This window comes from Pinus tabuliformis, chromosome 2_1, assembly GCF_031772625.1.
Source record: "Pinus tabuliformis cultivar Carrire ecotype Pingquan chromosome 2_1, CPIR1, whole genome shotgun sequence".
Classification (NCBI taxonomy): Eukaryota; Viridiplantae; Streptophyta; class Pinopsida; order Pinales; family Pinaceae; genus Pinus; species Pinus tabuliformis.
Genome location: NC_142299.1, coordinates 67591623 through 67663711, shown reverse-complemented (window position 1 = coordinate 67663711; position 72089 = coordinate 67591623). Strand labels below are relative to the sequence as shown.

Below are 72089 nucleotides of genomic sequence, written 5' to 3'. Positions count from 1 at the left end.
AAAAGGAAATAGTTATGCTTGTATTCTCAAACATATTATCATAATTTGTAATCTTACAGGTGTGTTACATGTGTGTTATTTATTGTGATCGTGAGTTATAATTGTGAGTTTCTATATTACTATCTTTAGCTAATCAAATCCACTTTCTTAGAGCATGAATAGGCCTAATGGTTAAGAGCATGTGTTTCCTCCTAACAGATCACAGGTTCAAAAACCAGAAGGGGTTAGAGTAGGTATGCCTTCGTAGACATAATAATCAAATCGTTGCGTGGAGGTGGGTCTCTTGTCCCACAAACAAGGGGGTCTCATACACCAATTTGGTGTTTGGCTTGGCTATGACTTTAAAATTGGATAATAATAATAATTAGGATATAGATTGTTAGAAATCCATAGTCTATAAGGGTGAAAGCATGAAGCTAGGTTACACTTTTTGGCAAGAGATGCCACGTTTGGGTGGAAAAAATGATTGCTTCATTGAGCCCTTTTTAAGCGCTCAATCGAGATGTTTGAGCACTTAAACAATGTAACCCAATTTTATTTAGGAGCTTGATTTAGCTATGTCTTTGCGGCAGTCAAATGAAGGATATTGGGTTTTGGATTTATTTTTTGGCTCAGGTAAGTTTTATTATATGGAATTGAATTTCAATATGTTATTTATTAATTTAAATGTCATTGTACTAATTTACTTCGTTATTTATTTTGTGCTTGATAATTAGGTACAATTCTAGCATGTTGCTTTTAAAAAGGAAGGAATTGCATTGCCATTGAAAAAGATCCAATATAATGCAATTTTATTTAGCAAAGAATTAATGCTCTTCAATCTCTTCCAGATGCAATGAAAGAAATTGGGTTGAAGAAAGGGGACTTTAGTGAATCACGTGTGGCAAAAAAAGCAAAGGAACCCCAACCACCATTACACGGAATGATTGGAAATGCATACATTGGGAGATTTGCAGACATCAAAGATCCATTAGAGGAGGAAAATGAGCAAAATGAAGCAGAAAATATTGTGGAAGAAGACAATGACGAAATTCCAGAGGACGAAGAATTTGGATTACTTGACATTGTTGATTAAATTTAAGTTATGCTTGGAAATCAAGCTTATTTTTGGAAGCTATTAATTAGTTATACTTGTAATGTTTTGACTTTGACATTTTATGAGAAGACTAAACACTCAATTAAGGTTGTTATGTCTTCAATATTTGTATTATGTGATTTTCGCATTCATTTTTATGTTAATCATTATTTTTTGGAAAAAAACAGTGATTATTATTATTTTTTGACATGAAATTCATAAAAACAAAAAAAACAAAAACAAAAAACAAAAACAAAACAAAACAAAAAACAATTATTTAACCATTTTTAGTTAAAATTTTCCTATAAAAATTGTGATATTGACATGTCATCTCTAGCAAAAAATTATCAAAACGTATAGTTTTTTAGTTATATTTATGTTAAAAATGGTTTTTTTTGTCAATTGTTAAAAATTATTGTTTTTTAGAGACAATTATTTCATTTGGATTGAAATATTAATTAACGATGTATAAATATGTAGAATATCGAAAATTCAAAATATCGACCTTCTTCTTTAAATATGCAAAACAATAAAAACCTCACTACAAAAAAAAATGAAGAAGAAGACCACTTCAAAAATTATTAAATTTAGAAAATAATTATTTACATTTCATACATTAGAAAATTTAAAGTCAAAAAATAGGTCTTTTAAAAAAATGGCATGATGCAGAATTACCACTTTTTTAAATCAGCATGAAAATCACTACCATTCTAAAACGTAATGTACATAAAAAAATTTAAAGTGCCAAAAACTATGCTCTAAAAAAGACGTGTGTTCTGCATCACCCCTTTTCAAAATCGGGTCACTTTTTTGCTATCTCTACAAAACGGGTAACAGTATCAGTTCCCGTTTCAAAGTTTACATTGTTTTTGGTCTTTGGTATCTCAAAATCACAACTCTTACAATGACAACTTACACCAATGTTGATTGGGCTGGAAGGGTGGATGATCGAAAAAGTACCAGCGAAAATGCATTCTTCATGGGAGATTGTCTAGTTTCTTGGCTCAGTAAGGAGCAATCATTTATATCACTTTCCACAGTTGAAGCTGAATATATAGCCGTTGTAGATTGTTGTACACAAATACTATGGATGAAAGAAGCTTTGAATGATGTCAACAAATAAACTAAACAACCTATCACCATCTATTGTGACAACACTAGTGCCATCAATCTCTCAAAGAATCAAGTAATGCACTCAAAGACCAAACATATTCTAATCAAATATCGCTTCCTCCGTGAACAGGTTGCTGAACAAAAGATAAAGTTGGAATACATCAATACAAAAAAGCAAATTGCATATATCTTCACAAAACCCCTTCCACGAGAAGCATTTGAACATCTTCGCCAAAAGATGGGGATTAATGCTCTTGCATCACATAAAGTAATCACCTTCACAAGAGTATGAGCAACATGATAGGGGCAGCAACATGACAAAGGGGGAAGATTGATAGGGGGAGTATTTGGGCACCCCATTTTCCATTGATGTCAAAGGGGGAGAGAATGTTGAAATATTTCCATCAATGACAAAGGGGGATATTGTTGGTCAATAATTGTCATTGATGAAATATATTCTCTCTTGATGAGCTCTCCTAATGGAAATTTGATGATCACTATTACATGATAACATGGATGCTACACTAGAAAGATGACATGGATGACATTGGAGACACACTATGATGAAGAACTTGGAGTCATAACAATGACCTCTTGTTGTCCCAAACATCTTCTGCACCAAAAATTTAAGGACAGACACAAAGAAAATTATTTTGGATACCTTGGAGGCAACCTATCACAATGAATCCTATACCACCTTAAAGAAGACTTCTTCCTCTTTATAACGAGCCCTTACTCGCCTCCAAACTCCTGGTGGTTAGTGATAAGTTGGAAGATATATATTTACTTAATCTATCTGACCTGCACTTCATACTCATGTTAGCCTATTCTCCAAGACGTGTCTCTTCGTTTCTCCTAACAAAATCACTATATATGTATATATATACATGTTCTGACTTCATTCTCAATCATCTTTCTCAATCCTTATCACAGGAAATAGAGCCATTGTTCACAACTCGTGAACATTAAAGAAGGAAGCTTAAAGGAGGCATATCAGAATTATTTTCAAACTTGAATTTATTTAATAACACCTTAGACATCATATCTTTTTAACAACTCTGTGGTGGATAATTCTGTAGCACGGATTGTCCCTTAATCTTATAGCTCTGAATATTGGAACATTGCCTCGGACTATGGTAACTCGGACATTGCAGAAGATCCTTACTTGTATTCTCTCAGACTATTGACTGTAATCTTATAGCTCAGACTGTCGGAACAATGCCTCGGACTATGGTAACTCAGACATTGCAGAAGATCATTACTTGTATTCTCTCGGATTGTTGACTGTAATCTTATAGCTCGGACAATGATACATCTTGAAAAGCTCGATCTCCTTAAAGTCTCGATTGTGGAAGATTGCAGACTTCAAGAGCCTTATCTTAAATGTGGATATCTTGTTTGTTGTGAATCAAATACCTTGACTATGCTATCATCACCCCTGGTTTGGTAAATACAAATTGTTGAAGTGTTGGAGTTGTATAATAGTGGTGGATTCTCTATGGTGTAGTGAAGCACAATGACCAATTTTTATAGTGGCTTGGAGCTTGTAATGTAGTTGGGTTATGGTATCATTAACCAAGTTTGCAACAACAGTGAGGTGCAGTGGAGGACAAGGTAGAGTGAAGAGTAAGTGAAGTCAATTTCAAGTATTTAAGGAATAGTGAAGAATTTTGTCAAAGACATGCAAGTAAGTACATCACACATTCTCTATTAAAAGAAGAAATTAGGATTGGTGTCCTAGGGGTTGGTGCCCCTAAACACAAGGTTGGAACGTTGAGAAGAATAGGGTCGAAGCCCTAGAGGTCGGAGCCTCATTAAAAAGTCCAAGTTGGTGCTTGGCTACAGGTTGGTGCCCTCAACTATTATTGTACTCAATTATTTGGAAAGAGGATTTAAGTCCTCTCTTAGTAAAGTTATTGTTATTATTGATTTCATTTTGATTATAATTGTGAAGAATTTAACTGGTAAAATGAACAATTGAAAAGAAATATTGATTCACCCCCCTCTCAGTATTTCCAAAAGATTTTATGGAATGCATCGTCATAAGTATATGGCTGGTTACATGATTATATACAACTTTATTACACCCTTGTATGTTAGGTTGCATTCTTTGTATGTTTGATTACATGTATCAATCTTGTAGGTTAGTTACAAGAATTGATTGCTTATGGTTGACTACATGCATTCATGCGTATGTGTAGTTGATTAGGCATTGCTTATGCATGTTTATGGTTGCATGTGGCAATATGTACAATGGAGTAATGGTTGTTGTCATGGTTTGTGAAGTTGATATGGTCATGCATTGATGATTGGACTCTAGCTAGAATGATTTGAATATGGTTTAGTACTCATGTGTTATATGTTTATATGCAGTTGTCATGCATGTATGTTCTTGGATATAGTTATGCATGAATAGTAGGTCAAGCATGCCTTGTGAAGTCATGGTATGCAATTTAGGTCAGCATGGTGCTATTGGTATGTTATGATGCTAAGGTGTTAAATGAGGTAAAGCAGGAGATTCATATCATCAAAGTGAAGTTGCAACATTGGACCTCGAGGCAAGAAGCATGTCGTCATACAAGTTTGTATGTTGGGCATGTAGGTAAATAGGTTAAGGATTGTTATATGAATTAGGTTTATGTACATTTCTTTTGATGTTATGGTTACATTTATGATGGATGTTAGTTGATTAATGTAGTTATATGCATAGGTATCGAATAGTCAAGAATGATAGTAACATGTAGTTGTCTGCATTGTTATCGTTGTTTTATGTTAGACAAAACGATGATTATGTTATATGTTATTGATGAGGTATCTTATAGGTTAACTTGTTGTTGTTAAATGATAGTTAGCTTGATGATTAGGGTTATTACATTAAGATCTTGATGCTATATGTATCACACTAAGTTGGATTGGCCTATGCAGATGGTTATGGTTACAATATTCAGGTATGAGCTGACATATTTGTGATATGGTGTTGTAATAATCTATATTGACTTTGCATACGTGTGAATGATAATGGTGTATGAGTTATGGATCATGTAAACATGTTATCTAGTGACTATTTTGAATATCATGATCTTATTTATGTTTGGGTTAATATATTGTGAAGATATATCATGCTAATATGGATTGATTGTGCATACAAGATCGCCTCCTCTGAGATACAGTAAGGTAGGAGTTTGCTTATGTCATATATTTGGTGCTTGACTGGTTGATTATGTCATTTAGTGGATTTATTTAACATGGTATGTTTGTAAGTTGGTTGAATGTTTGATGGCTTGCATAACATGAGTATGTGTTCCAATGATCTTGTTTTAAGATGATTGTACTAATGCACGTGTGTTGAGACAATTGATATGTACTTGCGTGTAAGTATGTGATAGTTGTAGCATTATGTCTAATGACTATGAGTTGACTATGGATTATGACATGATTGTTCGTCTTGCTAAATGTTGATTTCAAATTGATAGATATGATTGTCTTGATATTTGGAACATGTTGTTGACATGTGTGAGCAGCGACAGGAAGCATGCTAGTATTAGCTTGACAAGGTAATAGTTGATGTGTTTATGTCACTAATAGTTGGGTGATATGACAGTGCATAGTAACACTCAATTGTAGCAAGGAAAAGGTAAAAGAAAGGAATTGGGCAAGAATTCCTTTAGCTATATTTGGAAACCCTAATTCCAAGCGAATGAGTGTTTTACATACATGAAGTCTTCTTAACCTTAATCTTGTCTGAAATTATGTGGATACATGCTATAATCATGAACATGTATTTGACATGTATATTATCTAGTCTTTAGTTACAGGTGGATCTGTCAAAGGATTGGAGTCCCTTGAGATGGCGTGGATGTGTTCAGTTGCAAGCAACATGCTTGGCACAACAAGATGAGGTAATTGGTGTATTGTTATGTTTATTTATGCACTAACAATTATGTGTTAATGACAACATGATGCAGGGAGTTGCATGGCAAGAGAGGTTGCCATGAAATCTCGAAGAAGGCTCAAGTCGAGCTTTCCTTGGGAACCATGGGGATTGAGTCATGGTGTCTGTTATTAGTCTTGTGCTTTTGGTCTTTTATGATTGTTGCGCTTGATTTGCGATTTTGATTGTGTTTGGTGCATAGCTATGCCACTTTGTTGCGGTGTCATATTGCTTTTGGTTTTCATGGTCTTCTTGTTGTTGTTTCCATTCTTTCCTTTTATTATTTTGAGTCTTGGGAATTGGTTGGGAAAGAGGAAAGTTAATGGAGCTCGGGGAGAGTTGTGTGGTACCCAATAGGTAATGTAAGACACAGATGAAGCTTGGTGCATGAGTAAGCGCAGCGGAAGGTAAGACTATGACAGTCGGTTGGACTGGCTGGGTCCATTGTGGTAAATGGACGGTGGCAGTAAAGTCATGAGAAAGGTAACCAAAAAGGTAAAGTAAATGGATCTGAGGTGTCAAATGCCTTGGCTATGTTGGGAATGACTATTCTTAATGTTGCACATGTGTTGCATGAATAAAGGAAGTTCTCTTAAACCTTGACCTTGATATCTGGTAATTATGTTATGATCATGATTATGTTGATGTTTATATATGTATACATGTAGGTGTGTATGTATGTCATGTTTGATAGGGTCGTCATGGATCATGATTATTAACGCTAACATTTATGTGTATATATATGTATGTATGCATATCGTTGTCTGATAGGATCATGATTTTTTATGCTAATGTTTACGTATATGTATGTATGTATCCATGTATCTATGTCATTGTCTGACAGATCATCAAGAATCGTTCTTGTGGCGGAATGATTGCTTATGTAGGTGAATGGCATGAAGAAGTTCCTGATTATGAGGAATCAAGTGGGAAAAGTAGTCATGACAAATATATGAGGTCAGTATCACGTGAATATGAATTTATATTGTATGCTTGTATTATGCCTATGCTTATGTTATGGATAGGTTAGACCGAGGGATACATCAACAAAGTGAATGCAGTGTGGTCTGCGACATGCTAGGATAAGCATGGATAAGACACTAGAAGCAAGGTTTCTTGGAAATGACAGTGTGGTTTTGGATGTGTGGTAGTATTGTTGTGCATATGTTGTACATGTTTTACATGTTTAATCTATGATGTTTGCACATGTGGTGTTGTGTATATATAGTGTGTGTACATGCTGTTTGTGAAATGTTATGTATAGGAAGGTACATACAGTGTTATGTGAATATTGCATATGGTGTTGTGCACATGATTGGATATGCAATTTTGTGTACAAATGATGCTATGTACATGTTGGATATGCAGTGTTATGTACAAGTTGTGTTGCGTGCATGTTGTACATGTGGTGCTATGTACATATGGTGTTGTGTGCATGATTGTACAAGTGGTGTTGTGTACATTTTGTACAAGTGGCGTTGTGTGCAAGTGGTGTTGTGTATAGGTGGTGTCGTTTACATGTGATGATGTTCACACATTGTGAAAGTGGTGTCGTTTACATGTGATGTTGTGCACATGTTGTGCAGGTGGTGCTTTGTACATACGGTACTGGTGTACGTGTGGTATTGTGTGAATGTCATACATGCTATGTTGAAGGCACACGATACTAGGTGCATGTATTGCATGGTGTTGTATGTCGTGTGTGGTTGTATGTGTGTGAAGCACACTATGTGTATGTGCACATGGATGAGGAGAAGGCACTGGGTGTTTGTCGAGTGTGGCAACCGATCCAGAGTGCGCACAGAATAAAGACAAAAGTAGAAGCTAAGGATTGATGAAAGGATAAGTATCAACATTTTATTTTAGTTTTATTATGCATGTGATTTATGACTATGGTATATGATGATTGTATATGATCTATGATTCTGAATTATGATTTTGATTTATGATGGTTGTGTCTTGAGCTAACCTGATGTGATATGTTTATACATGATGATTTGGTCAAAGATGTTAGTTTGATTTGTTGTGACAGGAATTAAACCATATTGTAAGTGTACCTTTGTGACGAACTACCAATGAGGTACGATTTGAGGTTATTTCAATTTATTTCAATCTAATAGAAATTATGTGCTTGGAACATGAATTCATGAACATGCCTAGTTAGGTGGTTGAAATCGACTACAAGAATTGGAACCAACAACAAAAGGAATTGGAACATGTAGCAGTATGTTGGTAGAGCACTTCAGGAGACGGGCCATTGTAGGACACTGGTACCCAACAGTGTCCATTGATTTCCATGAGCATGCTATGACCGGTATGATGGTTTTGAGGCAGGTATATGCCATGGTTTTTATATCTTTCGGTGTGAGGAAGCATTTCCAAGGGATGGATCACCCGGGATAGAGGATTCAGGGGAACTTGGAAGGTGAGTGACTACACGGAAGGGGGTGACCGGATTTGCCGAGGGACTGTGTAGCAGAGAAGGGAAGGTCGCAAATATATTTGTTTTGGTCATGGGCATTACCAAATGGAATCAGATGCACATTGGGAGTGCGCCTGGGAACAATGAGCCGATTGTTGTAGCATTTTTTGATTTTGATAAGATAGAATAAATTAGTCAAAAAATTTTTTTTGAAAAAATGTTAAGTTAGTATATGGACATAACAATATTGAATAAAATGTTTTTGAAAATATCTTGATGATGATGTCCATATCAAAGAAAATGTTAGGTTAGATGCCTTCAAAAAATCAAGACAAAAAGAAAATGCTAGATTAGAAAGAAAAGAAAACAAATAAACTCTGAAAGTGAGCAAGTCTAAATGCCACTACTATTTTTTCTGCAAAATAATGGTTGTGTGCAGCTTGTCATAAATGCCACAACCCATGACAGTCAAATAGTTTAAGCTTGACTGCTTCATGCTTTAAATTTTATGTTATAATTAGAGAATAAAGATCTGGACCAACTGTTTAATCTTGGTAGATCAGTAGTTAGGTAGAGAATAATAAGGTGCTCATCAATTTAATCTGAGCCCTTGGATGTTATAAGGTTAGAATTAGATAGTTTGCTTTTTTAAAATAAAAAGAAAGGAAAAGGATTTGCTAGCTTAAATGCACCCATTAAGTGAAGAAAAAATGATAGGATAAGCAAATGGTAAGTAGAAGAAAGGTTGCAGAAGCATGACGATTGATTAGACAAAATGTACATTTATCATGTTTTACCATATGTTTCTATGTCCATGAGGCAATTACACAAAGCAAATGAAGGTCTACCAGATCAATTAATTAACTTCCCTCATACCCATTCATCCCTATATTTACTAATTTCCACTTCCCACCTTCATACAACTCATATTCATTCATTTTCCATAAAAACCTCATTTTCCTAAGGTTAAAATCCTTTTTTCCTAGGAAAAGTGAAAACCCCATGTTAAATCCCCTTTTTGCCCAAAAAACCCACAAAAATATGTTTAGCCTAAGTATTGATGTATATATGTGAAAAACAAATAACTCATGAAAAGGCATTATACTTAGTGTATTTCCCCTTTCCGCTCATGTTTCATATTAACGCTAACTTAGAGTATTAAACCCCTAAAAGTCCCTTTCCCGTATGTTATTAACTCCCTTTACTAAATATCCCGAAACCATAAGTTGTATTATAAAACTATGTATTCCATAACACATCGCATATTGGCAGACCACAAACTTTTCAACGTGCATGCACTCTCCTCTGCATTACGATACAGGACCCGACGCAAATATATGTCATAATTCATTGACCATTTCACATCCACCCCTCATTGCAAGTCCCGGCTGAAACATACACCCTCCGCCATTGCGATCTCCGATATGCGATGGGAACCCGAACCCGATCGCAGTATTATCCATGATTTATTTTCCACATCGTGTCCGGCCCCTATCACATTCCTTTGCGATGGGCCTTCCTTCACTAAACTGCGATTGCGATATGCGATGAACCCAAACCCGACGTCATTTATCTGCCCGAATTCATACTATTTCAAGTCCGCCATACCTTGTTTTGCAAAGGATTTCTTTGTTAAAATGTTTTTATGATTTAAATGAAGAACCAACCTAAACCTCTATTTAACCATAAAACACCGCTAATCTCAGTTTTTAACCCATAATAAAGCCCACACCGCCATAATTAATCGTTGGGCCCCTCTGTTGCTCTTTCCTCTTACCTCCGTACAGCTCTTTCGCTCCACCACCGTCTGATCAAATGCATTCAAATCCAACGACCCTCAGCGATTTCGGGTTGGCTCTCTGTCCGAGCATTACCTGCCCAAAAAAGCAGTATTCCACCGACCTCCCCTTGCTACGTGTCAGGCTCTAGACTATATTGGGTGACCCCTTCCAAAAATAGCCCCTGCCTCATAAGCAGTGCGATGAAAACCAAAACCACCTCCCGCATAACGACAAAATGGCCACTGTCCACTTTGCGCCATAGTTCAAAAAGTAAATTATAATTTTTTTTTTTATTATTTTTTTATTATTTTTTTTTTTCGTTTAAACGTATAAATCACCATTTTGCTTTGTTTCGCCCGTTTACACAATGAAACCTCCATAAACCTCTACGACCAATAAAACCATTGTTTTACCTTCCGATACGCTCTGGACTCCTTCCAATATCCTTTCGAGCTCAATAAAGCCATTGATGACCTTCTCTGTCACCTATGTTTTTCTTAACAATTTTTGTGTTTTGCAGGTAAAAACTCTTGTTCCAGGCTTACAAAGGAAAAAGCTTGCATACAGTTAGAAGACAAATACGAAGATCATATCAAATCACTTTACCCTGTAACATAAAATCTAAAACAATTTACTGTTGAAAAACATAGTAAAAACCTAAAATGCACAGTAAAGGTAAAAAGAACACAGTAAAGGCTACTCAGCAGGGTCAAAGGATATTTACAGAGTTTAAAGAGTATCAGATGAAAGATCAAATGAAGGAATCAACTAGCGTAAAGGATACAATCAATCAAGCAGTTTAAATGGAAAAATATCAAACAACAAAGCCAGCACAACCTGAATAAAAGGGACAACAAGAAGCAGTTTAATAGCTGCCCCTATATTCTTGCATGAAGATCTTTCCTTTCCTAGAATAAATCTTAATCAGTTTTAGGATATTTTCTTAGTTTCATTATTGTATAAATAACTCTCTTCTCGAGTTGTTAAGGGTTCAAGTTTCATTGCTCATTGTTTTTTAAGTCGTGACTGTTCATTCTACTTTCAACCCGGTTGCACCTTTGAAGGAAGCTTTTCTAGACACTTGATGTACTCAGTCTTTCTGGAACCTTAATACAAATCAGAGGATTCTGAATTTGGTTTTACACAGTTTGTGTTATCCTGTAAGTTTTTCCAGTTATCAATCATTAAGTTTTTCTTCATATGCTTATGACTTATAGAGATATCTAGGTAGGAATAATTGTGTCTCAATTTATTCCTATAAACTCCTGAAGTGATCATATATTAAGAGAATGGATTAATGAACTGTCTGTTTAGCTAATCCCCTCTTATCAATAAATCATTAGTATCTTTTGTAAGCTTAAGTATACTACCTTGAATCTTTGGAATGTAGTTTAGAAGGTTTTCATACTTATGATTGTTTTGTTTTACAGTCTCGAAACTGTGATAATCATATTATTTTTTGTCTTCTTCTCACCACTATTTGATCTATATTACTATGTAAATCTTTATAGCATCCTTTTGCTGAGATATTAATATTATCCAAAGGATTAAGTATTTCAATTATACATATGTCTTCATTCATCGGTCTTCCAAAACTAAAACCAAAAAACCCAAAACAATTATTTTAGATGCTCTAGCATTGGTAGCTGACCTACTACTATCTCAGAGGTACAACATTAGACTGACGTCGTTGCCAGGGATTCGAATTTCTTTTAAGTTTCCCTTGGGACAAAGATATTCATTCATTCTTTTCCTTTAAGGTGATTAAATGGTTTAGAAACGTTAAAATCATTCACCTAGGTGACTCCACACTCCCAAGTTGGCACCTTTTAAACATACCAGATCTCATTCAAAAGCTGACATAGTTAGTCCTTTGCCAGATCCTGAAAGGACTCTGAGAAAATCCAGTTCTAAAAGGGGACACCAACCATCTTCTTCTTCCTCTTCAGTCCTACAATCTGAAGAATTAGAATCATTTGACCCCTATAGTAATATCCCATCTGATCCTAATTACTCCCATTTCTCACCTAGGGTTGCTGAACTTCTAGATAGAGGAGTTGATTTTAAGTCAGCCTACCTTATTCATTTATTAAAATCTCATCCAATACCCACACTACCACCAGGATAACCTAAAATTGAATATGATTTGGGTGTTGATCTACCAGAATATAAACCCACAGATTTCATATCCCCTACCACCTATCCATTTCCTTCCATTTTTGACCGACCTGAAGCTTCTTCTTTTGAACAACCTGAGGAGACCTTCTCTATATATTCCAATCCTCTCTTTGAAACAAAAGAAGGTATTCCTTTACAGGTCCCAAAGTTAGTTCTTAAGACTCCTTTGAAGTCTTTCAGGAGATCTCCTCCTCCTTCACCTCCAACTAGTTCATCAACCCCTGAATCACCATCTTCTTCCTCTACTTCTTCTTCATCCTCTACATCCACACAAACACCTCATACTCCACCTGGACAACCTCATACACCTCAAGCACCTCATACACCACTTGCTGTCATACCTTTCCGACCTATTGTACAGGGTAGATATGTTTCCTTAGTCTTACCTAATAACCTTGATGCATTCCGAGCTGGATACTTAAAGTACCTTCACAAGTACAATGGAGAAACTCGTTCCTCAGTTGAGGACCATGTTCAAGCTTTCCTAGACTTTTTAGACAACATGAATATTGAACAAGAAAATGTTTATATGAGATTGTTTGTATAGTCACTTGAAGGAAATGTGAGGATTTGGTTTAGGCAGTTACCAGAAGCTTCCATTAGAAATTGGGAAGAGCTTACAATCATATTTCAAAATCAATGGGGTGTGAAAAAGAATCCTCTTTAATTCCTCACGGAATTTGAAGAGCTTAAAAGGAACTTCAGTGAACCAGTATCAGATTTTATCAAAAGATTCAATAAAATCTATCACAAAATGCCTGTTGATTATAAGCCCCCTGTAGCAACAGCTAAGTCTAGATTTTCTAAAGCTTTTGATGATGACTTTGTTGTTATGCTATGAGAGAGAACTTCAAGAACTCTTGAAGATATGCAAACAAACGTTATAGAAGTAGAAGCAAATAGGGTAGCCTAAACTTCTTTAAAACTTAAGGAAGAAAAGGCCCAAAGAAAACTCAAATATGTTCAAGAAGCCTATAGTTCCTCTAAGACTAAATCAGAAGACTTAAAAATAGATGAAATGACATCTCTTCTTAGAAACCTATCAAATAGGATTTCAAAGATTGAGACCCAACCTAGGACAATACAACAAATAATTACTAGACCCCAAAACAAAAATCAAGGTCAGTATAAAAGAAATCCACCACTACAAATTCTTCAGAGACCTAACAATGATCAACAGGTTCCTTTTTATGAAACCAGCTCAAGAAAAGATAGAAAAGATAGATCAACGCCTTAGAATTCAGCCTCTTCGAGGTGGAAACCTCCTTTACATTACATAAATGAACAAATCTTGGATGATACAAATGAAAAGACCTCCTTTCTATATATAGGAGTCTAAGGGGTCATAACATAATCAGAGCCGACATAACAATAATAATGTAAGGGCACAATAATAACAATAGTGGGTTTCTATGGGGCACAATAGTAACAATATGGGCACTACATGGGTACATCAATATAATAAGTGGATTTTACTAATAACAATAAGGGGTTACACTAGTAGTATAGGGGCCTAACATGCCCCTCTCCTTCAAAAAGTGTTGTCCTCAACGCTTGAGTAGTTCTTGATGCTTCTGTATAAAATTCTTGTCCTCCCATGTGGAATCTTCAGCGGGTAAGTTCTTCCACTTGATGAGATACTCTGAAATTGATCAATTTCGTAGCTGTCGGGTTCTTGTTTCTGTGACTGCTCGAGGTTCCAATATGATTTTTCCTTCCTCTTCAATTTCTGGCAATATTATTTCAATTGGGATCTTTTGCAACTTTTGAATAAGTTGCCATACTTCTTCATCCTTCTGCCATTCATCCCTTGCTTCGTTTATCCAATCTGGTTGGATAATATAAATAGCACAAAACAATGTTTCCACATCCTCATCCTTGAAGAGTCTTCCCATTCGGTAAGGTCGCCATTTTTTAAGTGCATGTAGTATTGCCAACATTTCCTTTTCATAAATAGCTTGCTTGAGATGTAGCAGTAAAATACCCAATCACCTACATCAAAACCTTTTTCACTACGATGTTGATCTACCTGTTGTTTCGTTTGATTTTGCACTGAAGTGGCGTTATCCTTTAAAAGTTGGAGAACATGTTGTTGATGCTTGATGTGATCTTTCACTGCTTGCACCTTTTTCTTCTTGATATGTCCTTCTATCTCTAGAGTTTGAGGAGTGGAAATTTCTTCCAATCCTTTACAAGATATGGTCGGATTCATTTCTTGATGCTCGATGTGATCTTTCACTTCTTGAACATTTTTCTTCTTGATATGTCCTTCTATCTTGATAGTTTGAGGAGTGGTAATTTCGACCAATGAATTACAAGATATGGTTGGATCCATTTCTTCTTTCTCGATGTGATATTTCACTTCTTGCACCTTTTTCTTCTTGATATGTCCTTCTATCTTGAGAGTTTGAGGAGTGGTAATTCTTGCCAATGCTTTACAAGATATGGTCTGATTCATTTCTTCTTTCTCTGGGGTGGGGTTTTCGCATATATCCTCTTCTTTTGATGTTTCTTGATCCTTTTCTTCCTCCTCTTCATATTCTATGTAAAATCATTTCTTCTCAGCACACTTATGACCTTTAGTGCATTTGCTATCACAATTGTAACAAAGGCCTTTTTCTCTTTTTTCTTCCAATTGTTGTGGTGTAACCCTTGTAGGTTGTGGAAGGCTAGGAGAAACAACACTTCCATCTTTATAGTTGTGAGGGGTATGCTTGCTGGTTTCCATAATTTGTCTTTCCAGTATGTCACAAAGCCCTTTTACTCTTTCCAATTGTTGTGGTGTTACTCTAAAGAAGGTGTTGCTCTTTGTATCCTCATAATGTGCTATCATTTCCTCCGTGAAAATTGACCATATAACAAGTTGTTTACGAGAACAAAGCCCTTCATACCATAAAAATTGATCCGGTTCTAAATATGAAGATGCAATACATACCTTTTGTAACAGTGGTACACCATGTAGATCAAAATATTGCTCCATCTGAAGTATCCAATTTACGGATCCTTGCCATCAAACTTCCTCATCTTGCTTTTTCTTGATTTTAGGAGCTCGATATTGAAAAAATTGTAACTCTGTACTTTTTGATCCTTAAGTTCTGAAATTGCGACCTGTAGTAGCCCTATGTGTCCTCTTTCCAATGCCACCAGTCTGATCCAAATTGGATTCTCCAAGGAAGAGTTATGCCAAATCTCCCATAGTGACTTGATTATAGACTAGTTCAGTAGAGCAAACTTGTACGACATGCCACGTGTCACTATTTCAACCTTTGGCTCTAAAAAAATACACACAAGCAACTACAGTCTGTCCTCTTTCTGTACCTTCTTACAAAATTTCAATCTGATGCTCAGAGAGAAAGTTATGACGATTTTCCCCAGGTCACATGTTTTGAATGTAATTAAGGGTTCTGCAAAAGGATAAGCTTCCTCATATCATATCTCCAAAAATATAGCGCGAAAAGCTCTAAAATTCGGACCCGAGGTTTAGCGCGATTTCTTCTCAAATGGGTTTTTTTTCAACTTCTGAAAAAAAAATAAAAATAAATAAATAAATAAATTATAGCGAAAATGCCACGATGACCTGTTTGGAGCAGCGAAACCTAGAATCCAAAGCTTTGATACCAAATGTTATGAAACCAACTCAAGAAAAGATAGAAAAGATAGATCAACGCCTTAGAATTCAGCCTCTTCGAGGGGGCAACCTCCTTTCCATTACATAAATGAACAATTCTTGGATGATACAAATGAAAAGACCTCCTTTCTATATAGGAGTCTAAGGGGTCATAACATAATCAGAGCCGACATAACAATAATAATGTAAAGGCACAATAATAACAATAGTGGGTTTCTATGGGGCACAATAGTAACAAAATGGGCACTACATGGGTACATCAATATAATAAGTGGGTTGTACTAATAACAATAAGGGTTTACACTAGTAGTATAGGGGCCTAACATTCCTACTCCTCTATTGATAGATGACCAACAACCTGATGATAATACTATGACAATTACTGAAGATATTAATAGTATGGATTCTTCTTCCAGTCAAACAGTCATCATTCCTCTCTCACAACAAAATCAGGTTCAAGAAGATCAGGAAGCTTCATAGGTCTCTAAATATCACACTTTCTCTTAATTTTTAATTGCAGAGTTAAACAAGAGGTATGATCTTAGGCCTAGGCCTAGCCCTGGGAAACCTCCAAAGGAAACTCCAATAATTGAACCATGTACCAAAACTGTTGAAGCTCAAACAACTCTTATTCAGTCCTTAGATCATTCAATTGATACTACCCAAACTGGTAAAAACATTTTGACTACATTTAATGTTGAAAAGGAATTAGAGAGGGTTAAGATCACAATTCCACTGTTAGAACTTTTTAAAAATCCTGGTTACAAAAGCCAAGTCACAAAATGGATACAAAATACCTCGGTTGATGCTGAAGGTGATGTCATAAGTCTGCAAGATGAAAAACCAACAGTAGTTTTTGGCCCTAGTTTAGACATGATAGATGAGATAATGCCTCATTTCTATGTAACTCTTAAAACAAATGATTCCATGTTGTATAATTGTATTCTTGATTCAGGAGCATCACACAACCTTATGCCAAAATCTATCATGGACCATTTGAAACTCGACATAACTAGATCCTACCGTGACCTGTACACCTTTGATTCTAAAAGGATGCCCTGTTTGGGATTGATCAAGGATCTAGTGGTTACCCTTGCCCAAATTCCAGTGAAAAGTGTAGTAATTGATATTGTTGTCACAGATATCCATCCCAAGTTTGGAATGCTCCTTTCTAGGTCTTGTTGTGCCAAATTAAGGGGAACTCTACGGATGGATATATCATATACTACTATTCTTGTTTATGGAGGAGAGTAATTAAGATTATATAGAGAGGTAAGACTTGTACATATTGTTTGTAAGATTGACCAGCCAAGGAACCATCCAATTTATGCAATAGATCAAGACTTTGGTTGTTTTCAACTCACTTCAAACCAACATAAAACTCAAATCAAAATTGAAGAGGTAGTTGAAAGTCCTGAACCAAACCAAACTGATATTTGGAAACTGTTCTTTGATAGCTCTTGCATGAAAGATGGGGTAGGAGCTGGAGTAGTTTTAATTTCACCTGAAAAGGAAAATATAACCCAATCATATAAATTAGACTTCAAAGTTACAAATAATGTGGCTGAATATGAAGCTTTCCTTTTAGGATTGCAATTATCCAAAAGCTTAAAAGTTCAAAATTTAAGTGTTTTCACTGATTCAGAACTTATTGTTAAGCAAGTAATAAATTTTTGCTAGATCAAGCTCCCTAGACTTAGGTCCTACTGAAATGAAGTATGGGATTCAGTTGAAAACTTCTTTGATGCTTTTAATTTGACTCATATTCCCAGAGATCATAATATTCATGAAGATGCCTTAGTTGTATCTGCTAGCTCTTTTAAATTCCTGATCATACTGATGTACTCTATCAGATACAAGTCAAATATAGGCCATCTATCCCAGATAATCTGAAACATTGGAAAATATTCAAAGATGATGAACATTTGAAATCATTTCTGCAGGTAATAGATGATTTTTCATTTCTACAAATTGATGAAGATAGAACTAAAATAAATGAAAATGCAGACGGAAATGATACTTCAGATTTAAAAACCCAAATTGCTAACCATGACATTATTCAATTATCTAATAATTTTATTCCAAAAGGACTCATTCCTTTAGAAAAATTGTTTGATCAAAATGATGTCCTCTGAAACCCTCAGTCCATTTCTTCAGAAGATGACATAGAAGAGATTAACATTGGAATTGATGAAGATATCAAAAACATCAAAATATGTGCATCTCTAGACCCTGAGATCAAAGCTCAATATCTTAAGTTACTGCAAAATTATAAGGATGTTTTTGTTTGGACTTATGCTGATCTAAAGACCTATGATACTTCATTAATACAACATAAGATTCCTTTGAATCCAGAAGCAAAACCTTATAAACAGAAACTTAGATGGATAAATCCAACCCTTCTACCAACTGTAGAAAGGGAGATTAAGAAAATGTCAGAAGCTCATATCATCCTCCCTCTTAGATATTCTAATTGGGTTGCAAATCTAGTGCCTGATAGAAAGAAAAATGGAGAAATAAGACTTTGTGTGGATTTTAGAAATTTGAACAAGGCATAATTAAAAGATAATTATCCTTTGCCCAAAATGGATCAGTTACTTCAAATGGTTTCAGGAGCACAAATACTTTCTATATTTTGATGATTTTTCAGGTTACAATAAGGTGAATGTTGATACAGCAGACAGAGAGAAGACAAATATTACTACACCCTAGGGTACATTCATGTACGCTAGGATGCCATTTGGCTTAACCAATGCTGGAGCAACATTTCAGAGAGCTATGGACATAGCTTTTATGGGTCAGGTAAATATTTTTGTGGTTATTTATCTTGATGACATAACTGTTTTTTCTAAATCTAATCAGAAACATCTAAAGCACTTGATGGAGGTTTTTGACAGGTGTAGAAAATTTGGAATATCATTGAACCCTAAGAAGTCCTTGTTTGCTGTCAAAGAAGGAAAATTGTTGGGCCATATAATTTCAAAGAAGGGAGTAGTAATTGACCCAAAACGAGTATCTACCATTGAAACATTGACCTTACCTAGAAACAAAAAGGAGATTCAAGCTTTTTTAGGCAAGATTAATTTTCTAAGGAGATTTATTCCAAATTATACAGAGATTGTAAAAGATATAACTGACATGCTCCGAAAGGACCATGAATTCAAATGGATTGCCTCTTCTAGGCATGCATTTGAACAAATAAAAAAGGCTATCTCTGAAGCTCCCATCTTAGCCAGCCCTGATTATACTACGCCATTTAGTATTTTCTCTTTTGCCTCTGAAACAACCCTTGTTGTCGCTCTATTATAGAAAAATGAAGATTCCCATGACCAACCCATAGCCTTTTACACCAAGGTTATGAGAAATGTTGAGCTTAAGTATGACAACATTGAGAAGCAAGCCTATACCCTCATTAAAGCCCTGAAATCATTCAGGATGTATGTCTTACATTCACCTATTACTGCTTATGTCCCTAATAGTGTTGTGAAAATTGTCCTAACCCAACCAGACACTAATGAGAAAAGACGTAGATGGATCACTCAAATTTTGGAGTTTGATCTAACTATTAAGACTACCAAGCTAGTAAAAGGTCAAGGATTAGCCAAGCTTCTAGCTGAATCCAACTGCAAAGTACTTGGAATCAATTCTGTTTTAGAAATACAAGGGAAGAATACACAAGAACCTTCTGTCCTTGTAGAAGGGGAGAATCCACAAGAACCTTCCCTTCATCCTAAAGAAAAGAACCCACAAGAACCTCTACCTTCAGAGCAGATCAGTCCTATACACATTGATGAAAAATTATTGTTGTCAAATTGGTATCAAGATATTGTAAATTTCTTGATGCATTTTGAGTGTCCAACATCATTCTCCAAAACCTAGTGTAAAACCCTTAAGTTAAAATCAGTCAAGTACTGCATTGTAAATGCAAATTTATACTGAAAAGATCCACGGAATATTTTGTTATTATGTTTAACAGAATCAGAAACTGAAGGAATCATTGATCAGTTTCATATAGGATTTTGTGGGGGACATTATGCTTGGAGAGCAACAACATACAAGATTCTGAGGGGAGGATTTTATTGGCCCACATTGTTCTTACAAGTAGGGGCAAAGGGTAGAGGTTGTGTTCCTTGTCAAATGCTTGCTGATAAACAAAAATTAGTGTCTCTTCCACTCATTCCATCAATAGTTTCAGTACCTTTTTCTTAATGGAGATTAGATTTTGTTGGAGAGATTCATCCCACTTCAAGTAATCAGCATAGATGGATCCTCACTGCAACAGACTACTTTACTAAATCGGTGGAAGGAATCTCAGTCAGAAATGCTACTGATTCAGTAGTAATTAAGTTTATTGAGGATAATATCTTATCTAGATTTGGTTGCCCAACTCAAATTGCCACTGATAATGTAACAACTTTTTCTAGTGTTAAAATTATTGACTTTTGCCAGAAATATCAGATTATGTTACATCATTCAAATCCATACTTCCCTCAAGGTAACGGCCTTGCAGAGTCATCAAACAAAATTCTGGTAAAGGTAATCAAAAAGACTCTAGTTGATTATAAGAAGAGCTGGGATTCACATTTGATTTATGCAGTATGGGCAAACAGAATTACTCCAAAGAGATCAACTGGAAAATCTCCATTTCAATTAGTCTATGGGAAGGATGCAATCTTCCCTACCAGTTTGGCCTTCCCTGTTTTAAAATTCTTGCAGGATTCAACAGATGAACCTGATGATTTTTCAAGAAGAATAAATCAGATTATTAAACTTAATGAAACAGAGATGAAGTTCAACACAAATTGAAGAAATATCAGAATAAGATGAAGGCCCTGTTTGACAGAAGAGCCAAGGAAAGGGACTTTAAGGAAGGTGATCTAGTTCTAAGATGGGATGCGAGGAGAGAAGAGAAAGGAAAGCATGGAAAATTTGACAATCTATGGTTTGGACCTTTCGCAATTGCTGAAGTGAAGGGTAACAACACTTTTGTGCTGCATAATCTTGAGGGGCTATATTCCACTTATCCTGCAAATGGAAGGTTTCTCAAACATTACATTCAGTACTAAGAAGTTGAAATAGTTTTCATTGTAAATACTTTGGTTTTCTTTTACTTTTCAAGATGTTAGTGTGATTTTTTTTTTTACAGCAAGGACTCCATAGCCCGAGGAGGAGGCACATGGATCTGCAATTTCTCTGCATTCTACAGGAGAAAGCAGTCCCTAGATGGAGCCAATCTAGTAGCATTTTTTGGTTTTGATAAGATAGAATAAATTAGTAAAAAAAAAAAATGAAAAATTGTTAAGTTAGGATATGGACATAACAATATTGAATAAAATGTTTTTGAAAATATCTTGATGATGATGTCCATATCAAAGAAAATGTTAGGTTAGGTGCCCTAAAAAATCAAGACAAAAAGAAAATGTTAGGTTAGAAAGAAAAGAAAACAAATAAACTGTAAAAGTGAGCAAGTCTAAATGCCACTACTATTTTTTCCGCAAAATAATGGTTGTGTGCAACTTGTCATAAATTCCACAACCCATGACAGTCAAATAGTTTAATCTTGACTGCTTCATGCTTTAAATTTGATGTTATAATTAGAGAATAAAAATCTGGCCAAACTGTTTAATCTTGGCAGATCAGTAGTTAGGTAGAGAATAATAAGGTTCTCATCAGTTTAATCTGAGCCTTTGGATGTTATAAGGTTAGAATTAGATAGTTTTCTTTTTTAAAATAAAAAGAAAGGAAAAGGGTTTGCTAGCTTAAATGCACCCATTAAGTGAAGAAAAAATGATAGGATAAGCAAAGTGTAAGTAGAAGAAAGGTTGAAGAAGTATGATGATTGATTGGACAAAAGTACATTTATCATGTTTTACCATATGTTTCTATGTCCATGAGGCAATTACAGAAAACAAATGAAGGTTTACAAGATCAATTAATTAACTTCCCTCATCCCCATTCATCCCTATATTTACTAATTTCCCCTTCCCACCTTCATACAATTCATATTCATTCATTTTCCATAAAAAACCCCTTTTCCTAAGGTTAAAATCCTTTTTGCCTAGGAAAAGTGAAAACCCCATGTTAAATCCCCTTTTACCCAAAAAACCCACAAAAAGATGTTTAGCCTAAGTATTGATGTATATATATGAAAAGCAAATAACTCATGAAAAAGCATTATACTTAGTGTATTTCCCCTTTCCACTCATGTTTCATATTAACGCTAACTTAGAGTATTAAACCCCTAAAAGTCCCTTTCCCGTATATTATTAACTCCCTTTACTAAATATCCCGAAACCATAAGTTTTATTATAAAACTATGTATTCCATAACACATCACATATCGGCAGATCGCAAACTTTTCAATGTGCATGCACTCTCCTCCGCATTGCGATATGCAATGCGTGATGGACCCAGACCCAACGCAAATATATTTCATAATTCATTGCCCATTTTGCATCCACCCTCATCGCAAGTCCTGGCTGAAACATACACCCTCCGCCATTGTGATCTCCAATATGCGATGGGAACCCGGACCCGACCGCAGTATTATCCATGATTTATTTTCCACATCGCGTCCATCCCCTATTGCATTCCTTTGTGATGGGCCTTCCTTCGATAAATTGTGATTGCGATATGCGATGAACCCGGACCCTACGTCATTTATATGCCTGAATTCATACTATTTCAAGTCCGCCATACCTTGTTTTGCAAAGGATTTCTTTAGTATTTTCACTCGGATATTCCACAGTTTTCATTTTTGCTTTGTCGACGTTTCGAGTCTAGACCAAGACTCATCATCAGGACTTGATTTACAAAAGAGAGAGCCAACAGTGATAAATAAGGTTAAGGTTGAGATGTCAAGTATGTGAGCCGACCAACTTACTGATTTGAATTAACTAGAATTTATTTTATTATGTATTTATTTATTTATTTTTAGCATACTTGGTTATTTATTATAGTTATTATTAATTGTTTTAAGTGAAATAGTTTATGTAATAAGTTATTTATTATATTTTATTTAATAAATTAATTTACCAAAATGATTTAGTTTTTTATTATGATTATGTTTTTTATTATTTTTATTTATTATGTTTATTTATTTATATATTATGTTTATATATTTATTTATTATTTTTATTATGATTTGATATATTAAGGAGGATAATTTATTATTAATGTTGTGATAGCTTAAATGTTTGTTAATATATTATAATAATTTTCTGATATATTAATTTTATTTATTATTTATGTAATTTATTATAGTTGTTTATTAATTGCTTGAATTGAATTGTTTATGTTTTAATATTGTTTATTATATTCTATTTAATAAATTAATTTATCCTAAAGATTTTGTTTTAATTAATTTATTATTATAGTTATTTAATTACTTGTATTAAGTAAATGTATATGAAACAAGTTATTTATTATATTCTGTTTGATAAATTAATTTATCCTATGATTTTTCTTTGATTATGTTTATTTATTTATATATTATGCTTATATATTTATTTATTATTTTTATTATGATTTGATATATTAATTTTATTTATTATGTTTATTTATTTATATATTATGTTTATTTATTTATATATTATGTTTATATATTTATTTATTATTTTTATTATGATTTGATATATTAATTTTATTTTATCTATTGTTCATGTAAATTATTATGGTTGTTTATTAATTATTTGAGTTGAATGATTATTAATATTTTTATAATCTTATAATTATTTTTTTTTTTTTTTTTTTTTTATTGCACATGCTTATTAGTTGCTTAATAATTGCTTGAGAATTGTTTAAGTTTGATTATTATATTTTATTTATTAAATAAATTTGTCATAAATATTTTGTATTAACTAATTGCAATTTTACCCTAATTTAGATTATTTATTTATCTATATATTTTTTGGAGGATTATACTAGGATTATTGAGGATAGGAGAGGAGCCGATTTGATCAAAGAGGGCAACTCAATCTAAGGGCGTGAGGATTGAGGTCCAATTCCTACTAACTTCCAAGCCTCCATCCCTGTTTAGGTTATGAGGGTGTTTCACAATCTCAAGAGCTTCTCGGACTTTACGCTTGAAATAGTGTCTTTCATTAGCAATGACTTTTGTGTTTTCAAGGCATATATGATGGTTTGTCTTTCCTACATGTTCTGCCAAGGCTGAGGACCGGGTTCTTTCCCTACGGATATCTGCGCTATGCTCTTTCAACCTGATACTAACCGATCTACCAGTTTCCCCAATGTATTGTTCTCCACAGGAACAGCTGATAATATAAACACCTTTTTGTTGAAGATATTCTGGGCTATCTTTCACAGATTTCATTTTTTGTCTAATAGTTGTCAAGGGTTTGAATGAGGTTTTTATATTCTTTTTTAGGAGGATCTTGGCAAGTTTGTCAGTTACGCCATGGATATAAGGTAGGTAGGCGCTAGCGGCTGGGGAATTGTTAGTTTTGTTATTATTATTGCCAGATTTGGCTTTTTGAATGACTTTGAAGATGTCTTTTTTATTGTATCCAAGCTTGGAAAAAGCTTTTTTCAAGTAGGTGATTTCCTCATCAGTATGGTTCTCATCTGAAATTCTACAGGCTCTGGTGAAGAGGGTTTGAAGAACCCCCATTTTTTGGGCTGGGTGGTGGTGGGAGTCTGCGTGGAGATAGTTATCAGTATGAGCCTTTTTCCTGAACACTTTGTGACCTATAGAACCATCCTCGTTTCTAATGAGGAGGATGTCCAGGAAAGAGATGCAATTATTCTCCTCAATTTCCATTGTAAATTTGATGTCCTTGGAATTTTTAAGTTCGTCTTCTCCATGGGGCCAATCCACACTGGTGTCGTCCACAAACCTGAGCCAAAACTTAGGTTTTAAAGGGTAGGTGTCAAGAGCCTTCTTTTCAAACTTTTCCATGAAGAGATTGGCTACAATAGGTGAAAGGGGTGATCCCATAGCCACTCCTGATGTTTGCTCAAAAATCTCGCCTTGGAAGGTGAAGAAGGTGGACCGTAGACAGATTTCAGCTAATCTAGCAGTTTGTGGGTCCGCCACTTCTTTCACTACTTGCACTGCTTCATCTAATGGAATTTTAGTGAACAATTCCACATATTGGCTGGAGTCTTTTATGTAAGAACTGGTTTTTCCAACCAGTGGAGCTAATTTTCTAGCGACATACTTTGCTAATTCGTATGTGGGAGATCCTATAGTATTCACTATAGGTCTCAAGGGGACATCTGTTTTATGAATTTTGGGGGCTCCATAAATACGAGGGGTAATTTCACTGTCAGGGGTAAGCTGTTTTTTCAGTTTATCATCTAGATTAGTTTCTTTTATGGCTTTCTTGACTAGTCTGGTGATTTTGGAGATGGGGTTCTTCTCTAGTTTCTTGTAGCTACCACTGTTGTATAAGTGTTCCTTCATTTTGTTTATGTAATCATCATGGTTCATTACAACAGTGGCACCTCCCTTGTCAGCTTTTAAAATGACAATATCATTGTTATTCCTTAGATTTTTTAGGGCTATGAGCTGCTCTTGGTTCAGATTCTTTTTAGGCAGTCTGGCTTTCTTAAGGATAACTGCACATTCTTGTCTGACCAGTTATTTTTCTTCTTCTTTTAGAGATTTGATTCCATCTTCAAGGCCACAGATAATTTCCTCTACAGGGATTTGCTTGGGGGCTAGGGCAAAATTGAGACCTTTATCTAGGATTTCGATTTCTTCTTTTTTCAACTCATAAGATGAATATTTATAACCTTGTTGTTGCTGGTTGTTTTATTGTGATTTTTAGATGTAATGTTTGTATTATTTATATTATTAAATACCTCATTACTATCATTTAATATGTTCTTGCGTTTACCTAAGTTTTTTGTTTTACAATAATTATGCTTATCCTCATTACTAGTTCTATTATTCTTATTTAAATTGTAATCTGCGCTGGTTAAGTTCTTGTTATTTAAGCTCACCTTATTGTAATTTGCAGCTTCAAACGAGATGATTGATGGCATGTTTTGAATGGTGTTGTCGCTATGTAGATTGACGCTGGAGCTGCATGAGGTTTCAACGCTGTCCCTTGAAGGTTCATTATTTTTATTTTTACCCGCCCCGGTATTGCTGCAAATCTCAGAATCGTTCAGGCTTCGGTTATATATTAATTCACTGCAAATTCGGTTTGCTATGTTTGACCTTTCAATACCTGCGTTGTCCAATGTATTGGTGCTGCGTGGTTTTTCATTGTCTCTGGTCTTGGCACTCTTTTCTTTGCTGCGTATATCACTAGTCTCTGCATTGTTGTCCATCCTAGAGCTACAATCTGTTACAGCGCTGTCCATGTTTGATGTGTTTTTGTTAAAATGTTTTTTATGATTTAAAGGTCCTATAGTATTCACTATAGGTCTCAAGGGGACATCTGTTTTATGAATTTTGGGGGCTCCATAAATACGAGGGGTAATTTCACTGTCAGGGGTAAGTTGTTTTTTCAGTTTATCATCTAGATTAGTTTCTTTTATGGCTTTCTTGACTAGTCTGGTGATTTTGGAGATGGGGTTCTTCTCTAGTTTCTTGTAGCTACCACTGTTGTATAAGTGTTCCTTCATTTTGTTTATGTAATCATCATGGTTCATTACAACAGTGGCACCTCCCTTGTCAGCTTTTAAAATGACAATATCATTGTTATTCCTTATATTTTTTAGGGCTATGAGCTGCTCTTGGTTCAGATTCTTTTTAGGCGGTCTGGCTTTCTTAAGGATAACTGCACATTCTTGTCTGACCAGTTCTTTTTCTTCTTCTTTTAGAGATTTGATTCCATCTTCAAGGCCACAGATAATTTCCTCTACAGGGATTTGCTTGGGGGCTAGGGCAAAATTGAGACCTTTATCTAGGATTTCGATTTCTTCTTTTTTCAACTCATAAGATGAATATTTATAACCTTGTTGTTGCTGGTTGTTTTATTGTGATTTTTAGATGTAATGTTTGTATTATTTATATTATTAAATACCTCATTACTATCATTTAATATGTTCTTGCGTTTACCTAAGTTTTTTGTTTTACAATAATTATGCTTATCCTCATTACTAGTTCTATTATTCTTATTTAAATTGTAATCTGCGCTGGTTAAGTTCTTGTTATTTAAGCTCACCTTATTGTAATTTGCAGCTTCAAACGAGATGATTGACGGCATGTTTTGAATGGTGTTGTCGCTATGTAGATTGACGCTGGAGCTGCATGAGGTTTCAACGCTGTCCCTTGAAGGTTCATTATTTTTATTTTTACCCGCCCCGGTATTGCTGCAAATCTCAGAATCGTTCAGGCTTCGGTTATATATTAATTCACTGCAAATTCGGTTTGCTATGTTTGACCTTTCAATACCTGCGTTGTCCAATGTATTGGTGCTGCGTGGTTTTTCATTGTCTCTGGTCTCGGCACTCTTTTCTTTGCTGCGTATATCACTAGTCTCTGCATTGTTGTCCATCCTAGAGCTACAATCTGTTACAGCGCTGTCCATGTTTGATGTGTCTTTTTTAAAATGTTTTTTATGATTTAAACGAAGAACCAACCTAAACCACTATTTAACCATAAAACCCCGCTAATCTCAGTTTTTAACCCATAATAAAGCCCATACCGCCATGATTAATCGTTGGGACCCTCCATTTCTCTTTCCTCTTACCTCCGCGCTACTCTTTCGCTCCACCACCTTCCGATCAAATGCATTCAAATCCAACGACCCTCAACGATTTCAGGTTGGCTCTCTGTCCGAGTATTACCCGCCCAAAAAAGCAATATTCCACCGACCTCCCCTTGCTACTTTTCAGGCTCTAGACTATATCGGGTGACCCCTCCCAAAAATCGCTCGTGCCTCATAAGTGGTGCGATGAAAACCAAAACCACCTCCCGCATAACGACAAAATGGCCACTGTCCACTTTGCGCCATAATTCAAAAAGTAAACTATTTTTCCGTTTAAACATAAAAATCACCATTTTGCTTTGTTTCGCCCGTTTACACAGTGAAACCTCCATAAACCTCTGCAACCAATAAAACCATTGTTTTACCTTTCGATATGCTCTGGACTCCTTCCAATATCCTTTCGAGCTCAATAAAGCCACTAACGACCTTCTCTGTCACCTATGTTTTTCTTAAAAATTTATGTGTTTTGCAGGTAAAAACTCATGTTCCAGGCTTACAAAGAAAAAAGCATGCATACAGTTAGAAGACAAATACGAAGATCATATCAAATCACTTTACCCTATAACATAAAATCTAAAATGATTTACTGTTGAAAAACACAGTAAAAACCTGAAATGCATAGTAAAGGTAAAAAGAACACAGTAAAGGCTACTCAGCAGGGTCAAAGGATATTCACAAAGTTTAAAGAGTATCAGATGAAAGATCAAATGAAGGAATCAACCAACGTAAAGGATACAAACAATCAAACAGCTTAAAGGGGACAAAGCCAGCACAACCTGAATAAAAGGGACAACAAGAAGCAGTTCAATAGCTGCCCCTATCTTCTTGCACGAAGATCTTTCCTTTCCTAGAATAAATCTTAATCAGTTTTAGGATATTTTCTTAGTTTCATTATTGTATAAATAACTCTCTTCTCGAGTTGTTAAGGGTTCAAGGTTCATTGTTCATTGTTTGTTAAGTCGTGAATGTTCATTCTACTTTGAACCCGGTTGCACCTTTGAAGGAAGCTTTTCTAGACACTCGTTGTACTCAGTCTTTCTGCAACCTTAATACAAATCAGAGGATTCTGAATTTGGTTTTACACAGTTTGTGTTATCTTGTAAGTTTTTCCAGTTATCAATCATTAAGTTTTCATTCATATGCTTATGACTTATAGAGATATCTAGGTAGGAATAATTGTGTCTCAATTTATTCCTATAAACTCCTTAAGTGATCATCTATTAAGAGAATGGATTCATGAACTGTCTGTTTAGCTAATCCCCTTTAATCAATAAATCATCAGTACCTTTTGTAAGCTTAAGTATACTGCCTTGAATCTTTGAAACGTAGTTTAGAAGGTTTTCATACTTATGATTGTTCTATTTTACAGTCTGGAAACTGTGATAATCATATTATTTTTTGTCTTCTTCTCACCACTATTTGATCTATATTACTGTGTAAAGCTTTATAGCAGCCCTTTGTTGAGATATTAATATTATCCAAAGGATTAAGTATTTCAATTATACATCTGTCTTCATTCATTGGTCTTCCAAAACTAAAACCAAAAACCCCAAAACAATTATTTTAGATGCTTTGGCATTGGTAGCTAACCTACTACTATCTTAGACGTACAACATCAGACTGGCGCCGTTGCCGGGGATTCGAATTTCTTTTAAGTTTCCCTTGGGACAACGATATCCATTCATTGTTTTCCTTTAAGGTGATTAAAGGATTTAGAAAGGTTAAAATCATTCACCTAGGTGACTCAACACTCCCAAGCTGGCACCTTTTAAACATACTAGATCTCGTTCAGAAGTTGACATAGTTAGTCCTCTGTCAGATCCTGAAAGGATTCTGAGAAAAGCCAGTTCTAAAAGGGGACACCAACCATCTTCTTCTTCCTCTTCAGTCCTACATTCTGAATAATAAGAATCATTTGACCCCCATAGTAATATCCCATCTGATCAAGATTACTCCCATTTATCACCTAGGGTTGCTGAACTTCTAGATAGAGGAGTTGATTTTAAGTCAGCCTACCTTATTCATTCATTCGAATCTCATCCAATACCCACACAACCACCAGGATCAACTAAAAATGAATCTGATTTGGGTGTTGATCTACCAGAATATAAACCCACAGATTTCATATCCCCTACCACCTATCCATTTCCTTCCATTTTTGACCGACCTGAAGCTTCTTCTTCTTAACAACCTGAGGAGACCTTCTCTATATATTCCAATCCTCTCTTTGAAACAAAATAAGGTATTCCTTTACAGGTCCCAAAGTTAGTTCTTAAGACTCCTTTGAAGTCTTTCAGGAGATCTCCTCCTCCTTCAACTCCAACTAGTTCATCAACCCCTGAATCACCATATTCTTCCTCTACTTCTTCTTCATCTTCTACATCCACGCAAACACCTCATACTCCACCTGTACAACCTCATACAACTCAAGCAACTCATACATCACTTGTTGTCATGGCTTTCTGACCTATTGTACAGGCTCGATATACTGCCTTAGTCTTACCTAATAACCTTGATGCATTCCCAACTGGATACTTAAAGTACCTTCCCAAGTACAATGGTGAAACTGATCCCTCAGCTAAGGACCATCTTCAAGCTTTCCTAGACTTTGCAGACAACATGAATATTGAACAAGAAAACGTTTATATGAGATTGTTTGTACAGTCACTTGAAGGAAATGTGAGGATTTGGTTTAGGCAGTTACCAGCAGCTTCCATTAGAAATTGGGAAAAGCTTACAATCATATTTCAAAATCAATGGGGTGTGAAAAAGGATCCTCTTTACTTCCTCAAAGAATTTGAAGAGCTTAAAAGGAACTTCAGTGAACCAGTATCAGATTTTATCAAAAGATTCAATAAACTCTATCACAAAATGCATGTTGATTGTAAGCCCCCTGTAGCAGCAGCTAAGTCTAGATTTTCTAAAGCTTTTGATGATGACTTTGTTGTTATGCTACGAGAGAGAACTTAAAGAACTCTTGAAGATATGCAAATAAATGCTATAGAAGTAGAAGCAAATAGGGCAGCCTCAACTTCTTTAAAACTTAAGGAAGAAAAGGCCCAAAGAAAACTCAAATCTGTTCAAGAAGCCTACAGTTCCTCTAAGACTAAATCAGAAGACTCAAAAATAGATGAAATAACATCTCTTCTTAGAAACCTATCAAATAGGATTTCAAAGATTGAGACCCAACCTAGGACAATACAACAACAATTACTAGACCCCAAAACCAAAATCAAGGTCAGCATAAAAGAAATCCACCACTACAAATTCTTCAGAGACCTACCAATGATCAACATGTTCCTACTCCTCTATTGACAGATGACCAACAACCTGATGATAATACTATGACAATTACTGAATATATTAATAGTATGGATTCTTCTTCCAATCAAATAGTAATCATTCCTCTCTCACAACAAAATCAGGTTCAAGAAGATCAGGAAGCTTCACAGGTCTCTAAATATCATGCTTTCTTTGAATTTTTAATTGCAATGTTAAACAAGAGGTATGACCTTAGGCCTAGGCCTGGTCCTGGAAGACCTCCAAAAGAAAATCCAATAATTGAACCATGTACCAAAACTGTTGAAGCTTAAACAACTCTTATTCAGCCCTTAGATCATTCAATTGATACTACCCAAACTGGTAAAAACATTTTGACTACATTTAATGTTGAAAAGGAAATAGAGAGGGTTAAGATCCCAATTCCACTGTCAGAACTTTCTAAAAATCCTGGTTACAAAAACCAAGTCACAAAATGGATACAAAATACCTTGGTTGATGCTAAAGGTGATGTCATAATTCTGCAAGATGAAAAACCAGCATTAGTTTTTGGCCCTAGTTCAGACATAATAGATGAGATAGTGCCTCCTTTCTATGTAACTCTTAAAAAAATTGATTCCATGTTATATAATTGTATGCTTGATTCAGGAGCATCACACAACCTTATGCTAGAATCTATCATGGACCATTTGAATCTCGACATAACTAGATCCTACCGTGACCTGTACACCTTTGATTCTAAAAGGGTGCCCTGTTTGGGATTGATCAAGGATCTAGTGGTTACCCTTGCCCAAATTCCAGTGAAAAGTGTAGTACTTGATATTGTTGTCACAGATATCCCTCCCAAGTTTGGAATGCTCCTTTCTAGGTCTTGGTGTGCCAAATTAGGGGGAACTCTATAGATGGATATATCATATGCTACTGTTCTTGTTTATGGAGGAAATCAATTAAGATTATATAGAGAGGTAAGATTTGTACATAGTATTTGTAAGACTAACCAGCCAAGGAACCATCCAATTTATGCAATAGATCAAGGCTTTGGTTGTTTTCAACTCACTTCAAACCAACATAAAACTCAAGTCACAATTGAAGAGTTAGTTGAAAGCCCTAAACCAAACCAAACTGATATTTGGAAACTGTTCTTTGATGGCTCTTGCACAAAAGATGGGGTAGGAGTTGGAGTAGTTTTAATTTCACCTGAAAAATAAAATGTAACCCAATCATGTAAATTGGAATTCGAAGTTACAAATAATGTGGCTGAATATGAAGCTTTCCTTTTAGGATTTTAATTAGCCAAAAGCTTAAAGTTCAAAATTTAAGTGTTTTTACTGATTCAGAACTTATCCTTAAGAAAGTAAACAAAAATTGCTAGACCAAGCACCCTAGACTTAGGTCCTACCGAAATGAAGTATGGGATTCAGTTGAAAACTTCTTTGATGCTTTTAATTTGACTCATATTCCTAGAGATCAGAATATTCATGCAAATGCCTTAGCTGTCTCTGCTAGCTCTTTTAAAATTCCTGATCATACTGATGTACTCTATCAGATACAAGTCAAGTATAGGCCATATATCCCAGATAATCTGAAATATTGGAAAATATTCGAAGATGATGAACATTTGAAATCAGATATGCAGGTAATAGATGATTTTTCGTTTCGACAAATTGATGAAGATAGAACTGAAATAAATGAAAATGCAGACGGAAATGATACCTCAGATTTAAAAACCCAAATTTCTAATCATGACATTATTCAATTATCTAATAATTTTATTCCAAAATGACTCATTCCTTTAGAAAAACTGTTTGATCAAAATGATGTCCTCTGAAACCCTCGGTCCATTTCTTCAAAAGATCACATAGAAGAGATTAACATTGGAATTGATGAAGATATCAAAAACATCAAAATATGTGCATCTCTAGACCCTGAGATCAAAGCTCAATATCTTACATTACTACAAAATTATAAGGATGTTTTTGCTTGGACTTACGCTGATCTAAAGACCTATGATACTTCATTAATACAACATAAGATTCCTTTGAAGCCAGAAGCAAAACCTTATCAACAGAAACTTAGAAGGATAAATCCAGCCCTTCTACCAACTGTAGAAATGGAGATTAAGAAAATGCTAGATGCTCAGATCATCCTCCCTCTTAGATATTCTAACTGGGTTGCAAATCTAGTTCATGTTAGAAAGAAAAATGGAGAAATAAGACTGTGGATTTTGGAAATTTGAACAAGGCATCATTAAAAGATAATTATCCTTTGCCCAAAATGGATCAATTACTTCAAATGGTTTCAGGAGCACAAATACTTTCTATGCTTGATGGTTTTTCAGGTTACAATCAGGTGAATGTTGATACAACAAACAGAGAGAAGACAACCTTTACTGCCCTAGGCTACATTCATTTACACTAGGATGCCATTTGGCTTAACCAATGCTGGAGCAACATTTCAGAGAGCTATGGACATAGCTTTTATGGGTCAGGTAAATAAATTTGTGGTTATTTATCTTGATGACAACTATTTTTTCTAAATCTGATAAGAAACATCTAAAGCACTTGATGAAGGTTTTTGACAGGTGTAGAAAATTTGGAATATCATTGAACCCTAAGAAGTCCTTGTTTGCTATCAAAGAAGGAAAAATGTTGGGCCATATAATTTCAAAGAAGGGAGTATTAATTGACCCCAAATGAGTATCTGCCATTGAAACATTGACCTTACCTAGAAATAAGAAGGAGATTCAAGATTTTCTAAGCAAGATTAATTTTCTAAGGAGATTTATTCCAAATTATGCAGAGATTGTAAAAGATATAACTGACATGCTCCGAAAGGACCATGAAGTCAAATGGATTGCCTCTTATAGGCATGCATTTGAACAAATAAAAAAGGCTATCTCTGAAGCTCCCACCTTATCCAGCGCTGATTATACTAAGCCATTTAGTATTTTCCCTTTTGCCTCTAAAACAACCCTTGTTGTCGTTCTACTACAGAAAAATGAAGATTCCCATGACCAACCCATAGCAGATTTCAGCAAGGTTATGAGAGATGTTGAGCTTAAGTATGACATCATTGAGAAGCAATCTTATGCCCTCATTCAAGCCCTGAAATCATTCAGGATGTATGTCTTACATTCACCTATTACTGCTTATGTCCCTAATATTATTGTGAAAATTGTCATAACCCAACCAGACATTGATGGGAAAAGAGGTAGATGGATCACTCAAATTATGTAGTTTGATCTAAATATCAAGACTACTAAGATAGTAAAAGGTCAAGGATTGGCCAAGCTTCTAACTGAATCCAACTGCAAAGTACTTGGAATCATTTCTGTTTTAGAAATACAAGGGAAGAATACACAAGAACCTTTTGTCATTGCAGAAGGGGAGAATCCACAAGAACCTTCCCTTCATCCTAAAGAAAAGAACCCACAAGAACCTCTACCTTCAGAGCAGTTCAGTCCTATACACATTGATGAAAAATTATTGTTGTCAAACTAGTATCAAGATATTGTAAATTTATTGTCCATTTTGAGTGTCTAACATCATTCTCCAAAACCCAGTGTAAAACCCTTAAGTTAAAATCAATCAAGTACTGCATTATAAATGCAAATTTATACTAGAAATATCCACGGAATATTTTGTTATTATGTTTAACAGAATCAGAAACTGAAGGAATCATTTATCAGTTTCATACAGGATTTTGTGGGGGACATTATGCTTGGAGAGAAACAGCATACAAGATTCTGAGGGGAGGATTTTATTGGCCCACATTGTTCTTACAAGTAGGGGCAAAGAGTAGAGGTTGTATTCCTTGTCAAATGTTTGCTGGTAAACAAAATTAATGTCTCTTCCACTCCTTCCATCAATAGTTTCAGCACCTTTTTCTCAATGGGGATTAGATTTTGTTGGAGAGATTCACCCTACTTCAAGTAATCAACATAGATGGATCCTCACTGCAATAGACTACTTTACTAAATGGGTGGAAGGAATTCCAGTCAGAAATGATATTGATTCAGTAGTAATTAATTTTATTGAGGAGAATATCTTATCTAGATTTGGTTGCCCAACTCAAATTGTCATTGATAATGCAACAACTTTTTCTAGTGTTAAAATGGTTGACTTTTGCCAGAAATATGAGATTATGTTACATCATTCAACTCCATACTACCCTCAAGGTAATGGCCTTGCAGAGTCATCAAACAAAAGTCTGGTAAAGGTAATCAAAAAGACTCTAGTTGATCATAAGAAGAGTTGGGATTCACATTTGATTTATGTAGTATGGGCAAACACAATTACTCCAAAGAGATCAACTGGAAAATCTCAATTTCAATTAGTCTATGGGAAAGATGCAATCTTCCCTACCAATTTGGCCTTCCCTGTTTTAAAATTCTTGCTGGATTCAACAAATGAACCGATGATTTTTCAAGAAGAATAAATCAGATTATTGAACTTAATGAAAACAGAGATGAAGTTCAACACAAATTGAATAAATATCAGAATAAGATGAAGGCCTTGTTTGATAGAAGAGCCAGGGAAAGGGACTTTAAGGAAGGTGATCTAGTTCTAAGATGGGATGCCAGGACATAAGAGAAAGGAAAGCATGGAATATTTGAAAATCTATGGTTTGGACCTTTAGCAATTGCTGAAGTGAAGGGTAAAAACACTTTTGTGTTGCATAATCTTGAGGGGCTATATTACACTTATCCTGTAAATGGAAGGTTTCTCAAACATTACATTCAGTACTAGGAAGTTGAAATAGTTTTCTTGTCAATACTCTGGTTTTCTTTTACTTTTCAAGATGTCAGTGTGATTTTTTTTACAGGAAGGACTCCATAGCCCGAGGAGAAGGCACATGGATCTACAAGTTCTCTGTATTCTACAGGAGAAAGCAGTCCCCAGATGGAGCCAATGTTGTAGCATTTTTTGGTTTTGATAAGATAGAATAAATTAGTAAAAAAAAATGAAAAAATGTTAAGTTAGGATATGGACATAACAATATTGAATAAAATGTTTTTGAAAATATCTTGATGATGATGTCCATATCAAAGAAAATGTTAGGTTAGATGCCCTAAAAAATCAAGACAAAAAGAAAATGTTAGGTTAGAAAGAAAAGAAAACAAATAAACTCTGAAAGTGAGAAAGTCTAAATGCCACTACTATTTTTTCTGCAAAATAATGGTTGTGTGCAGCTTGTCATAAATGCCACAACCCATGACAGTCAAATAGTTTAATCTTGACTGCTTCATGCTTTAAATTTTATGTTATAATTAGAGAATAAAGATCTGGCCAAACTGTTTAATCTTGGCAGATCAGTAGTTAGGTAGAGAATAATAAGGTGCTCATCAGTTTAATCTAAGCCCTTGGATGTTATAAGGTTAGAATTATATAGTTTGATTTTTTAAAATAAAAAGTAAAGAAAAGAGTTTGCTAGCTTAAATTCACCCATTAAGTGAAGAAAAATGATAGGATAAGCAAAGAGTAAGTAGAAGAAAGGTTGCAGAAGTATGATGATTGATTGGACAAAATGTACATTTATCATGTTTTACCATATGTTTCTATGTCCATGAGGCAATTACACAAAGAAAATGAAGGTCTACAAGATCAATTAATTAACTTCCCTCATCCCCATTCATCCCTATATTTACTAATTTCCCCTTCCCACCTTCATATAGTTCATATTCATTCATTTTCCATAAAAAAACCCCTTTTCCTAAGGTTAAAATCCTTTTTGCCTAGGAAAAGTGAAAACCCCATGTTAAATCCCCTTTTACCCAAAAAACCCACAAAAATATGTTTAGCCTAAGTATTGATGTATATACGTGAAAACCAAATAACTCATGAAAAGGCATTATACTTAGTGTATTTCCCCTTCCCACTCATGTTTCATATTAACGCTAACTTAGAGTATAAATCCCTAAAAGCCCCTTTCCCATATATTATTAACTCCCTTTACTAAATACCCCGAAACCATAAGTTTTATTATAAGACTATGTATTCCATAACACATCGCATATCGGCGAATTGAAAACTTTTCAACGTGCATGTACTTTCCTCCGCATTGAGATATGCGATGGACCCGGACCCGACGCAAATATATTTCATAATTCATTGCCCATTCGCATCTGGCCCTCATCACAAGTCCAGACTGAAACATACACCCTCCGCCATTGCGATCTCCGATATGCAATGGGAACCCAGACCTGATCGCAGTATTATCCATGATTTATTTTCCACATCGCGTCCGGCCCCTATCGCATTCCTTTGCGATGGGCCTTCCTTCGCTAAACTGCGATTGCGATATGCGATGAACCCGGACCCGACATCATTTATATGCCCAAATTCATACTATTTCAATTCCTACATACCCTGTTTTGCAAAGGATTTCTTTGTTAAAAAAATTTTATGATTTAAACGAAAAACCAACCTAAACCTCTATTTAACCATAAAACCCTGCTAATCTCATTTTTTAACCCATAATAAAGCCCATACCACCATGATTAATCATTGGGCCCCTCCATTGCTCTTTCCTCTTACCTCCGCGTTGCTCTTTCGCTCCACCACCGTCCGATCAAATGCATTCAAATCCAACAACCCTCAGCGATTTCGGGTTGGCTCTCTGTCCGAGCATTACCCGCCCGAAAAAGCAATATTCCACCGACCTCCCCTTGCTACGTGTCAGGCTCTAGACTATATCGAGTGACCCCTCCCAAAAATCGCTCGCGCCTGATAAGCGGTGCGATGAAAACCAAAACCACCTCCCGCATAACGATAAAATGGCCAGTGTCCACTTTGCGCCATAATTCAAAAGGTAAACTGTTTTTCTGTTTAAACGTAAAAATCACCATTTTTCTTTGTTTCGCCCGTTTACATAGTGAAACCTCCATAAACCTCTGCAACCAATAAAACCATTGGTTTACCTTTCAATATGCTATAGACTCCTTCCAATATCCTTTCAAGCTCAATAAATCCATTGACAACCTTCTCTGTCACCTATGCTTTTCTTAACAATTTCTGTGTTTTACAGGGAAAAACTCCTGTTCCAGGCTTACAAAGAAAAAAGCATGCATACAGTTAAAAGACAAATACAAAGATCATATCAAATCACTTTACCCTGTAACATAAAATCTAAAACGATTTACTGTTGAAAAACACAGTAAAAACCTGAAATGCACAGTAAAGGTAAAAAGAACACAGTAAAGGCTACTCAACAGGGTCAAAGGATATTCACAGAGTTTAAAGAGTATCAGATGAAAGATCAAATGAAGGAATCAACTAGCGTAAAGGATGCAAACAATCAAGCAGCTTAAAGGGCAAAATATCAAACAACAAAGCCAGCACAACCTAAATAAAATGGACAACAAGAAGCAATTCAATAGTTGCCCCTATCTTCTTGCATGAAGATATTTCCTTTCTTAGAATAAATCTTAATCAGTTTTAGGATATTTTCTTAGTTTCATTATTGTATAAATAACTCTCTTCTCGAGTTGTTAAGGGTTCAAGGTTCATTGTTCATTATTTGTTAAGTCATGACTGTTCATTCTACTTTGAACCCGGTTGCACCTTTGAAGGAAGCTTTTCTAGACACTTGATGTACTCAATCTTTCTAGAACCTTACTACAAAGCAGAGGATTCTGAATTTGGTTTTACAAAATTTGTGCTATCCTGTAAGTTTTTCTAGTTATCAATCATTATGTTTTTCTTCATATGCTTATGACTTATAGAGATATCTAGGTAGGAAAAATTGTGTCTCAATTTGTTCCTATAAACTCATGAAGTGATCATCTATTAAGAGAATGGATTAATGAACTGTCTGTTTAGCTAGTCCCCTCTAATCAATAAATCATCAGTATCTTTTGTAAGCTTAAGTATACTTGAATCTTTGGAACGTAGTTTAGAAGGTTTTCATACTTATGATTGTTCTGTTTTATAGTCTGGAAATTGTGATAATCATATTATTTTTTGTCTTCTTCTCACCACTATTTGATCTATATCACTGTGTAAAGCTTTATAGCAGCCCTTTGCTGAGATATTAATATTATCCAAAGGATTAAGTCTTTCAATTCTACATATGTCTTCATTCATTGGTCTTCCAAAACTAAAACCAAAAACCCCAAAACAATTATTTTAGATGCTCTGGCATTGGTAGCTGACCTACTACTATCTTAGAGGTACAACACCGGTAACTGTTCACTGAGAGGACAAGTGGCACAGGGTTATAACGTTAGACATTGGATGCAATTTTGACTGTGGCAGTGGATTCTGGACTTTTTGGGAAGGAGGTGAATCCTGGTAATACTTTGAGGGTGGAGGTGTGAGCCTCTGGACTCCCTTGTTGTTGATACATGCATCATATCCTTTTATTTGCTGGTTTAGAAAATGTGCATATGTGTATATGTGGTTATTGTAAATACCACAATGAGCTGTCTTATAAAGCTCCAATATGCGGTATCTTGTCATGATGTTTTGCTTTTGAGCAAGTCTTTCATTGTAAATATTGCAATGAGCTAAGTTATAAAAGCGCCATGGGTAGTATGTTTGATTTTCAACGGTCTTGCTGAGGTCTTGGTGTGGTTTAACACCGAGGATGATTTTCCCTAAGGGGGAGGGTTTTGTAATAGCCTTGGTGAAAATTTCATGTAAAAAAAGTTAATAAAAGAAAAATAAGACCACTGGTAAGGGACACATATTCCAAGTTGAATGTTGGGCAAAGATATCCTAGTGGGCATTACTCGATGTGTGCTTTGGCTAATGAAAATTGGCAAAAGCTAAGGCTAAGGCATTCAAAGGCAAAAAGGAATTTTTTGCACATTTATTTATGAAAATAAATGAAATTAGGAGAAAATTAAGTTGAAAGGTCACAGGTTGCATGTGAGGAGGAAAATGACGGAAAATAATGGAAAATGAAGAAATTAGAGGCCTCATTCATAAAATGGCTTATGAGGATCAGTTGGCAATCTCTTGGTCAATTCAAGTTTGGAGCTCTCTCATTATTCTCTCTCTCTCACTCTTGGTCACTTATAGTTTTCTTGGAGGACTCTAGCTCTGGATCAAGGAAGGAAAAGCAAGCGAAGGGAAAGGAAGGAAAAACAAGATTACGCAGTTTCAACAGAATACTTGTAGGTAACCTTTTGCATGTGTGATTTCCGAGCTGGTTTGCACATGCATGACTTTACATGTTGGTGTATGGTTCTCTTGTTGTTGGTGGCATGGTTTTTTTCGGGTTATGACAATAGTTTTCAGCCTAGCATAGCCTTTTTCCAGAAGCCATGGTGTTGGGATGTTTATTTTGGTTTTTGAGCTTTAGTTTGCTGGATGGATTTCAGAATCCGAGGTGGAGGTGGTCTCAAGTTTCATTCCCAAAGGCCTAGGAATCCCTTGATTGGTTTTGGTGGGATACACAGTAAATACTGAGAGAGGAGTCTCAATTTAGGGCCTAGTGATCCGAGTTTGGATTGCAATAAAGCCTGAGAGACTGGCCTCAGTTTAGGGCCTAGTGATCCATGATTGGATTGCGATAAATCCTGAGAGACAAGGAGATGAAAAATTCCTCAAGGATGGTGATGGATTCCGGGTTCGGTTCGGTTGTGATCGGAGCACCGATTTTGGTGTGATCACGGTTTGATGAGGGTGGAGGTGGTTTAACCTTTGGATTCTCTTAGTTGTTCTTGGATTGGTTGTTATATGAGATCCAAAATTCATGCTTGGAATATGGCACGGGGGTGACTGACTGAAAGAAAGATTTGGTTCAACCATGTCTATGGTCGGGTGGTACGTGGAAGTCCCGAACCTAGTTGGATTTGCCTATGATTAATGAAAGCTAAGTTCCCTTACTTTTGCATTTGTTTATATGTGGATTTGATGGTTGTCATATCTATGATATTTACATGGTTTAATGTTGGTTATAAGCATAGTTATATGACTGGTTCATGTCATGGTTATCTCATGTTTTTACTTGTAAATGAATGTATAATGTATCTATGACCTAATAGATTATAATGCAGAAAATGACATGAGGGAACAATGGTTCATCACAATTCTTAGATAAGTATGAGATTCCTATACTTAATTATGTCGTCTACACCTGTAGATTGCATGTTGAGGATATGTTTGACAAAATGCCTGTCATGGTTAAGCTTGGTTAGGTCAAGCCCTTGATCAAGTTTTGTGTTAGAGGCTTTTCCTTGGTGTCATTTAATGTCTTGGAAAGTCTCATCAAGTTCTAGGCATTGGTTTGGAGACTAGCCCTAAAAAGGTGGCTTAAATCTTGCAGTGTTTGGCACATAACTGGCTGAAAGAGACTGTAGTCTCTCCCTTGCAGGCATTGTGGGAGTGACTATATGGTTACATTCGCATGCATACCTTGTCATGGGAGCGACTTTGGGTTTAATCCATTGAAATGTTAGGTTAACTCGGGGGTTGGGCACCTAAAGTGGTGGATTAGCTCCTAGGGGTCATGAAGCACCTAAGGGAGGTTTGTGTGTTGTGTTTCCATCAATTCCATTTCCTTAAGGATACCTAGGAGGTTGAATCATATCATAGTGGCCTCTCGTCGCATGTTTACCATGGCCGACCGATTACTTGGGTAGATGTGGGAGGAGGGTGTTACACTGCCATCCACCATGGGCTAAGACTGAACTGAGAGATTATTGTGCCCCATATGCCTCCCACTCAAACTATGCAGAGTGTTCCAAAAGAGCCACTTATAATCCATGTAGATAGGCTCTCATATGTGCCACACGAAACATTCACTCTATGTTACATCAATGTTGTTAGAGGCATGACGCGTTTTAATTTGCATAAGAATTTGGGTGTTTTTGGCTCATCAAGGGGTGACACAAAAAATAGGGACTATTATATTAATCTGTCACACTATTCTTTTGAACTTGAATGATGTTCACAATGTTACCAGATAGTCATACCTTAGTTAATTTCTGATTGAAATTACCCTCAATATGATAACAAAACCTCTAACACATAAAGTTTTGTGAACACAATTTTAACTTGTATTTCACCAAATTTCTACAAATTAAATAACATTACACTATACGTTCACTCTCTCTCTCATGCCAATTCGAGAAGTTGAGTTGAAATAACATTTAATTATTATTTCATAAATCTCCACTCTTTTTTCTAATGATCTGTCCATTTCTATGGTTAAAAGACAACCAATGAATCTGGTGAACACATGCATCTCTTCAGAGTAATGGTTGGAGGGGAATCCTCTCATGGTCTATTGGATTATGTTTAGGTAATGTTGGACTGCATTTCTTCAACAAGCACCGTGACATGACATCCTATTGTTATAGTTCGTCTATGTAGTCATGCTTATGATTGTAGGTTCTGATGTTTCACGAGTCTATTTATCTTTAATAATTTCAATCTTGTAACATGTTTGCAAATTCAAACAATAAAATTAATTAGCATATGTAGGTGTTGCACATGGGAAAACCCTCTTAGTTAGTTGTTGGACCAACAACCTGAGCTCCTACTAAAGAGGATTTATCAAAAGCAATACCAAGTCAACGATTTCCTACATGCAAAGGGCACAAGGGCACATTTTGGTAGGTGTCTAGGGAATATTCGACACTTCTCAAAAGATAAGATTTCTTGGGTAACTTTCCATTTTACACACAATTCTATCATCATGGTCAAGCAACCCACTTAAATTTTAAGATAACTAAAATGGACTCAAGTTTGTGCTCCATTTCATTTTTTTAAGTTGTTGACATACTTTAAAATTCTTAATAGTAGTTCCTCTAACTTAAATTATCCAACAATATATGTTTATGGTTTGTCCCTAGGTTTTTATGGTTAGTCCCAAGAATTTTGATAATATATAATGTTATTTTATTATTAAAAATGACTATTTAAATTTTTCTTTAGTCTTGATGTAATGTAATTCTATACTATAGTAAATTATGAAGCATGAAACGTTTCACTCAAAAAATGCCCTTTTTTGTTGTTTGAAGTATCCTATCTATACTATAGCAAACATGAATCTTTAAAGCATGCAACATTTCATTCCAAAAGAAATTATGGAAACAGATATGAAATGAGTCCAAAGTGTGTAAATTGTTGATGTAGGTTTGAATTTAGGTAATATTCAATGCCATTATATCAAAGACAAAACCAAGATGGACATTGAAATTATGCTCCATGGATAATTGTTGTTCACGAAAATAGTTGATAGTGCCATTCAATAAAATTCTATCACGACAACCTTATTTGATGGACAAACATTCAACCAAGAATGCATAGTTAGCCACTCAACTACTTATGGTAATTTTAATGAAAAAAATAAAGTTGAAGAGAGAGTCCATACACATGAGATTATTTAAAATAAAATTTGGAAAAAAATTGTTTATTCTTTTTAAGCACAACGTTTCGGACTTCAAAATGCGTCCATCATAAGGGGATCACAATTGTTGTTATAAGTGATTGTTTAAAATGTTAAAGGTGTGTTCGATGCTCGAGACAAATTGTGAAGTTTGTTGAAAACTATGAAGTTGACCAAAACACTTGTATAGAGCCAAAAATATAAATGTGTTGGAGACAAGGAGCAATATATACACAATTTTCGGATCTGTTTTTACTGTTCCTGGTTACTGTTTATATGGTTCTGACACACAGATTAATGATCAACATCAGAAAAACAAATAAGACGGACTATGGAACATTGGGCATAGGATTGAGTTCGTCTTACTTGGAGACGCAGGTGCGCAGGATTGACAGAGGAATCCACAGCCAGGGGACGGTTCCTCAGTCGGGGGACGGAATCCTCAGACAGGGTCTGCGGCTCTTTCGGCTGAAACGATTTTTTGCAGCTTCATTGTTTTTTAATAAGAGAACTAGGGTTAAAACCTAGACGACAGTACTGAACGGGATGGACGAGACAAGGGGGGGGGGGTGCAAACCCCTCCTTCAAAAATATAGTGATGGGAGAAACCAGTTCAGAAGGGATTCCAAACGGAAACAAGGAAAACCTGGCCCCGGTAATGGGCAACTTATGGCAGAAACGAATGAAAGGAAAATGCCTCCCTCGAGCTCAGAAAAAACCCAGGTATGTCATTCCCTTCAATAAACTGGAGGAATACAATAGCTATATGAAGGATCATGCATTAATCTGCAAATTTATCGGCTATTGGCCTTCAGAAAAGGAGTTAAATAGATGGATAGAACAGCGATGGAAACCCCGGGGTCATATAGATCTTAAACTGGGAGCGAAGGGTTTCTTCACTACTATCTTCACGAACCTGGAAGACAAGAACATAATTTTTGAGGAAGGGCCGTACTTCCTGAACAATGCAGGTCTGTTTATGAAGCATTGGGAAGAACGGTATAACCCTGACAAAGAAAAACTAATGGATGCCCCGGTGTGGGTTAGGCTGTTTGGGTTACCCGATGAGTTTTGGGATCCGGAAATCTTGGAAGGAATAGGAAACTCAATAGGTAGCTTTGTCAAGACTGTAGAGGCCACCAGAAGAGGAAAGTATAATGCCTTTGCCAGAATTTGTGTTTTCATGAACTTGGCTGAACCACTCCCGGAAAATATCGAATTGGAATACCATGATGAAGTCTGGACGCAGCCGATTGATTATGAACACATCCCCTTTCGATGCCGGAAATGTCATGAGTACGGCCACCTATATAGGCAATGCCCATTGAATAAGGAGGAAGGGGGGGAGTCAGATAAAGATAGGGCAGCAGACAAAGAGGAAGGCTTCCAGCAAGTCTATAGAAAGAAACGGCAAAATAAGGAAAACCTGAAACCTAAATCGCAAGAAACATCCAACACAATAAAAAGTCAAAATAAGTTCCAGGCGCTGCAAGATGACGCGGAAGGGTATGAAATAAATTTGAATGATGATGAAGATCCAGAGAACTCGCCCATGGAGATTTCCCGAGAAGAGAAAGAGAAAGCAAAAAGCCCAAACAAACCAAACAAGGAACAAACAGAGGAAAAAGAGGCGGAAGAAACAGTGGAATCGCATATGGAAATTGAAAACCAAATGGAAAATGAGGCCGAAGAGGAAAAGTTAATGAAGAGACTACTCCAGGAGTGGAAGTATCTGGATAATAGATTTATACCAGAAAAACAAAAACAGTTATTCAAGGAAGCTTTCCAGAAATACAAGGAACGGAAAGGGGAAAACCTGGAAAAACAAATAACGGAGGTTGGTGAGCAGCAGAAAGAAATGCTGGAAATGGGCAATGCTGGCAAAAGTAGCAGAAAAAGAGGTCGGAGAACGTTAAATGAAACTATCCAATCGGTGGGCGAAACATTGATCAACTCTGGTAAAGTGATACCTCTGTCAGAGGTATTTTTTCCTTCCTTCCAAAAGTTTTAAATGATTATTGTCAGCTGGAATATTAGGGGCTTGCATAGTAAGGGAAAGCAAAGATATTTGAGAGATAAACTCAAAAAAGAAAAACCTAGCATTTTGATACTGCAGGAGACTAAAATTGGGGTACACCAGTTAGAAGAAATCATTGAAAAAAATAGATTGAATTACAAAGTTATGGGACAGGATGCCATAGGAGTTGCTGGGGGAATAGCAATATTGTGGAACCCGAATGAAATCCTTCTAGATAATTGGACTAGCATGCATGGAATCTTGACCGGGCTGGGCAGGATAGTGGGGACCAAGGAAAAGGTGGTCATTACAGGGGTTTATGGACCCACAAACCCTGGAGAAAAAGAAAACTTCATCAGAAGTTTAAGAACTATCCGACAACTTTTTTCTGGGCAACCTTGGATCATTGGAGGAGACTTCAACTTAATCAGATCCCTGGAAGAGAAAAAAGGTGGGGTTAGAAGGCTGGATCAGTTCATGGATAAATTTAATGAGATGATAGAGGACCTAAGAGTAGTAGATCTTAAAACCATCAATGGAGTCTATACATGGAATAATCGAAGAGGAGGCAAGAACCAAATTGCCTCAAAACTGGACAGATTTTTAATATCTGAAGACATCTTGAACAAGGATATCTTTTTCGAGGCCAAGATTATCCCCTCCTTGGGCTCGGACCATTGGCCAATCCGATTGGAAATCGACATTAAAAAAATCCAGGGTAAGAAGCCATTTCGTTTTGAAGCATTCTGGTTACGGGATCCGAATTTCATAAAAAAGGTAGAAGAATGGTGGAATCAAAGTAGAGTGCAGGGTAGAGGAAAGATGCACACGTTTCATTTAAAATTGAAAGAATTGAAGATGAATATTAAGAAGTGGAACAAAGAGGAATTTGGCAACATCTTGGAAGATAAGCAAAAACTAGAAAAGGAAATGGAGGATCTCCAACAGAAAATAATTTTGGAAGGCAGGGCTGAGGAAAGCATCACCAAAGAAGGGATTCTGCTGGGAAGAATGGAAGAAAGACGAAAGCAAGAGGAAATTCTATGGCGACAAAAATCTAGAATTAAATGGCTTCGGGAAGGGGAAAGAAATACAAAATTTTTTCATCAGGCAATGGTTAAGCATAGACAGGGAAACAAAATTCTCTCCATTAAAGGGAATAATGGTATAAGGTTGGTGGAGCAAAAGGAAATTGAGCAAACACTAGTGGATCATCATAGAGGAATCCTTTCTGAACCTCAAGTAGATCGAGTGAGAGCTATCCAGGAGATCTGTACTGCTATACCTAGACTAGTTACGGAGGACCAGAACAAAGCCTTAATGAGGGCGGTTACTTTGGAAGAGCTGGAAGATACAGTGAAAGCAATGAGGAAGGGCACAGCACCGGGCCCGGACGGCTTTACAGTAGATTTCTACCAGGCTGGCTGGCATTTTCTTGGAAAAGACATACTGGATTTGGTAGAAGAGTCAAGGGTGCAACAGAAGGTATGGCCGGCTCTTAACTCAACCTTCTTTACTCTAATTCCTAAAGGAGAAAATATGGAGGATGCTAATGGCTTTAGGCCGATAGCTCTCTGTAATGTAGTGTATAAGATCATAACCTCTCTAATTGCTAGAAGATTAAAACCCTTGCTGGAAAGTTTAATATCGGCGGAGCAAACTGGTTTTGTGGAGGGGAGGCAGATCTTGGATGGCTTAGTTGTCTCTCAAGAAGTTATTCACTCACTCAAAGATAAAAAACGAAAGGGAATGATGATCAAGCTTGATTTATCCAAGGCTTACGATAGGCTTAACTGGAGGTACCTGGAAAGAGTTCTGGAATGTTTCGGTTTTCACAAGAGATGGATTACATGGATCCACAATCTCATTTCTTCCCCTAACTTCTCAATCTTAGTCAATGGAAACCCTTCGAACACGTTTAATGCCTCCAGAGGTATCCGTCAAGGCGATCCGTTGTCCCCTTTCTTGTTCATCTTAGCAGCAGAGGGTCTAGGAAGGTATATTACTCAGGAAAGAGCAGCTCACAGATTAAAAGGACTTCACTTATGGGGAGACAGACTTCCTCTAACGCATCAACAATTTGTTGATGATATAATGCTCTTTGGAGAGCCAACTGTTAAGGAAGTCAAACATCTTAAGAAAATTCTAGACCTGTTTGCTGAGGCATCGGGACTTGAAATTAACCGGGATAAATCGTGTGTTTTTATCTTCAACACGGTGGATCAAGTGAAGACTCACCTTATTAGAATTCTGGGCTTCAAAACAGGTGAACTACCTACCAAGTATCTGGGTAACATGCTGGACTTCACGTCAAAAAGATTAAAGAATTGGCAGGGAATCTTAGATAGAATGAGGAAAAAAGTCTCAAGCTGGGCCTTTAGGGCCCTGAATATTGCTGGCAGAATTGTTTTAGCCAAATCGGTTCTTCAGGCTATACCTATTTATCCCCTTTCAATTATGGCGGCCCCGAGAGGAGTTTATGGGAAGATTAGAGAAATTATCAGAAATTTCATTTGGAGAGGGTCGGAGGAAAAGAAGAAATGGGCCTTAGTGGCCTGGAATCAGCTTACAGAGAGGAAAGAGAGAGGTGGGTTAGGATTAAGAGACCCAGAATTGCTCAATCAAACAATGGGAGCTAAACTTTGGTGGAGGTGGTTGCAAGGGGGAAATGACCTCTGGAAATCAATATGGAGAACAAAATATCGAATGCCAGACTCACAGGTAGACATTCTAAGACAAGAAGAAACGCCTCGCGGATCCGCTGTATGGGAATTGGCCAGCCAAAATAGAAACATTGTCGAGCAGCATGCGTTCTGGGAAATCAGAGGAGGGAATGAGGCTCACTTCTGGGACGACAAATGGCAGCAAAGAGAAAGACTGAACAATATGCAGAATCTTCATCAAATCAGAGGAAGAATTGAGGGGAATAGAACAAGTGTCAAGGATTATTGGAAACCTGCCAGCATGGATGACTGGTGGAGATCCTGGAAGGACCCGTTAGAGTGGGATCAGAATCTTAGTCCTGACATGCAGACGGCTTTCAAAAAGGAAATGAACTCAAGGAAAATCAGAGTAAGAGACGGAAAAGATATCCTACGCTGGGGTAATACCATGAGAGGCCTTTTCTCAGCTAAGGAAGCTTATTATTTGGTAAATTCTCACAATAACAATGAAGGCCAGCAGGATTGGAGGAAAATTTGGGATCTAAATTGGTGGCCCAAAGTGACCACTTTCACTTGGTTAGCTTCGAAAAACAAAATCTTAACTTGGGACCGCATCCAGAAACGGGGTTTCTCGGGACCTTCGAGCTGCTATCTGTGCAGAAAACACGAAGAAAACAGAGATCATATCATGATCCACTGCCCGTTTATTAATCAACTCTGGTCTAATACCAAGCGCACCTTTAATAAACCTGGGGTGGAGGTTAGAGATTTTCTCGAAATGGTTTTCCATTGGAGGGAAGAAACTTTCCACTGCAAAGTCATACAGCGAGCCTGGAATCTTGTATCAGGTTTTGTAATATGGATGGCATGGAAGGAACGCAATGCTAGAATTTTCAAAAGTATCAATAAGGAGCCTGAGGTAATCTGGGAGCGGGTGGTAGAGGCGATGAGAGAAACCATTCTGGTAGAGAGATGGCAGGACGAGGATTAGAAAGCAGATCCAAGGGAGCAAGAAATTTTGAACGGACTCAACCTTAAATTTGAAATGGTGCATTATCAATTAAGGAGAGAGCAGGACATGAGGATTAAAAGCCCAGACAAGTTTACCTATCCTAGGGGACAATTTATAAAACTAAATTTCGATGGGGCCTCTAAGGGCAACCCTGGGGATGCAGGGTTCGGGGGTATATTCCGTGACAGCAACATACAAGTAAGATGGATATATGCTGACTGGGGAGGGAAGATGACCAACAATGAGGCCGAGTTCTGGGCTCTCCATACTGGATTGAGAATTGCTATCAGAAATGGGTACTCCAACTTGGAAATTATGGGCGACTCCCAAATTGCCATTGAAATGGTAAAGAAACTCAGGAATGGCAAGGGGTGGGAAAAGGTGACTAAGAGCTGGCGCACAGCAGGTATCGTACAGGAGATAGCGGATATGATTAAAAGAATAGACTACTGTATCTTTAATCATGTTAGAAGAAATGGCAATAAAACTGCGGACTGGCTTGCCAACTGGGGCAGCCGTGGCCAGCAAAGCAGGATAGATAGTCAGTGGAGGAATGCGGAGGCAAATAGAGAGTGGAAAGATCTGATTACGCTCATTAAGGTTGATCATGATGGTGTTATCGGGGATCACACTTCGATCAATGAAAGGGATTATTAATTGGCAGAGGCACGATCGAACCATGGCCAAGGTTCGATTGAATAAGGTGCTAAGTGGCATGCAAATCCACACAATGATGAAGCAGGAATTAAAAGGAGGTATTATGGCGGCAGAGGGGATGAGTACCAAAGATTACACATTTGATGCGATAATTAATAGGCATCAGCTGAGAGGGGAGATTAACGAGGCGTCAGGATACATTGCAGTGGACGTGATTACGGATGGAACGGCCGACGGTAGTGGGGTACCGGATCCGGATGGGAAGCAGCCGGGAATTAAAATTCGGGCCTCATCCTATGTTCACCATATTATAAATCTCCGAAGTCAAGAGAAACAGAGACCGAGAAACAACTACCCTTGCGGGATAATTCAGAAACATTTCCATAGTCTCCAGCAGAGGCATTCAAAGGGGGGAAATAATCAGAGAAGGAAGAGCGACAGGACTGCAGGTGGTATGGAAACTCGACAGAGAGGCCGTGGTGTAGGGGAGCGGAATGCAATTGATGAAGATCGGGAACAAGGGAAGGGCAAAAGCCCCATAGAACGAGACTCCCCATTCATAATTTGGGATATAGATGATGATTCAGAAGAGGAAGACGTTGGAGTCTCTGGGAAAAGATTTAAGGAAATGAAAAAGAGGAGCTCGAAAGGTAGCACGCCCCAGCCGGAGACAAATTCGCCTATGCTGAATGCCTCTGATGATAGACGTTCGGGGCTTCGCAAGAGGGGTCGTCCACTGAGCAGTGGTCAAAGCAAAACGCAGAAGGGGGATAGGAACCAGAGCACGACAGAGCACGAGGAAGGGGAAAATTCTGGTAAGCGACAGCAGCAATCTGCGAAGCCTAAAAGAACAGTGATGCACCAAATTCGAGAGGCGGAAAAGGCCTTTCAAAACAATGCTGACCCTGATATTCGTAGGTTAATGCAATATCTTGAAGAGGAGGCCATTCAGGAGCAATCGTCAGACGAGATGGAAGAATGGGCAACAATCCTCCACGACCCGGGCCACACTCGTGGTCGCAGGACTCTGTTCAAGCAGTCCCTTCACATGTATTGGGTAATGAAAGGCTTGATGGCGAAGGCCTTGGAACAGGTTGCCAAAGAAATGGCTGATTTACTTCAGAAGAAACCGGATATGAGCAAGGAGCTAGGCTATATTCGTACAGCCTTGTCAAGACAGGAGGATAAAATGGATGAGATTCTTCACCTTCTGAAGAGTGATCGTCAGGATCCTGTTCAAGGAGACAGCCAGCCGAATCCTGCGCAAGGAGCCAGCCGGCCAGTGGAAAAGGAAAATGCATGACGGGAGATATGTTGAATACTGTTTCTCTGTTTTGTTCTGATTTTGTTTCGTGTCTTTATAGATGAATAGTAGGAACAGAAATATAGTCATGAATAGGGTTTGCTGTAAGTTTCAAAACTGCTATGCTGTGTTAGCTACTTTGGTTAGACTGAGAGCCTATTACTTCTGGGCTGGACTGAAAAATTACAGATGGTTTTTGACCCGGTTTCCCCTTGAGGGCGGGCTTCTATGGTTTGGACGATGTATCTTTTTGAAAAAATTTCAGTAATAGAATGAGTAATACCTGAGCTTACAAAAAAATATATATATATATACACAATTTTCTGTGACACATTGCAAATTAACATTGAAATCCATATATATAAATAGAAAGCTTCAATAAAGAATTTCTTTTGGTATTTTTAAATTTTATGAGAGTTCATAGCTTTATTGTACATGTTACAATGTTTCAATAGAAGAAATAGTTATAAAAACAATGTAGAAAAACAATGAAATTAGTGGAGATAAGTTAGGTTGATATTGTTGGAAATAATACTGAGAGGGGGGGTGAATCAGTATTATCACATCAATAAAACTTTTTCATTTCCATATTCAGATTCATATATGCTACTCCCACAACTTCTTATGATTCAGTTAGTTGATCCTTAATGAGTGCATTAGAACATTATCAACCATATTAACAGTAAACAGGTGCAGTAAAATAGAACAGATCATCACACATAAGCCACACACATGAACACCATGATATAAGGTGGAAACCCAATGTGGGAGAAAACCACCTGCTGCAAGTCATCTCAATATTCTTCTTAATAAGAAAATCCTTTTACAATATTTCTGTATTGGTGCAGTCTTATACCAGTACGCAGGCTTCTACCTGCAGAGAGCTACAACCCTCTCTCGTTCTCCAGTCTTTCCTGGAAGGGAGCTACAACCCCCATAATTCTTGTACTAGCCGATCCATTTACTAGTACGCAGGCTGCTACCTGCTACAATGCTCCAAAGTTTTCAACTGCTACTGGAAGGGAGCTGCCACCCCCTTAGCTCTTGTACTAGCTAAGATACTAGTACGTAGGCGTCGGCCTACAATGTTCTCTCCTCCAGGTACCACGTTTCATACATTTTCATACTGGATACTCCTGAAGCACAACACATAATCTGAAAGGCCACGTTTCATCCAATTTTCATACTGGACCCATTAATATCATTGAAGCACATAAGCAATCAATCTTCTGAATCACCCAAACACTAGATCAATACATATACAAGGATAATATATGTGTTAGCACCCAGGTCTAGTCCATTAGATCACATAAATATGAGCCATTATGATCCTGATCCAATATTAGTTCTCATCCATCAATACTGAAGCTAAACACAATCAACCAAACAGGATATGCAGAATACTGACACCTTTAAACTGTCATCAGAACCCATCAACAACCAAAACCACCTGTGACTTCAAATATCATAGCTCAAATTGTATACGCTACTACAATGAACCAAACCTGCATACATACGCGCTTACACCAAAGCCAACCTGCGTATAGATCTATAAATATTCAAACATGACTTGCAGCGATTTCAAACTCAAGTTATACCCAGTTCAGATCATTACAAGCGTCAGTATACAGATCTAGAATAAGCATAATCAAATATATAGAGATAGTTCATTTCAAACCATTTGATCCCGATCTATCCTTAGATCTTGTTTTCCATCAACTAGTGAGATCCCTCTTTAGCTCAGATCTAGATCTGCAGCATAACCCAATCACAGTATTCCAGATCTAGCACTTTATGAGATATTCAATAATTCAGATGATGCTTTGCCAAATGATCTCCTTCCTCTTTTATAGCCTTAGTCCTTTCTCAATAACACCGTCCAAAACCATAGGATCAAAAAACTGTTGGACTGATACCATGAACCAACCATGAAAGTGCGTGAGATCAACACTTTTGGATGCAATACCACGGACCAAAACCATAGGATCAAAAACTGTCGGGCTAATACCATGAACCAACCATGAAAGTGCGTGAGATCAACACTTTTGGATGCAATACCACGGACCAAAACCATAGGATCAAAAACTGTCGGACTAATACCATGAACCAACCATGAAAGTGTGTGAACTTTTCTCTTGCATGAAGGGAACTTTTCTCTGCATGAAAGTGCGTAAACTTTTCTCTACATGAAATAAACTTTTCTCTGCATAAAAGTGCGTGAAAATTTCTCTACATGAAATAAACTCTTCTCTGCATAAAAGTGCGTGAACTTTTCTCTACATGAAATAAACTTTTCTCTGCATAAAAGTGCGTGAACTTTTCTCTACATGGAATAAACTTTTCTCTGCATAAAAGTGCGTGAACTTTTCTCTACATGGAATAAACTTTTCTCTGCATAAAAGTGAATGAACTTTTCTCTACATGGAATAAACTTTTCTCTGCATAAAAGTGCGTGAACATTTCTCTACATGAAATAAACTCTTCTCTGCATAAAAGTGCGTGAACTTTTCTCTACATGAAATAAACTTTTCTCTGCATAAAAGTGCGTGAACTTTTCTCTACATGGAATAAACGTTTCTCTACATAAAAGTGCGTGAAATTTTCTCTACATGGAATAAAATTTTCTCTACATAAAAGTGCGTGAACTTTTCTCTACATGGAATAAACTTTTCTCTGCATAAAAGTGCGTGAACTTTTCTCTACATGAAGGAAACTTTGTTGCACTATAATTTATCAAATAAATTTGCCAACACTTGTCTCATAATGCCAACAATCTCCCCCTTTGGACTTGTCATACTGAGAATTGTCATCTGATTCCTTGTCACATATGATATCTCTTCCATAGATTCATCTAGATATATATAAGTGAGTTGATCTTCTACGAGTTGGTTGCCATCAAGTACAACACATGCATCATAATGCCAACAATCTCCCCCTTTGGACTTGATGGCAACAATACCAAATCACTCTCCCCCTTTGACATCAAGGGCAAAGGGTGAACCAAGATATTCTCTTCCTTTGCTGTCCATACTCCCCCTGAGTGCCTGTTGAAATTTCTGAATGAGCTCCCCCTTTGTATATGCCAAGGTGTACCAATCTGTCCATGCTCCCCTTGAGTACATGCTGAAGTCTCTGCTTTGCTGAAGTGTGTTGTTCATGCTCCCCCTGACTATAAGCATGGTCTACAAAAATATGTTTTACAAGAAGAACATGACTCTATCATAAATGACCTTCCTATCACCAAGGACTCATACATACATCCATTTCCCAACCAAGTGGGGATATACTAGAATTGACTCATCCAACCAAGTGGGGATACATCAAAAGTTTACACATGATAAAACAAGAACATTACATCTTCATCCCAGGCATAGTGGGGAAACCAAGATAGGTCATTACATGACCTTGACACCCAAAAAGAGATACATGACATAGAGATGAAATATCTAGAGCAAGACTTATGAAAGTCACCAATAATTGATAGCAGTAGCATCTGTCAAACACTTTTCAGATCAGCAACCATGCTCTCCTTCTGTTCTCCTTCTGCACCTATTCTAACCAAAACAGCTTGTGTACACGAACCAAGAGCTTCTAAGGTAATGCCAACATTGCATTATTAAAAGTTAATCTGCTCCCCCTGAAGCTATGCCAGATGGTCTCTGTCAGACCCATATAAGACTCTTCTCATCCAGAGTCTGGCCCACTGATTTTATTCATACCAACATATACGCGACTGTATCCATAGAAACATGCGTATATACTCGGATACTCCGTATGAAACTCGCGTACAGCCAATTCCAGATCAACAACCTATAAATGTCCTATGACAGGGTATGTCTGCAGATAGATAACAACTCATCATCATAAAATCACTCACATTATATCATATGTGTAAAACACCATAGCCATCAAGATCATCCATGTATCATCACTTGGGAATATCTGCATCAATCAACATATGTAAGTATCAACCTATCATCATATAGGTAGTGTTAACACTCAGGTTGTTCCCTTTGACTCCCAAGGGAATACGGTCGAGGTAACCACTAACCAATCTTTGGGTCACAGGTTCTAGCCTACCTATGACCAGAGAGGGCTCTCTCTTTATGATTTAACTTTGTTTGTATACTATTTTAGGCTAGTTATGATGCTCAAGGTTTTGTTGAATTTTGCTGGGTGATGATTTCAGTCAAGACAGATATATGTTTATCAGAGTCTTCTAGGCCATTGGGCATGGAGTCAGTGATGTTTAATTGCTTGATATGTCTGTGTTGATACAATAGTGATGCTACAGAGCCAAATAAGTGTCCAAGGAACAATTATTTAAATCAGTAAATGGATGTGATAGAATCAGGGCGTGAAAGGCAGCTAAGGATCTTTCAGTAAACTGATATGGAACAGTGGGAATATTATTTAGGAGCACTGAAGAATTCCTGCATAACATTCATATTTGTAGAATTGATGTAAACATGAGCAATTAAGAATTCATGTTCATGATTAATTCTGAAGAAAACATTTTCAGCAACAGAGATTGAGCACAAGGTGTAATCAAACATTTCCTGTACTATTCTTTTTCTCTATTGTTATATTGGTGAAGCATGTGTATGATTCAAACAAACATAAGAAAATAAAACATAGATTAAGAAGACTTATTGTTCCATTAGACAGCACAGGAATTCTGCAACAGCACGGAGAGCATCATTGAGACATCAAGCATCCAAGAAACACTGAGCTTCTCCAGCCTTTTGCATTAGATTATCTGAAAATATACAATACATTTGCCTCAGAGTGAAAATCACCAACCCCTAATACGTTGCCAGGGGAGGTATATATACAAAATTTACATCAGAAAATATCTAGCTAGTGAGTTAATGGCTCATTAATATTGTGCCAACTCCTGGAGCATTGTAGCTGAGAAAATAAATGCTGTAATAACTTCTAAGTGTATTAGCTGTCAAAAATGGTCAGAGAATGTTGACTTTGTGACCGATGGAGTCGGCTGAAGCCGTGCTGCCCAAAAGTTGCGCATTTGCTATGTTTTGGCTTGCTGTCGCAGTCTTTATGCTGAGTCACACTTTTGGTTGCCTTGTAGGTTGTCCAGGTTTTGCTTTTTGCTTTTGGCTGAGTGGAAGCTGACTAGGATTGATCAACTGAGATCACTGAGGCAAAATTTGCAGCATTGCCTGCCACCAATCCTCTTTGGGCAGCTGGTGTCTTCGAATTTTCACCAAGGTTTCATCTGCCTCTGTATATCTATAAAAATTTGGAGGAACTTCAAATAAGTGATTGATTTCATGTTCAATAAAAAACAGATTTTCAAGTTTGTCATAGAGGCCCTGCCCTGTTGGAGGCCTTGTTTCCTCAGAAGTGCTGGCAGATGAAGTGATTTGATTTTCAATAAAATTTGTCATCCTGGTAGCATATTTCTCACGAGGGAGAAGTCTTCCTGTGCTAGTTAATAGGCTGGGCAATCCCTTTTCTTGCAGTGCTCCCATTTTGAGCTTGTATTCATCTACCTCAGCCTGTATTTCATGGAATTTCCTCTCTACAGTTTGTAAAAAATTCTTGAGAGTCAGCACCTTTTTAGCTGTGAGGACAGCATCTGTTATGTTGACAATGTTGAGGGCTGCCAGCTCCTCCTTAGTCTGATTGTTCAGAAAATTTATCATTATATTGGCCTTCTCAGGCCTGTTTCCTAGTACTGTTCTGGCTTTTTGGATCTCAATTTGTGCTTGGCCAATCAATTCCATTTGTTCATGCACAGTGTTGATTGACTTCCACTGTCTAGTAAGGGAGTAGTCAATCCGGGCCCACAAAATCCTCTTTATTTCTGCCATAGTATTTTCAAGTTTGAGCTCCTTTTCTAAGGCCTTTATTTTGTCTTTGAGGGCCTTAATTTCTCTAGACTGCTCTACTACAGTCATCTTTGATTTGTCATATTTGGCCTATAGTTCTGCCAATTTTTCCTTGGCCTGTTTGATCTCAGTAGCTTGGAGCTCCAGCTCTTTAATAGCCTTTGTTAATTCATCCATATTTAAGCTGCACTCAGGAGCTGTTGTTGTTGCTGCTGCTTCTGTTGTTGCTGTAGTAGTTGCAGGGGCTACTTCTGCCTTTGTAGTGGTGGCAGTGGTTGAGGTAGTTGGAGGAGGTTGGGATGTGGATTCTCCATGTTTGTCCTGCAGTGCCCCTTCTAGCTCCTTCTCCAGATCAATAACCTTTTGATTGAGCTGCATTATTAGATCAAGCTGATCTTCAGACTCTTTTTCCTTTTGCAATTCTGCTGTTTGGGGGTGCTTAGTAGGAAGTAGTTTCAGCTTTTTCTTTAATGCAGCAATATCATCTTCCTTCTTTTTCATGAGGGCCCTCACACCCTTTGGGTCCTTAAGATCATGTCCTAGGTCCACGATGATATCCTCCAGTGTTTTCATCCTGTTGTCCTTGGCCATGGAGGACATTCTCTCGAAATCCAACTGAATGTTGGTATTCTTCAGTGATTCTTTCAATTCATGGGCCATTGTGGCCCTGTCTACCAAGGTGGCATAGACCATTTCCCCCGTTTGTTTGTGCAGCTCTATCTGGTCCATGGGGTGAATTTCCTTTGCCATGACTTCCACCCTTGTTCTTACAAAATCTGCAGTTGATTGAGGCTGCGGTACCTTGGGTTTGAAGTGGCTGAGGATCATTTTCTCCTCTTGTATGTGATACACTGACATCAGTCTCTCTTGCTTAGCTGGTGTTGCTTTGAGGAATTGCTTGTATACTTCTATTCTCAACAGCTCATTTTGTGCTTTTATTTCTTTGAAGGAAGCCTTGGTGCTTGAAGGCTTCTTGCTCTGCTGAGTGGAGGAAGACACCTCCATGCCAAGCTGTAATCCCTGCTCTTGCTGAAAAGAGCTTGTACCCGTTTGCTGACTGTCTCCTCCTTCTTTCCTTGGACTATCAAGAACTTCTTCACTTATTTCTTCTATGACTGGGGAGTCAACCTTTTGCCTCTTGGCCTCAGGTTGCTGGGAGGATCCACTAGCAGGAGTGGACTCTTCTCTGTCCCTTTTCTTGCCCCTCTCCTCATGTGCAGGGGTCTGCAATATAGGCGTTGTTGGTGGTTCTGTTTGTGGTTGAGGGGTTTGCTCTTGTTGCTGCCCAATTGAGGAGGCAGGCTTTTCTTTTACTATCTCTTCTTCAGCACCCATTATTCCCTTACCCTTATCTGTGCCTGATGCTGCTGTAGATGGCGCCTGGGTGGCTGGTGCAGTTGTAGTAGTTGAGGTTCCTTCTCCAACTGGATGCGGTTGCTTGAAGATTACCTGCTCCACAAAATCTAAGTCAAGAGTTTTTTCCAAATCCTTGACATTTCTTTGCATTATTTCTTCTTCAGTTAGTTTCTCAATTAATGTGTCTTGCAACCATTCTTGCTGATTGGCATACTGCTCAATATGTGGAAATTTACAGTGCTCATAGCCTAGCAGCCTGTACTTGACCCTTCTAGCACAGATGAAGCCTTCAGAATCATAAGGGACCCACCGGAAGCTTTTTGATAGCTTGTATTTATCTTTGAGGATTTGCTCAGCCTCTTGCCATCCCTCTTTTTGGTTCATGATAAAGGGGCCCAGGTGGTGTTTAAACTTGAGGTGGGCTTTCTTCTTAGCACTATAAAAGTGGGTGAGGTCAGAGTGAATAAGCTGCCTATAGTACTTCAAGGCAAACAGTCTCATTGGTACATATTTTGGGAGCCTATATGGACAGAACTCGCAGCCATAAATTCTTATGACTGTATGATCTTGGTATAGGTACCAATCACCTATTTTATAATTTTTGGACAGCTGCAGAGTTTTCTAGATTTCAAATGACACTCTAGGAGGAGGGGACCTCATCAATAAGCAATAGACCGGGTAGACAAATTGGTCAATAAATTCACAGTATGAATATGGTGAATCCTGGACTTGGTGGAAAACTGATGACCAGAAGATGACAGACCTTCTTTCTCCTCTAGAATCTAGCTTCTTGATAGGGCATTGAAAGGCCTCGGATTGATAATACATGAACAAGTGGTAGATATATGATGAATATTTGAATATGCCCTCCTTGTCCACTTTGAAGAGTTGGTCATGTATTTTGTTGGCTATGAATTTAGCAAAGTTATATTTGTAAGCAGGAGGTTGGCCTGGGCTGTAAGCAGCTAATAGCACCAGCACTGTCTCATCAACATGCTCACTGGTTTTATAGCCCAACACATAAGAAATCATGTCAAGCAGAAGTTTGCCTACATCAGTAAAATGGACATACAAGAAGGGAGGTGGCCCTGTGGGCTGGCGGTCAGCTCTCATAAATGTCTTGGTGATCTTCTGAATGTCAGCAGTGGAAAGCTTGGCACCTGTATCCAGCAGATAGTTCATGGAGAAGGGATACAGCAGCTGAGTTTGTTTGAAGTTGAGCATCTGGTTGATGGATTCAGCATTGATGTGGAAGAGTATGCTCCCAGATGGAGACTTGACAGCTCTGTGATTTGGATCATAATTCTTAGCACATAGGCGGATAATTTCTGGAAAAATGTTAACAGATGGGAGAAAGTAATAAGGCAGATTAGATTCCCATATCCCATATGTGTCATTGTTGTTCAAATAGTTATCCCTCAATTCCCGGAAGGTCTGCAAATGGTTCTTGTCACCCACAAGGTCTTGGATGAGGTAATCTTTGTCAGCAAGAGGCAGGGCCTCAAGCTCTTTGTTGGGTGGATTCATGGGGACAACACTGAGAGCTGTGGATGCAGGTGCAGCCATTATATAGTCCTCAAGTGTTATCTTTGCAATGCAATTTCTGGATGTAACAAAGTGAATGCAATAGCTTGTAAGGCTTCTTAGAGGTCAGGTGGCAGACTGAATGCAAATGATGCCAGATAAGTCTTCAAAGAGGAGTAGGTAGATTAAGCAGACTTGCCTTTGCTCTGCTCTCGTAAATTCACAAGGATTGTGAATAATGAGGATAAATTGCAGAGGGGGGGGTATGATTATAACTTGGTAAAATTCAGTTCTTCAAGTATGTACTCGGAAAAACGGAACAATGCCGGGCAGTTTGAGGACCAATTTCAAATTAAGGCCGCGAATGATTGCTCAACAGTGAATTTTGGACAAGGGGACAATGCAGAATGTTTGGGCCAGCATTTACTGAATAACAATGTTTAATTTATGATTTACTAGGTATTTAGTGGACAATATTGTAGAGAAATGGCATGAACACGGGTAAAACAGGTAAATTTCGGCAAATACCTGGACCAATAGCGCCGAGAGCTGCCGGGTTGAACAGTGGATGAAAAATGCAGCTGAATTGGTAAGTGATGGCATCCCAAAATTTGAATTTGCTGCGTAGAGGCAATTTTTGGAGCGAACGAAAAAACAGCTCTGTCTCCATTCCGGCGAAAATGACATAAAATGGCTCAATTGCGCGTTTATAACGACAAATTTGGCATATTTGGGCTTTTGGCGCTTTTGCGCGATGACGTCAGCATGACGTCATCGACGGGCCCGGGTACGGATGATGACGTGGGTGCTGAGCTGGAGGCCAGCATGGCAGGACACGGTGGCGGGATGTGGGGGCGGCAAGATGGCGTGGAGGGGGACGCAGCGAGGTGGCGGGGCCCGGGGTATGACGTCATGGCGACGTGGGATTGATGTGACAGGGGAGGCAGGTTGAGGGAGGGCGGTATGTGGTTTCCCCGCACCGCCATTGGAGGAAAGTGGTAATGGGGAGGGGGGCTCCCAACAACCCCGATGGCTGCCACTCGTCCAGCGTACGGGAGCAAAACCACCCGCTCCCCGGACGCTAAAGCGCGGCAGGTTTAGATATGAAAATGACCGCCCACCTTTGGATTGGGGGCAGCGGGAGATCGACGACTGGCGGGCGCCCCGACCCAGCGTGCAACTTTGGGTGGGGACCCGCCCAATAATAAAATAATCATTTAAATTCTTTGGGTTTAGAACTTTGGTTACGGGGTTTTAATGGGTTTTAAACATATGTGGGTTAATATGTCGGTGTCAATCAAACAGTCAACCTTAGGTTTGAGCGGGGGAAAGGGTTTTTTCATGGGTTTTTCGGGAAAAAGGGTAGATGAGGGTTTAGTGTAGGTTATTAATCTAACCGGAGGTTAGAGTAATCCCAAAGCAAGGGTTGACTATAGTCCCTGGTGGACTAATGTCTCCCATAGAAGTGCTATTTAGCTATAATGCTAAAGGGGGGGATATTTATACATTTTTTGGGTTGTTTGCATACAATGCTATAATAGTAGGGGGAGGGGTAGCACTTAGGGATTTATATAGTAAAATTAGAAATTAATATGAATTGGGGATGTGAGAGAGGGGTAAAGAGCTAAGTTTAATGAGTAAACTTAGTTTTTTAGAAGCAGATGGGAGTGAAGAAAGATTTTACACAAGAAATGTGGCTTCTTTTCAAAGAGAGAAGTCACTTCTGACATGAAATTTCTACAAATGAGAAGTGTAAGGAGGACTGATCAGGCAGATCCTGCAGTGCTCAAGAGGTTGTTAGTAAGAAACTTTTGAAGGGGATGAGGGAAGTTAGTGATGGTTTGGTAGTTTTGCCAAATAGGCCATTGCTCTTGCCTTTCTCCTGCTGGTGACATCATATGTGATTTTTCTCATGTCATATGCTTAGATCATGTATTCCGCAACCTTCAACTGCCTACCCTGCCTAATATGCCTAACATTTTTTCTTCCTTTGAATGGGTGCACTTAGCCTTGCAAACCCTGATAATTCTCTTTTCTTTTTGCTTCCCTCCTATCTAAGTCTACCCTTATGACTTCCAAGGGCCCAGATTAAGCAGTTGGGCTCCTTCCTTTCTCTATCTACCTAGTCATCTGTCAAGCTTAAACTGTTTGAGCAGGTACTTCCTTTCTAGTCTACAAAATGCAATTTAAAACATGGTGAGGCCCAGCTTGAGCTGTTGGACCACCCATCAAAGTAGCAGTGGCAATTTGGACTAGCCACTTTCACGGTCTTTATTTGGGGTTCTTTTCATTTATTTTTTCTTTGACCAGTTCATTTTCTTGCCTTTTGATTATTCTTTTAAGGCATACCCTCTTTACGTTTTTTAACTGTATGTTTCTTTCACAAAAATGGAACCTTAGTACCACAGAAGATGAACATTTTTTGGCACTTCCACTGTCAATCATGAGAAATGAATGCCTATTGGTATAGGAGGCTAACAGTGGCTCCACTTGGGGATGGCTTTTCCAGATGAAAAGCCAAGAACAGCAGGTCAGATTGGCTGAGTTCCTGCATTGTTGCTGCAGTCTGAATTTCTCTGTTGTTGGAGACTATTGCCTAGGATCTTGGATACTTGGAGGCAGTACCCACTGAGCTGTTTTGCTGTGAAATTGTAGTTCTGTCTTTTACCTGTCTCTGAAATTTTTCTCATTACCTTGATAGTTCCCCTATGATTTTGTTTGGCTTTCCAATGCTAGGATCAAAACATTTTGCAAAAAAGGAAAATAGTGCAGCATCCTGGTCTTCTCAAAATATGCTCCACTTGGTGCTTTATTTATCTGTTGTGAATGAAAATACTTGAAAATACAACTATTTATGTACAATATATGCCTGTTCAGTGTTTGATCAAAGGGAGTCAAAATAATGCTTGAGCATTCTCCCGTTGACTGGGCCTTCCTCAGTGTTTGAGCCATCCAGACTCCTTAGAAAATAGGTGTTGTTACCTTGCATAGCGTGAATGACATAAGGTCCCTTCCATAAAAAATCAAAGTTGCCATGTTTGCCTTTGTCCTCCCTCCTGGAATCCCATCTTAACACTTTGTTTCCTATAAAGAAATCTTCAGCTTTGGTTCTTTTGTCAAATATTCTTTTGAGCTTTTCTTGCAGTACTTGGGTTCTTTGATAGACTTCCTCTCTTGTTTGCTGTAGGTGAATTGTTTGATTGATTCTTCTTTGAACGTCATTGGGCTCAGCTTGTATTTCTTGTAGCAACTTGATCACAAGAATTCCTAGAGATGTAGGAAACTTTGCCTCTAGCCCATAGACCAGTTCATATGGACTCATGCCAATTGATCTCTTGGTGGTCTGTCTGTCTGCACACAATGCATTTACCAACTTCTTATGCCAATTCTTTTTGTTTTCTTCCAAAACTTTCTTGATGATATTGATGAGACTTTTATTGGAAGACTCAGCTAGGCCATTACCTTGAGGATAATAGGCAGTGGAATGACCTAGGGTCATGTGATACTTGTGACAAAAGTTGATCATTTTTTTGGATTTGAAAGCAGCAGCATTGTCTGTAATAATTTTATCTGGACAGCCAAACCTAGACAAGATGTTGGTTTCTAGGAATTGTATAATAATGGAGTCATTGGCTTGCATACAAGGGATGGCTTCTATCCATTTGGTAAAATAGTCTGTGGCAGTGAGAATCCACCTATGTTGGCCAGAGGATGGAGGGTGAATTTCACCAATGAAGTCTAAACCCCATTGCTGGAATGGTCTCTCAGTTGAAACTAGTTTGAGTGGTAAAGGCAGCAGCTTCCTCTTGCCCTCAAAAATTTGGCATTTGTGACAAGACATTACAAATTTCTTCACATCAGTAAACAAGGAGGGCCAATAAAATCCAGCCCTTAGGATTTTATCAGCTGTGGATTTCCAGTATAAGTGTCCTCCACAGTCACCTGCATGAAATTTCTTGAGGACATTGTCAGTTTCTTCTAATATTAAGCAATTGAGTAAGATTCCTTCATGATTTCTCCAAAATAAAACATTGTCAATAATACAAAACTTTGATGCTTTCATTTTCAAAAATCTTTTCTTGGTTCTGGAAAACCCTGGAGGAGCTTGCAGGGTTAATAATACAAAACATATATCAGCATACCAGGGAGATTGCATAAAGGCTTGGTTGATCTGTGGAGTCGCCATCTCCTGTTCGTCGTCCAGTTCATTAATGTCAAGGGCTTGAAAATTGGTTTCAGTCATCAGTTTGGCTAGGCCTTGTCCTTTTATCAGTTTGGTAGGTTTAATGTCAATGTCATATTCTAAGATATTGGCAATCCACTTGCCCCTCTTGCCTTCAATTCCTTCTTGGGTTAGAATGTCTTTGACCACTACATTAGGAACATAGGCAATTATATGAGAGTACAGGATATAGATTCTGAATTCCTTGATGGCTTTTACTAATGCATAGGCTTGTTTTTCCATGATCTGATATTTCAAGGGAGCATCCCTAAGGGCTCTGCTAAAAAATGCAATGGATTTTTCACAGCCCTGGTCATCTTTTTGTAGCAGAACAGCAGCAATTGTATGTTCAGATGCAAAAGAAAAAATGATAAAATCTTGATCAAATCTAGGGCTTGTTAGGACTGGTGTGTTTGTCAATGCTCTTTTGATATCCTCAAAGGCTTTTCTAGCTTCCATGGTCCATTTGACCTTGGAATCCTTTTTCAGCATATTGTTTAACAGTCTTATGAGTTCAGCCAAATTAGGAATGAACCTCCTCAAGAAGTTAATTTTTCCTAGAAAGCTTTGTAGTTCCTTGATGTTTCTTGGATGTGGTACTTGTAGGATAGCTTGAATTCTGTCTGGGTCAATCCTAATACCATCTTTTGAGATTATATGTCCCAGGAGTTTACCTTCCTCTAGCCCAAACAATGATTTCTTTGGGTTCAAAGATATGCCATATTTCTTACAAATTGTAAAAACCTGCCTTAAGTGTTCCAAGTGTACTTGATCTGATTTTGAAAAAGTGGTAAGATCATCAAGATAGACAACTAGGAAATCATGAATTTCCTTGGCGAAGGCAATATCCATTGCTCTTTGGAATGTGGCCCCTGCATTTTTAAGCCCAAAAGGCATTTTGACATATTTGAATGTTCCCCAAGGTGTTGTGAAGGCAGTTTTGTCTTGATCATCTGGGTGCACTAGAATCTGATTGAATCCTGAGAAACCATCTAGTAAGGAGATCCTCGAGGCTCCCACTACCCTTTGCAAGATATGATCCATATTTGGTAAGGGGTAATGGTCCTTGAGAGAGACTTTGTTCAAATTTCTTAGGTCAATACACAATCTGATTTCTCCTGTCTTTTTCCTAGTAGGCACAAGGTTTGAGATCCACTCTGAGAATCTAATTGGGGCAATGATCCCTGCTTCATACATACGTTTAACCTCTTTTTCAATGAGGGGGAGGAGGACTGGATTGACTCTTCTGAGTTTTTGTTTGAAAGGCTTTTGATTTTCTTTTAGAGGTATAGTGTGCTGGATAATTGATGTATCATAAGATTTAAGGTCCTCATAGCTCCAGGCAAAGACATCTTGAAATTCTTTGAATAACTCAATGTATTTTAGTTTCTGCTCAGGTGGTAATGCTTTGGATAACTTAACCATTTTGGGATTTTCAGGAGTCCCAATGTTACAATCTTTTATTTCAGCATTCAATGGTTGTATTTTTGGTTTTCTTGAGATATCATTTGAATCAAACAGATCCTCCAAAGGGGTTAGACCTATGGGCAGAAAATTATCCTTTAGCTCAATTACCTCATCTTCTGTTTCAGCCATTTCCTCACCATCTGGTTGTTTCAACTCCCGTATAGTTTCCTTGTCAAAGGTGGTAGGATGTAAAACCAGATCAGCTGTTTCAGCTGATATTTCCTGTGTAATTGTGCGTGCCTATGGTTGATCTTCTCTAGTGCTAGTGTCGATGTTCATGCCGGAAAATTCTTCCTTTAAAGTGAGGAAGTTATTTATCTGTGTATTACTCTCGAAGACTTGCACATTCTTGATGTTATCCGGAACTGAAGGTCTGTGTTTGATTTCAGCAGTAAATGTATGATTGGTTTTGAAAGGCAACTTACAAGTGCTGGCAAAGGTTGCCAAGCTGTGAGCATGTAGATTGAGTTCTCTGGAAATTTTAGTCAACTGTGATTGTGAGAAGCTCTCAAGTACCTGAATAGTTGCCCCCTTATATGCTCTCAACCTTAGATCATTTGTGGTAAAGTTTCCTTTCATCTGTTGTATGATCAGATCTGAATCTCCTAAGATTGAGACTTTGGTTGCACCTAGATTTTTTATGAGTTTCAGACCTAACAAAAGGGCCTCATATTCAGCCATGTTGTTTGTGCATCAAAAGTTTAGTCTGTATGCATGGCCTTCAGCCTGGTCATTGTGCATATTATGGATCCAGACTCCTGCCCCAGCTCCTAGCTTATTTACAGAACCATCAAATTCTAAATACCACAAGGTTTCATGATCAAGATCTGGATTGGGATCATTAGAAAGTTGGATCATGGGTAGGTTGGTTTCTTGCAAGCAACTTGATACATCATGTTCTTTTGTCTTGCCAGCTATACCCACAGTCCCTTGGTCTTTGAAAGCACATTGCTCATCTAACTCCTCAGTCTCTACTGTCATTAATAGTTCAGAATAAGCTTTGTGGCAGATGTCGGCATTATAGAGAATAAATGAATCCATGTCAGAGTGTATTGAATAGATTGGAAAGTTTTGGGGCTTCTCTTGACTGCTTACCACATATTTCATCAAAGTTTCACGGTATAATCTCTTTGGCTGCCCAAAGACTGAGATAGTTGCATAGGACATATCCAATTGCAACGATCCTTGGAGTTTGGCCCCCCAGGATCTGGACAAGAGCATGCCATACTTAGGGGGTATGTCAGCTACCACTACATCCATCAATATTGTCTTGGTTGGGTATTGGACCAGGGAGACACATAAATCTTTAATCAGGCCTAAGCACCTGACTTGGCTTGAATCAAATGAGAATAGATTTTTGTAAGGTCTTGTGATGTCTAAGTCAAGTTTTTCCATTACAGATTTGGGCATTAAGTTGCGTGAAGCCCCAGAATCGAACATTGCATTATGTAGAACCTTGTCATGAATGTTTAGACTGACATAAAAGGGTGGAACCCCTCCATTTTATGTTTTTCCATTAACCTTAGGTCCGAATAGCAACTCAGGTTGGTCATCTAGGACATTCACAGCATCTTTATTGTCTGATACTTGGAGTGACTTGTTAATATGCTGCCTGTATACCTCATGTTTAGCCAATTCCGAAAGAGGGACTGATATCTTTAGTTTACTTATTTCGCTTTCCAAGTTAAAAGGCTTTTCCAATTGAATTTTGGCATTAAGTGCAACAGGTTTTTCCTTTTCAGCTGAGCTGTGAATGGTCTTTTGTTCATGGTTGATATTGTCTTGAGTAAAATTGGTACCATGTTTGCTTGCAAGGGTATTATCTGACTTTACTTTTGCTGGTTGGAGTGAGGCTGGCTGGCTTTCAGATATTTGATGGTCTGAAATATCCTCCACAGTAACTTCTATGGTGTTTGGGTTTGAATTGCCAGCTGATTGTGGGGGAGTACTCTTATTATTGACCTTTTTTGGTTGCTTATTGTCCTTTTTAAGAGGTTCAGGTACATCTATCGTTCTGGTCCTTAATTTGTACTGTTTGTGTACCTCATAAACAACTGCATCATAACCTTCTTTGAAATCAAATGATTCTCCTGACTTAGTGTGGAATGGGTTGTCGTTGTAGTCCTCTTGGTCTTCTTGTGTTAAAAAGACTTGATTTTCACTGTCCAAACCCATTAGGTTGATGTGAGGGTCCTCATTAGGTTCACTAGATGTGGAAGCCTCAGCATAGTTTTCTTGGAAAGGAGGTCTGACATGCTGGTCAGGATCAGTCCTTACAACATTGGGATTTTGATTCTTTCTGAAGTTTGGGTTTCTAATATTGCTTGTTTGAACTTCCCATGATGATTTTCTCTCTATGGTTTCCACCCTGTCTCCAAGTCTGTCCATCCCTTTGATGATTGCATCTAGCTTTTGTTCAAATGATGAGGGTTCCTCTTTAAAAGTAGTTCTTCTTTCAGTCCTTGCCCGGTTCCTCTTAGCAATCAGATTTGCCTCGACACTTACAGCTATGTTTTGCATGTCCGCCAAAGTTGCAGGGGCCCTTTCTCTTAATTGATATGCCATATCAGCATCAAACCCATCAGGGAATTTAATCAATGCTAAATCAGGTGGAGGCCTGAGATTTTGAGGAATGGCATTATAAATAGTGTTGAATCTAGTGCAATAGTCCAAGACATTTTCTTGTGGGCCTCTCCTTATGGTGTCATATTCAGATAAAATGTGTAGAGGGTCCTTTTTCTTTTCCCATCTGTTCAGGAAGGACTGATAAAGGGCACCCGAATCAGCTATAGAATTTTCAGCCAGTGCCCTGAACCAAGTTCTTACTTCACCTGTTAAACTTTGGACAAAAATTTTCATCCTTACATCATTATCATCTATCTCATAGTTTTCAAAGTAGTCTTGCATTTTCTTGGTATGTTGTAAGGCAGTGTATGTACTAGTTCCATCAAAATAAGTAATCTTACTTTGGTAGTCCTGAGGCATGGCCCCAGGATTACCAGGTAAATGAAGGGGAGCATAACGATTAGCCATATTTGGGGGGATAGGTGGGACAACTAGCAAAAAGGGAACAGCTGGAACAACAGGGAGAGTAACAGCAGTTTGTGTGTTGGGTGTAGACAATATGTTTTGTGAAGTGGATGATGAAGAGGGGGAGGAATGAACAATATGATGGTGGACTGATGGTTTAGCAGGGGTTGGAATAAAACTTTGTTGAACTGCCTCACGGCTAGATTCAGGAGATTGTTCTGGTTCCTAAGAGTTTTATGGATCAAATTTGGATTTTCGAAAACAGGTGGGGGATTTGGGTCAGGATTTGACCTGGTATGCCTAGTTCGCTTTTTAGGATCCAACTTCTGAACTTGTTTTTGATATTTTTGAGGATATTTTTAGAACTGTTTTAAGGGACTGTTCAAGTTTTTGGATCCACTGTCTAAAAACAGACAGCAGCTGAAAAATACGCTCTGTTCCCCAGTGGAGTCGCCAATTATGTTAACACTCAGGTTGTTCCCTTTGACTCCCAAGGGAATACGGCCGAGGTAACCACTAACCAATCTTTGGGTCACAGGTTCTAGCCTACCTATGACCAGAGAGGGCTCTCTCTTTATGATTTAACTTTGTTTGTATACTATTTTAGGCTAGTTATGATGCTCAAGGTTTTGTTTTGAATTTTGTTGGGTGATGATTTCAGTCAAGACAGATATATGTTTATCAGAGTCTTCTAGGCCATTGGGCATGGAGTCAGTGATGTTTAATTGCTTGATATGTCTGTGTTGATACAATAGTGATGCTATAGAGCCAGATAAGTGTCCAAGGAACAATTTTTTAAATCAGTAAATGGATGTGATAGAATCAGGGCGTGAAAGGCAGCTAAGGATCTTTCAGTAAACTGATATGGAGAACAGTGGGAATATTATTTAGGAGCACTGAAGAATTCCTGCATAACATTCATATTTGTAGAATTGATGTAAACATGAGCAATTAAGAATTCATGTTCATGATTAATTATGAAGAAAACATTTTCAGCAACAGAGATTGAGCACAAGGTGTAATCAAACATTTCATGTACTATTCTTTTTCTCTATTGTTAGATTGGTGAAGCATGTGTATGATTCAAACAAACATAAGAAAATAAAACATAGATTAAGAAGACTTATTGTTCCATTAGACAGCACAGGAATTTTGCAACAGCACGCAGAGCATCATTGAGACATCAAGCATCCAAGAAACACTGAGCTTCTCCAGCCTTTTGCATCAGATTATCCGAAAATATACAATACATTTGCCTCAGAGTGAAAATCACCAACCCATAATACGTTGCCAGTGGAGGTACATATAAAAAATTTACATCAGAAAATATCTAGCTAGTGAGTTAATGGCTCATTAATATTGTGCCAACTCCTGGAGCGTTGTAGCTGAGAAAATAAATGCTGTAGTAACTTCTAAGTGTATTAGCTGTCAAAAATGGTCAGAGAATGCTGACTTTGTGACCGATGGAGTCGGCTAAAGCCGTGCTGCCCAAAAGTTGCGCATTTGCTATGTTTTGGCTTGATTTCGCTGTCTTTATGCTGAGTCACCCTTTTGGCTGCCTTGTATGTTGTCCAGGTTCTGCTTTTTGCTTTTGGCTGAGTGGAAGCTGACTATGATTGATCAACTGAGATCACTGAGGCAAAATTTGCAGCATTGCCTGCCACCAATCCTCTTTGGGCAGCTGGTGTCTTTGAATTTTCACCAAGATTTCATCTGCCTCTGTATATCTATAAAAATTTGGAGGAACTTCAAATAAGTGATTGATTTCATGTTCAATAAAAAACAGATTTTCAAGTTTGTCATAGAGGCCCTGCCTTGTTGGAGGCCTTGTTTCCTCGGAAGTGCTGGCAGATGCAGTGATTTGATTTTCAATAAAAAATTTCATCCTGATAGCATATTGCTCACGAGGGAGCAGTCTTCCTGTGCTAGTTAATAGGCTGGGCAATCCCTTTTCTTGCAGTGCTCCCATTTTGAGCTTGTATTCATCTACCTCAACCTGTATTTCATGGCATTTCCTCTCTACAGTTTGTACAAAATTCCTGAGAGTCAGCACCTTTTTAGCTGTGAGGACAACATCTGTTCTGTTGACAATGTTGAGGGCTACCAGCTCCTCCTTAGTCTAATTGTTCAGAAAATTTATCATTCTATTGGCCTGCTCAGGCCTATTTCCTAGTACTGTTCTGGCTTTTTGGATCTCAATTTGTGCTTGGCCAATCAATTCCATTTGTTCATGCACAGTCTTGATTGACTTCCACTATCTAGTAAGGGAGTAGTCAATCCGGGCCCACAAAATCCTCTTTATTTCTGCCAGAGTATTTTCAAGTTTGAGCTCCTTTTCTAAGGCCTTTATTTTGTCTTTGAGGGCCTTAATTTCTCTAGACTGCTCTGCTACAGTCATCTTTGATTTGTCATATTTGGCCTCTAGTTCTGCCAATTTTTCCTTGGCCTGTTTGATCTCAGTAGCTTGGAGCTCCAGCTCTTTAATAGCCTTTGTTAATTCATCCATATTTAAGCTGCACTCAGGAGCTGTTGTTGTTGCTGCTGCTTCTGTTGTTGCTGTAGTAGTTGCAGGGGCTACTTCTGCCTCTGTAGTGGTGGCAGTGGTTGAGGTAGTTGGAGGAGGTTGGGATGTGGATTCTCCCTATCTGTCCTGCAGTGCCCCTTCTAGCTCCTTCTCCAGATCAATAACCTTTTGATTGAGCTGCATTATTAGATCAAGCTGATCTTCAGACTCTTTTTCCTTTTGCAATTCTGCTGTTTGGGGGTGCTTAGTAGGAAGTAGTTTCAGCCTTTTCTTTAATGCAGCAATATCATCTTCCTTCTTTTTCATGAGGGCCCTCACACCCTTTGGGTCCTTAAGATCATGTCCTAGGTCCACGATGATATCCTCCAGTGTTTTAATCCTGTTGTCCTTGGCCATGGAGGACATTCTCTCGAAATCCAACTAAATGTTGGTATTCTTCAGTGATTCTTTCAATTCATGGGCCATTGTGGCCCTGTCTACCAAGGTGGCATAGACCATTTCCCCCGTTTGTTTGTGCAGCTCTATCTGGTCCATGGGGTGAATGTCCTTTGCCATGACTTCCACCCTTGTTCTTACAAAATCTGTAGCTGATTGAGGCTGCGGTACCTTGGGTTTGAAGTGGCTGAGGATCATTTTCTCCTCTTGTATGTCATACACTGACATCAGTCTCTCTTGCTTAGCTGGTGTTGCTTTGAGGAATTGCTTGTATACTTCTATTCTCAATAGCTCATTTTGTGCTTTTATTTCTTTGAAGGAAGCCTTGGTGCTTGAAGGCTTCTTTCTCTGCTGAGTGGAGGAAGACACCTCCATGCCAAGCTGTAATCCCTGCTCCTGCTGAAAAGAGCTTGTACCCGTTTGCTGACTGTCTCCCCCTTCTTTCCTTGGACTATCAAGAACTTCTTCACTTATTTCTTCTATGACTGGGGAGTCAACCTTTTGCCTCTTGGCCTCAGGTTGCTGGGAGGATCCACTAGCAGGAGTGGACTCTTCTCTGTCCCTTTTCTTGCCCCTCTCCTCATGTGCAGGGGT

At 37.7% G+C, this 72089-nt stretch overlaps 2 protein-coding genes across 2 annotated transcripts; one reads left to right on the top strand and one right to left on the bottom strand.

The window, feature by feature from the left end:
* Positions 1–24100: 24100 nt before the first annotated feature.
* On the bottom strand, positions 24101–25552 carry LOC149198821 (uncharacterized). Its single transcript, XM_089400380.1, has one exon. It carries the CDS (start codon positions 25550–25552, stop codon positions 24101–24103), a length of 1452 nt encoding a protein of 483 aa, XP_089256506.1.
* Positions 25553–44028: 18476 nt separating this feature from the next.
* Positions 44029–49101, top strand: LOC149198820 (uncharacterized). The gene is made up of 2 exons (XM_089400379.1): positions 44029–45411; positions 45547–49101. The coding sequence occupies exons 1-2, from the start codon at positions 44029–44031 to the stop codon at positions 49099–49101; spliced, it is 4938 nt and encodes a 1645-aa protein (XP_089256505.1).
* The last annotated feature ends 22988 nt before the right edge of the window (positions 49102–72089 follow it).

Coding starts and splice junctions, on each gene's coding strand:
- LOC149198820 (XM_089400379.1), top strand. CDS start 44,029: ATGGGAGAAACCAGTTCAGAAGGGATTCCAAACGGAAACAAGGAAAAC. Junction 45,412..45,546: donor AAGTGATACCTCTGTCAGAG/GTATTTTTTCCT, acceptor TTGATACTGCAG/GAGACTAAAATTGGGGTACA.
- LOC149198821 (XM_089400380.1), bottom strand. CDS start 25,552: ATGAAGGAACACTTATACAACAGTGGTAGCTACAAGAAACTAGAGAAG.